The 72,089-nt window shown below is 32.6% G+C and overlaps 6 protein-coding genes and 1 pseudogene across 26 annotated transcripts; 2 read left to right on the top strand and 5 right to left on the bottom strand.

The window, feature by feature from the left end:
* Positions 1 to 479: 479 nt before the first annotated feature.
* Positions 480 to 3,338, bottom strand: LOC7485431 (pectinesterase). Its single transcript, XM_002317172.4, has 2 exons — positions 2,275 to 3,338; positions 480 to 1,353 (listed from the first exon to the last, which is right to left on the bottom strand). The coding sequence occupies exons 1-2, from the start codon at positions 3,254 to 3,256 to the stop codon at positions 662 to 664; spliced, it is 1,674 nt and encodes a 557-aa protein (XP_002317208.3). The 5' UTR covers positions 3,257 to 3,338; the 3' UTR covers positions 480 to 661.
* A 6,089-nt stretch (positions 3,339 to 9,427) lies between these two features.
* LOC7485432 (nuclear transport factor 2B) lies at positions 9,428 to 10,054 on the bottom strand. Its single transcript, XM_002317173.4, has 2 exons — positions 9,664 to 10,054; positions 9,428 to 9,583 (listed from the first exon to the last, which is right to left on the bottom strand). The coding sequence occupies exons 1-2, from the start codon at positions 10,027 to 10,029 to the stop codon at positions 9,509 to 9,511; spliced, it is 441 nt and encodes a 146-aa protein (XP_002317209.4). The 5' UTR covers positions 10,030 to 10,054; the 3' UTR covers positions 9,428 to 9,508.
* Positions 10,055 to 14,042: 3,988 nt separating this feature from the next.
* On the bottom strand, positions 14,043 to 15,455 carry LOC7485433 (probable dolichyl-diphosphooligosaccharide--protein glycosyltransferase subunit 3B). Its single transcript, XM_002317174.4, has one exon. The coding sequence runs from the start codon at positions 15,375 to 15,377 to the stop codon at positions 14,316 to 14,318; it is 1,062 nt and encodes a 353-aa protein (XP_002317210.2). The 5' UTR covers positions 15,378 to 15,455; the 3' UTR covers positions 14,043 to 14,315.
* A 6,107-nt stretch (positions 15,456 to 21,562) lies between these two features.
* On the top strand, positions 21,563 to 23,624 carry LOC7484501 (probable xyloglucan endotransglucosylase/hydrolase protein 8; annotated as a pseudogene).
* A 610-nt stretch (positions 23,625 to 24,234) lies between these two features.
* Positions 24,235 to 39,278, top strand: LOC18102814 (major allergen Pru ar 1). Of its 21 annotated transcripts, none has more exons than XM_052445560.1 (4): positions 24,289 to 24,309; positions 35,479 to 35,547; positions 38,478 to 38,598; positions 38,713 to 39,278. In XM_052445560.1, exons 2-4 carry the CDS (start codon positions 35,485 to 35,487, stop codon positions 39,006 to 39,008), a joined length of 480 nt encoding a protein of 159 aa, XP_052301520.1. In that variant the 5' UTR covers positions 24,289 to 24,309; positions 35,479 to 35,484; the 3' UTR covers positions 39,009 to 39,278. The 21 variants fall into 21 exon arrangements, with proteins under 21 accessions (XP_052301530.1, XP_052301518.1, XP_052301525.1 ...); XM_052445561.1 differs by lacking the exons at positions 24,289 to 24,309; positions 35,479 to 35,547; positions 38,478 to 38,598; positions 38,713 to 39,278 and adding exons at positions 28,546 to 28,818; positions 28,925 to 29,034; positions 33,251 to 33,290; positions 35,922 to 36,305; XM_052445558.1 differs by lacking the exon at positions 35,479 to 35,547 and having other exon boundaries at positions 24,241 to 24,378.
* A 2,002-nt stretch (positions 39,279 to 41,280) lies between these two features.
* On the bottom strand, positions 41,281 to 42,301 carry LOC7485537 (MYB-like transcription factor ETC1). The gene is made up of 3 exons (XM_002317175.4): positions 42,132 to 42,301; positions 41,832 to 41,916; positions 41,281 to 41,738 (listed from the first exon to the last, which is right to left on the bottom strand). The coding sequence occupies exons 1-3, from the start codon at positions 42,181 to 42,183 to the stop codon at positions 41,651 to 41,653; spliced, it is 225 nt and encodes a 74-aa protein (XP_002317211.1). The 5' UTR covers positions 42,184 to 42,301; the 3' UTR covers positions 41,281 to 41,650.
* Positions 42,302 to 53,151: 10,850 nt separating this feature from the next.
* Positions 53,152 to 54,144, bottom strand: LOC7485436 (polyubiquitin 11). Its single transcript, XM_002317177.3, has one exon. The coding sequence runs from the start codon at positions 53,961 to 53,963 to the stop codon at positions 53,274 to 53,276; it is 690 nt and encodes a 229-aa protein (XP_002317213.1). The 5' UTR covers positions 53,964 to 54,144; the 3' UTR covers positions 53,152 to 53,273.
* Positions 54,145 to 72,089: the final 17,945 nt, after the last annotated feature.

A 72,089-nucleotide genomic window follows, 5' to 3' on the forward strand; every position in this document is an offset into this window, starting at 1 on the left:
ATTTTATTGTGTTCTTCTTTTAGATTGATTTTTTTTTTAATTTCATGATTTAACAATGAGATTATTAAGAATTGAGTTTTATAATTTGTTTTGATTTGATTTATTTGGGGTTATCATGGTCTCATGATCTAGATCACAGATTTGAAAGACTAACCTAAGTAGACTCAGGTCGATCCAATCGTTTCAATATTTTTTTTAAAAAAAAATGTTGTCTTTATTTTTTTTATAGTCAAATTATATTTTTACCAGTTGTTCAGATTATTTTTGGATCCATCGAATCGATTGAGTCATATCGGTTCAATTCTCACTTTCTTACTTGTGTTTAAAATTTGAAATGTATAATTTCAAATTAATTTATATTTTAATATATATATATTTCGAAATGCTCCGAAATTAGTAATTATCACATCATCAAATACTTAAAGCATCGATATTACGCATTTTTCCCCCTATCATAATACACACAGGGAGAGAATTGCTTAAACGAAATGAAGAAAGCTCTTATTAATAACTCAAAACCCATTATTTCTAGTCAAAAGAACAAAAAAAGTTGAGCCCATTTCTACCGACCGAAATGGTTCTAAAAGGGAAAAAAGAGAAGGAAAAAAAAAAAGCCACGACATTTCACTTATTTTGAGAAGACATTGACCCCGGTCTATCATCACAGCCCTTCTGTATAAGAAACTCCAGTAGACTTCAACCAAACCCCTCCTTGTATCAACTCAGCCACCGTGAATTTCTTGGCCTCATTAGCACTAGTAATGACATGATAACCTGCCCAATTCACTCTTTTACTAGTACCAGCACCTGCTCCCTGGTTCAAATACTCACCATAATACAAAGTCTTTAGGGCAAACTCCCCATCCCACGCTGACCACCCAGCTGGATCAATAAGGTCACCAATATTGGACTGCATTACAACAGTCCTTGAGTACTCCTTCCATGGACGGCCCAAGAATGATTTGAATGAGCTCTTAACAGGCGTAAGATCAGAGCTTGCTATAATGTCACATTTCTGGATTGATGTCCCAGTGTTTTGGTTTGGGTCAGTTCTTCCTTGGGCTGTTACCATGTTCTTTTGTCCACTCATGGGCTTTCGTGGTACAAGCTTGCAGTTTTGGAGCACCACAGCAGCATTGCCGAAGATGAAGTCCACTGTGCCAGTAATATAGCTATCTCTGTAGAATTGCCGGAGGCTGTGGGTATAGAGGGTGTCTTGATAGGCATCAATGCGGCATCGGTTAATCACTGATTGATCAGCTCCGACGCGGAGGGCCACCGCTTGATGCTTCTCTGGGCCAGCGGTGTTTTGGAACCAAATGTCCTGGGCTATGAATCCATCACCAACAGCAGCTGCATTCATAGATCATAAAACTTGGTTGGTTTGACGTATAATGTGGGCGAGTATTTAATTTGTAAGAAACTAATTATGAAAGGTACAAGCCTTTTAATTCGTAATCATGCTTGTGATTTGGGATTATTCTAAGCTTGCTAATGGAATCAAATGTTTTTTTCCTCGTTTAGATGTGAGATATTGGATTGTGAAATATTTTTTAAAAGTATTTTTTAATTAAAAATATATATTATTTAAAAAATTATTTTTTAAATTAATATATCAAAATCACCTAAAAATACATCATATACTTTTTTAGATGAAAATCAAATTAAAAATTACTTTAAAAAGTAAATTATAACACAAAAACAAACACCTAGAAAGTGACACAAATAATACAATAAAAAATATTGAAACCTATTGAAAAATCAAATCTATTATAATATAAATTATAAATATTTAATATAATAATGAATTATAATGTAAATATTATCATCCAATCGGACAATTTTAATCCAAATAAATCATGTTTATTGTGATTTTTTAAAATATTTATCTAAATCATTATTATATTAAAATAAATATTCAATTCCATCAAAATGAGTAAATCTACTCCAAATAATATAGTAATGAATTCACTCCAAAAGTAATTACTTCAAATCATTGAAGAAATCTCATTCACTGATTTATATTAGCCGGCTTGTTGTCCTTCATAACAAAAGAGGGCAAACTTTAGGATATATTTCAATTTTCCCTTTGTTTGTCTTTTCTATATGGTGGCGTGTTCGAATGTGCTCTCTGATCTACCTAGTTGGACTCCTAAATGAAATGAGATAATAATTGGAAAAAGAAAACCATCGACATTGATTTTATGATAAGAAAAGGGCTGGATTTGATTTGTAGAAGAAATAAAGAAAAGGAAAGAGGAGGAAGATCTTTACCTACAGTGGCAGAGTTGAATGTTGTAGACCCATCAACAACATTCAAACTACCAGTAATGATAGTGGAATCCATGCCATCACCAACAAGCATCACGTTCTTCTTTTTCTTTCCCACTTCAACATTCTCCTTATATGTCCCCTTCTTCACATAAATAACATACCTGGTCTTGCCATTATCTGGTGCTGATGCCACAGCCTCTTTCACAGTCTTGTACTTACCACTCCCATCTTTAGCCACTGTAACATCAGCGTTGATGTCCTTTGGCAGAGCAACTAGAAGCTTTCTATCCATACTAGGTAGCCATGATGGAAAATCTTCTTTCAATGAAAAGATGTCATTATTTTCTTTCGAGGGTGAAATTGCAGCTAGTATGGCTAGAGAAGTTCTCGCTCTCAATATCAGGTCATTGAGGTCTGGCTCCATTGTGGACCTGGCTGGACCATTTAGCCCATCTAAGCATGTATCATGGTTGGTGAGGACACTGCTAAGCCACGTAAGAGCATTTGCATGGGATTTGGATGTAACTCTTTCAAGAGCAACTATTGTGTCCTTGATTCTGTACTTGGAGATCTCCATCAGCTCCACACAATCTCCTAGGGCCGCTTGTTCTCTAGCATCATTGATCCGACTGTGAATAACCTTGGCCTTTTCAATAGTATTTTGTATGTGGGGTGTGGATTTTCCTAACAAGAGCTGAAGTAGACCGACTTGGCTCATTTTAGTGGATGTGTTTGAAGCTATTTGTGAGACCACGGCTAGGCATGATTCTTGGTCATATGCATGGTCACATAAGTTTTGCAATAGGCCAGGAGGGGAAGAGGGGTCAGTTTTTGTGTAATAGCGCATGGTAACTAGTGTGGTTGAGCTTAAGATTGCAACCATGGAGAGAACTAGACATATAGTTTTGCGACGAGAGGTTTTGGGGGTGGCTAATAGAGGAGTATTCATTGTTGCCATGGTAGCAGTGTTTGCTTTTTCCATGGACTTATCCTCTCATGTATTTATAGTGCTCCATGAATTAAGATACGACAAAGCAAATAGACAATAAGAAAATTGTCTCTTTAGTTAGTTTATGTTCAAAATGTATTAAAATCGAAGTTGTCGACACCTAAAAGTCACATGTGTGTGTTTTTAGGATAAGTTATAAAAATGCATTGACACATCCACATCATACCATATATCTATTTAAAAAAACTCTCATCATATCTCAGAATCAAAACTATATTCATATATATCTCACTCTATTTCAATCTGTTCCAATTCTAATTTTTTTTATTTAAATAGTATAAAAAATATGCTATCATTCTATATATATATATATATATATATATATATATATATATATAATTAAGAAGAATAAAAACCGTAAAATAATATAGTATATTCATAGACGACAGGAAGCATCTAGGATTATTTTTCGTTTTCTGTAGTTGGTAAATATCGCTATCATTCCATGTGATTAGTCGTTGCATTCTTAAAGAGTTGCAGTGGTGGAATATTGACTGGTTTAAATTTGAAACCATCAATTTTCTTAAACCACGAAAACTACGAGCACACATTGAGACTATTTCACACCTTTAGATAACATTTTCCAAGCTTTTTAAACATTGAGACTATATCTACATTCAAAGAAAAATATCTATAATAATTTAATTAATTAGTATGGTTTTAAACTGTAATTTTCATGGTTTGATTTTGTTTAAATTGTAAAAGCCATGGGAGGAATATATTCCTTTAATAGATCAGATCAACCCTTCTTATTTTACTAATTATTTATTTATTTATCTTCGAGGGATTAGCCATACACCTCACATGTTTCTAGCCATTCACGTGGAATCACAAAGAGGGAAGTGGGTATTTTCTTATGAATATGGAGGCAATCATGGCACTGGCTAAAACATTAATTATTATTATATATACGAAAGTTGTTTCATTCATTTCATGGACTTGTCATAATTAGCCCATAGTGGATAAAATGATGGAATTCTTTAATCTTTTTCAACGTGCGACACGATTACCTTACCTTTTCTACGCAATATTTTCCTAGAATATATATGATTTTGTTTCTTGAAAGTGTTTTATTTTTTTATTTTAAATTAGTTTTTTATAGTTTTAGATTGTTTTAATATACTAATGTTAAAAATAATTTTTTAAAAAATATAACTTAATATATTTTTAAATAAAAAACAATTTAAAAACAATAAAATGAGTAATCTTTAAAATTCTAGAGGCTGCCTGAGACTTATGTACTCTACTTGGAAACTTTTGATTATTTAATTGTTATCACATATTGATTGCAATTTGTTGAAAAGATAAGACAGCCAACAAAGTTATGAAGATAGTGCCGAAACCTACCTCAGTTTTCAACTTTAAAATACTTTGCGGAAAATATTGTTTTTGTGCAGGATCATCGTTTTCTTCATCCACTTGCTTAGGAGTTTCCAAGTTTCTTATTCAAGTTTCAACAAAATCTGAATTTGTAGCAGCCGGAGGATAAAGAAAGTTGCGATATAATTGCTTATCTTTATAATTTAATACTGAGATAAAGCTAGCTCATTAATGGCATTCCAACCACTCCTTGCCCCTCTTCGTTGACTAGAATACAAAGACATAAGACCTGGCGTGTAAAACCCCGTATGAACATCAGATCAAAGGTTGTAAGATACTGATGAGTAGTGTTGTAATAAATTCTTTAGTCAAGAAAATTAGTCATTGTTATGGAGTTAAACAGAAAAATAATTTGTTACAGTAGAGGTTGATGATGATATCAATGACATCACGTTAATATCAGCATTAACACAAACGTGATTAATTAGCTGTTTCAGGTTATAGTCAAGGCACAATTTTACGTCGAGAGGCGCAAAATGAAAAAGAAAAGAAAAAGAATACACAGTTTTTTTCCCACATGTTTTTAAATTTATTTTAATTTTAATTTTAATGAGCTGTCGACACTGTAAAACATGACATTGATTATTATTCTTCTTGGAGCTTCTTTAATCCCTTGGAGAACTGCCAAGAACAATGGTCTCCTGGAAAGTAGAAACAGGTGAGGGAGGAGAGGTTGCAATCTCCATGCATGGCTGTGGAGAAAAAGAAAAAGAAAAAGAAAAAGAAAAAGAAAAGGGAAAGAACGACAAAAGGAAGGAGGCACATTCAGTGCCCATGCTGCTGCTGCTGCTCCACTCGTTAGAAAATGAGAGTCGAGATCAATGGCAGTAATTTGGGAACAAAGGGAAAGTTTTGCAATATTAATTAAAATTATGCAGTGTTGACGAGAGAGAGGAGAACACAGCAACGAAAAGCAATTGTAAATTGCTTTTTACAAACTGAGGTTGGTCCTCAGTTTTGGAGTGGAATCCAAGAGAAAAAAAAATATTAGTATAAACCAAACACTTTAAAACAATTTTTTATTCCAATCGCAGACGTAGCAGTAGAGCCAAACACCCCCACGTGTTTTTATTTTTTAACAGGAACATAAATATCTTTTAAAAGATCACTTGGGCACAAATGTTTTTGTTTTACTTTTTTTTTTAATAATGGTATTACTAAAATAACCTCTTAAAAAAAAAAAATTTGTGCAGGGGCTGTGTTGTAATTTTTTTTTACATGAACATTAAAAATACTTGAATACCTTTAGGATGAAATTTCTTATTTTGCCCCTCAAACTCGTTTGTTTTTTTTATATATAATTTTTGCATTTGCTTGCGTTATCTTAACTATCGTATGTTTTTTTTTTTTAATAATGGTATTACTAAAATAACCTCTTAAAAAAAAACTTTTTATGCAGGGGTTATGTTGTAATTTTCTTTTTACATGAACATTAAAAATACTTAAATACCTTTAGGATCAAATTTCTTATTTTGCCCCTCAAACTCGTTTTTTATATATATATATATATATATATATATTTTACATTTGCTTGCGTTGCCTGAACTATTATTGATTTATTTTTTTATTCTAATTTTGGTTTTTATTTTAGTTAATATAATTTTTATTATGTTTTTTTTTCAAATAGTTTGATGGGACAATGAAAAACTTTTATTAATGTACATGGATTATTCATTTCGTTATGTAATCATAATTATAAAACAACAATGTTTTGTCATTATATATATATAGATGCATGTTCTTTTAGGTAATTTTATAATCAAACCTCATACAAAAAACATATTAACCAAATACAAGAAACTGTTTTTTTTCAATCACAATTTCAACCGCAGTTTTAACCAAGCACATCAAACTTTAAAACGAACCTCACAAAAAACATATTTTATTAAACTATTTTTTTAAAACCACATCCACAAAAGCAGCTACAATACCAAACAGACACTCAGAATCTAATAATATTGGTGTCGGTACAGTAAAAAATTAATTATCTAAAAATTAAAGGTTAATGATGTTCAATAATTGATATTGGCATATCTTTAATTAAGTAAAACTTTATTTAAATTAAAAAAAAAACTCATGTTTTCTATTGAACTTTTTAGAATATTTATGTAAACATAAATGTATGCATGTTTATTTTGTATTACTCTATAATTTTAATGTTATGGTTGATATGATTGTGATTCGAGATGATTAGATCAATTTCTTGAAAGATTTTTAAAAATATAATAGGATTGAGATGTTTTAAATATAAAGAAATCTTTGTCTAGATTTACTTAGTTTTTCTTAAATTCAAGGCTAATGAAAGATTTATATCATTAAAAATTTACAAGGTGTTATATATGATGAGCCCGAGTCATAGGTTACGCTAGTTAACTTGTGAGTTAATGGGTAAATCAAGTCTTGGATCAAATAATCACCAAGTTGATTAAATAAACTGAGTTTAATAATTATGAATATAGAGCTAAAGGTAATTGTTCTATTTTTGGATTATATAGTTAATTATAATGCTAAAAAATTATTTTTAAGAATACTTTTTTTTATTCAATTATTAGTGTATTCTTGAGTGAGCATCAATCAAAATTAAGTCTTTTATTTGAATAATTTTGAAGGTATACATATATATCTTTCACATTCACATTGATAGTGCATTCAAATAAGTATTAATAAAAAATTTTGAGTGTTGGTTCCAAAATCTTAACCAAAAATTCATGAAAAGAAATAAAACCTTTTGAACCATAATACTAACTCTATGATGTTTTTGTTTTATTTTTATTAAGAATTATGGTATTAACGATTTAGAACCATGGTAGGACGACGGTATAGAACTAAAATAGCTACATCAAGATAAAGGCTTCCATTTTAGCTTATTATGATCAAAAGAAGAAAAAAATTAATATTTTTCTTGTCCCTTTTTTAATTGTTTGCTTTAACATCCTTAAGCCCTTGTTTACATATAGTTTTAAATAAGCGACGGCTCTCATTTAACAACAGTTCTGTTAATTTTTTTTTATTATTATTAATATGGGTGTTCGGATTAGCTTAAACGTATCTTGACTAATTTCACGAGCTCTAAAGTTAATGATTATATAAGTTTTCAGTAATTCTGAGATTTGTGAGATTCAAACTAGTAACATCTAAAAAATAAATTTAAAACCTGATCAATTAAGTTATATCCATGATTATAGTTGTGTTTTCTTTTGTTGTTTTTTCACGTGTTACAGCCGACAAAGTCTTCTTTTTATAAAGAATCTTTGGTTGTTTTGAATTATTAGATCTAGGGAAAAAAATTATAATTTATAATAAAGACTAAACAAAACCCACTTCAGTTTTCATGTAATCTATATTTTATGAGAACACGTGATTATATATATTCAGAGGACGTTCTTCTTTTGGCGCAAATCATCATTTCCACATGCTTTAGATCCAGCATGACTAAGCCTGGTTTAACAACGAGTTAATCCAAGAAATTTAGAACTCGAAACTTAACTCGGGTTAAGTTTATAATTAAAATCGATAAGATATTTATTAAATAAAATCTAATTGATCTGAATCAGATTTGGTATGATTTGGTTGATATAATTAATCATAATCTCTAAGCAAGATTGTGGGCAAGAAAACAAAAAAAAATCAACTTTATTTAAGAAAAAAAAATCAATAACTTGGTGACAATTATGATATGATTTAAAGAGAATTAATCAAGTCATTGAAATGATATTTTCACAAGTGACAGAAGAAGGGCAAGAATAGGGGCATGCGGCATCACCGATTGCGTAATATCCATTGTTCATGGTCTTTTCCAACAAAATAACATTGCAAATTCTACATAGGAACAAAATTTAACTAAGAAACAAAAATCAATATAAAACATCGCAAGGAGAGCTTGCAATGTGATTGATAAGATTTAAAAGGATAAGGTTGAAAAAAATTTCACAAAAAAACTACGAACATCTCATATAAAACATGAATCGAGTTTCAGCAAGATAAGATAAGATGGGAGTTGAACGAATATGATTTAATAAAAAATTTAATCTAAATTTATTAATTTTTTTTAAAAAATTTAAAATGATATTATTTTTATTTTTTTTATAAAATATAAAAAGTTAAATTAATTCAAGATAGTTTATTTCTCATCTAATCTATCTAATCCATGACACAATACTTTCCCCGGATCGACCCACAGTAAGTTTTAAAAACTATGGTTTTAGCTTTCTCTCGGGTGTTTTTTTTTTTTTCACCCTCCTTTTAGGCTGAGTGATTAGTCTCTGTAATGTCATTGGATTTGGGGCTTGTTTCTCCTACTAGGCCAATCCGCTTTGTTGAAAGAAAATGGGCTTCTTTCATTATCCTGGAATTCAAAAGGTGGAGGGGAGCTTAGCCATAGGTAAGCAATTGAGCAATGAACTGGACTTGGTCGTGGCTTGTAGCCCAATAACTTAATTCTTAATTAATAAGGTTTGAATTTTTTGTATCATGATTAATGAGAAACAATAAATTTCTATCAGAAGCAAACCCAAACTTAATTAAATAAAATAAAATAAAAATAAAATAAAATTCTATCAGAAGATTCAGAACCATGATACAATAGCTAACAACATCCTGATTTCAACCATTAGATCTACCGTAATAATTCATTTTTTTTTGTTTTAATTCATTTTTATATCTATAAAATCATTTGAAAAGGGGATTTTGTCCCTATTAATGTATATCTTGATTGATTTATAAGTTAATTCGAAGGTACATTATAGTAATTAATCACTTGAACCATCAAGTTAAGATACAAAATATTATTCCATCAATCAATATTAAGGTTACAAGTGCAACATGTGAACAGAAAAGTGAAAAAAATCAACCATAATTTAGCCGGAAAAAGTCATTTTGCACGAAGAAGCATCCATCTTGTGTTGGAATCAAGTGAAACATCTGCAACAACATTAAAGAAATTTGAGTTTAATCTCAATATTCTCCAAGTTCTTTTGCATGTATTCTACTAATGTTCATACCTGGCTAAATCTCAGGTGATGCTCCTCTCCAGGCAACTGGAGGCTGCCACTGACAAACACGACGATGCCCCCTCCATGAGCTGAGGGCTGTGAATCAATGGTGCTAATTATATGTTTGCAGTTACCAAATGGCAAGTTGTTTAGCTTACAGGAGATATCCTCAACGCCAACTATCTTCTGACCCTCAAATGTCAGCATGGAGGTAGGCTGGTAAAGAGAAGCAAGAGAGGATCGATCATTGTCGAAAAGGTTGTAGTAATGATCCACAAATGCCTTCCCCACCACTTCAACCTGTTCTTGCACATGGCACCTCTCCATCTCCGTATTGAAGTGATTCCCTTCTCCGCCACCAACAGGCCATGCCATTTATATAAGCAAACGAATATGCTGCGAAGAGCTTTGGCCTTAAAAGGGGGAAAAGAGAGAGAAGTTGATATTGCTTTGTCTCGTAAATAGACACCAGAAGACTATTACACCCTTGTTATGGCATCTGATTCAGCGAAAAGGAGGGTATTATGGTAATTGGAAACAATCTGAACCACGAATCTGAACCGCTGTATTCCTACGCAAAGTTGCATGGGGTTTGAAATGGAGAAAAGGATCGATGTTGGAGCAAGTAATGCTTGGCATCCACAATAACTTTCAAGCTTTTCTGCCGTCCAAATTACCCTTTTATGTCATATAGTAGGACCTCTTCCTTCTTTTCAAATGTGTGCTTGTTGGCTTTTAGGTTTCCAATCATTCTCTGCAATCAAGCTTAAATTGGGTTCAAACTAACACAACTTATAGGTTCTGGAAGAAAAATATACATTTCTATGCGTGAAAAGTTTCGAAAGCCCAGTTGGCCTCTGATGAAAAAGGGCCAAGTATCGAACTAGATTTTAGCAGCTCAGAGGAAGCATCAGGGTAAGGGTTTTGAGCTGTGTTAGCATTCATCACATACTGGCACCATGGCTTTCTAGGCATGGGGAAAGAACTTGACAAGTGAGAAGATCATACGGATCCTCTCTCCACTTGTATTTGCATTCCAAAGCTACAATAGCTATAACCCCTGAGTAATTTACAGTTTTGAGCATAAAAGGCACAAATCGCTTTTTTCTTTCTGCTTCATCTAAAGCAAACATTCTCTAATCACATCATACTTGTCAACTAAAACAACATGCTCTGAAGAGAATCATTGAGAAATAAAATCGAGAGGAACACCTGAGAGAACATAAGAATTCAAGGAATCCAAAAGTTTTCAAGGAACTCAAAAAGAGATGGTAACATTTGAAAGCATGGTTTTCCAACTTGATTCATTAAGTTCACAGTTCAAGCTTTATATTATCAGAGACAAAGGATACACAGTATCCCAATAGTTTTGACCACAAGAAGTCAACAGCAACTTCTAGTCCAGTGACCAGGTGCGATCAGCAGCCACAGGCTTGAGTAGAAAGTTGACTTCCAAAGAATGAAATGAAAAATTCTATACTATGAGCATGAAGACATATCAATTCTCCAAAAACTAGGACAGAAAACGCAAATGAGAAACATGTACACTACCTGCTCAACCATGAGCCTTTCCTGCCACACGGCTGAGCCATTCTTTTTGGCCCTAAATCACATACAATCCCCAAATTCCCTCAGCCTGTTATTCAGCTTACTATCAAGCAACTATTCTGAATCAAGCTGGATACGACAAAAGAACTATAACTTCTCAAGCTCCTTATTTACAGACAAAAAGTAGAGAGAGCAAACATAAACCACAGTTGAGATCCAAAGACAGGCTTCTGCATATAAGTTAAATAGAAAACTTTTAATAGTGTGGAATAGACAAATTTAAATCATATTATAAACTATCAGCAAAGACTAGAGACGAGTTCAGGCACGCCCAAACCTCAGCAAGCAGCCCTTAACACCCAATATTGGATCTAAGAGCTGCACACGCATGTACCAATAGGACGCCTTAGCTATACTTTTGGGAATTAAGCATAAATGTCATTTAGAAAACAGAAAGCGACTATAATTTCAACAACTCAAAGTCCCAAAACATATAGAGCTAAAAATTTCTTTCAACGAATAATACACTTGGCCCCATGGCAAGTATTTACCACTCTTACACAAAAATAACAGCATCTGTAATTTTAGAAATCAACAATAGACAACAAGGGTTTCCATGAATTCTATTCCAAGACAAATGTACGCATTTAACATGGATATTTAGCATCAATTTGGAAACAGTTCAATTGAAGAGAATTTACGTAGGAATGATGCATCCAACACCCTTAATAACATAGCTTGATTTCAAATTCAAGCCTTTCAACAAAGCAAGCTGACAATATCATTTAGAGGATAAAAAATTTTCCCCAAAGTTAGAACAACAGGAATGAATGAGAAACATGCAGATAACCTACTCCATTTTTTCAGCTCAAGGCACATAGAACACTCCCTGACACCCATTAGCCCATGCAGATAGCCTACTCCATTTTCAGTTCTAAGCATACCAGAATACCATTAAAGCATAAGCTAATCAAAATTCCAATCACTGTAACAAAATCCATTAGCACACAGCTATATTGTGCAAAAAAACATTAATCGGTACATATATTCATCTATAGGTGAACTAATACATCAACACTTCAACAGCAATTTAGTTTAACAATAACATCATAGCCCTTTAGCTCTCCAACTCAAGCTTGACCTTACTCTTCACCCTTATACCTTTGTGTGAAAAACATTTAGGAACAAAACTTAAAGAATCAGACTTTAAACTTTTACCTCTAGAAGAATCAAGCATGGCTATTCCAACAATTGACACGGGATGTGTTTGAACCAGAGAATCTAAGCAACAAGTTTTTTTTTTTTTTTTATAAACTTCATAATCTCACCCAAGCTCTAAAGTACAGTATGAATTCAATTTCCCAAACTTCTTATGTGTCATTCTGGGAAATGCAAAAGTTGTCGACCACGCTCAGGAAACAAAAACAGGCTTATATCTCTAAGATGCATAGATATATTCAAATGTACCATTCTAGGAAATCCAAAAGACAAACCACACTCGAGAAACTAAAGCAGAGCTATGTATTTAAGTTGCATAGAAACCTTCAAATCCTATAGTCAACTATCAACTAGCCAAAGCTAGTGTCCCTAAATGCATCTAACTCCAAAAGTTAAAATTCAAGATTGTGCATGCATGATGCAACAGGACACTGAAGATATAGTTAAAGGAATTAAGCATAGAGCAATTTAAAATACAAAAGAAAATGACTATCATTCAATGTCAACTAATCATAAACCAAAATTATAGGGGCAACTCAAAATATTTGACAATGAAGTGCCTGGAATTCTCCATGAATACAACATTTCACACCTATGTCAAATTGCTAGTCATCCACGTGAGAATAGCGTCTTTCGTTTTTGGCAGTCATCGTTTATCCCATGTAATTCTCAAGTTGAGTTCTAAGAATGCTCTCAATCATATTAAAGTTAAACCAATAAAAGTTACAACAGCTAGCAAAATTATTACATCATTTTGTTTTGGCAGACAGCTTCTTTGTGCAAAATCAACATTAATCAATACCCACTTCCAAAGGTAACTAATATATGAATCATACTTTACAGCTCTCCAACCTCAGAACCCATGTCATCACTTCCAACAACCTTAGGAATGGTCTCTCATGACAGTCTTTGCCTACCCCCCCCCCCCCCCATCTCTCTTCATTATTACATCATCTACAGACATGTAAAATCTAAAACTACATGGAACTAAGCACCTATTCTTCCACCAAAAACTTCATTATCAACAAGAAAAGAGAGCTTCGTATGCTTCTTAAATGGATAATACTAACAGAAACACAAACTAATGACAAGCAACAGCAAAAGCTGGCTTCTTTACCTAAACCAGATAGAAACTTGTAAAATGTTGAACTGTACAAAGTAAAACCCTGTCATCATACAGCTGCACCAAACTTACAGCTAATGGATTGTCTAAATACCAGTAAGTTGCGTCTAGCACCTAAAATCCTTTTCAAGTACTTGCTTGCATATGCAATAGGGAGGCACCAATCTTACTAGCAGAAATTGAGCATGTCTTTAAAAAACTAAAGGAAACAACTATAACATCAACTCTGCATAGCCCAAAACCTTTTACAATGAAGTTTCAGGTATTTCCTTAACATAGCCATTTGGATCCCACAACAAATGGCCATTCATTCACAAACTAATTAGTTTTTACAGTCAAGATTATACAACAATTAATTTTACTAAGCATATAGCTACATTTCCTTTCAAGCAAATATAAAATAACCATTATATCTAAAAGTAAGAAACTTGTCGCAAGCATAAGCTAGCTACTCAAACAACTACACAACCACGTATATTAATCAAAATTTCCATCACAATTAAAAACATCCTGGAATTTCATGCCACTTATATTGTAATTTCAAGTTCAGTTCTAAGCATATCAGAATCATTTTAAGGGTAAACTCATTAAAATTCCAATCGCCCTAAACAAAATCCTTTAGCAAACAGCTACATTGCGTAAAAACAAGCATTAATCAGTACTCATATTCTTGTAAGGGTACACTAATACATCAGATTCTTATACCAGCTTACTTCAACAAAAGCAGCAAAATGTTCATAACCTCTTACCCTCCAAACTCAAAACAACTTCTTCAATTCCAACTTGTAGGCCAAAACGCATGAACACCATAACCAGTCTTCCAATTATCCAAATGAACAACCTTCCTAACAGCCCAAAACGAAATAACCAACGAAACACCCATAACAACCCGCTGCGCCGTCCTATTCTTCACTCTCACAAGAACATGAGTAACAACACCCAACAACAAGCCAACAATCGTATACAGAAACCCGACCGCAAAACCTTCTGCTCCTAACTGCATTCCAGACCCTTGATAGAAAAACACCAGCTTATTCGGATCATTCCTATCTACCAAAAACATCGGCATTTTCCTAATTATATTAAACATAGCACCAGAAACACTGAAAAAGTAAACAAACACTGCGCCGAGCAGCCAAACTTTCCAATCATGCAAGAAAGTGTCTTTAGTGAGAAGTTTCTTGATAAAAAAGAAGGCCCAGATCAACAAAATCACTCCCAAGAAAGCGATTTGATTGGTGGATAACATCGGCGGCCGATTAATGGGACCCACAGTCAGTTTTGTCCTGGATTCAACAAACTCCGCCATTGATTCAGCCATCCGCGAAAAATCACCTTGGTCCATCTGCTCTGAATCCTTCGGATTCTTGACATTGGGCCCCACAAGACGGATGTGGGGAAGGGAGTTGACGCCGAAGAGGGCGAATGAGTTTTGGGATTCTTTGAATTCGACGTCGCAGAAGAAGAGGGAGGAGGCAGACGACGCATCGTTGTTGGAGATGAAGGATGAGGATAAGAGGGAGAATTCTGTGTGGAGATCTTGGAGGTGGAGTTCGGTTTTGGAGTGGAGGTGTTTAGCGTCGAAGAAGATGAGGAGAGTGTAAGGGCGAGGGGTTTTGGTGGAGGTTAAGAAACGGGAGACTATGTGGTCGTTTAAGTGGATGACGCCGGATTTGGATTGAGATCGGAGGTAGAGGAGTTCGGTGACTAGGTCGGAGGTCTCGGAGTCGGAGTCAGAGTCAGAATAGGAGTCCGCGGTGGAGTGGTGGAGGTAGACGGAGAGGAAGGTTGTGAAGAGGAGGAGAGGGAGGAGGAGAGCTCGTGAGATCGCCATTCTGGAATGGGTGAGAGTGGAGCGAGGTGGAGAGGGAAGACTTAGACGTTTGGGTTTTTTTAGGGAGTGTAGAGTGGCCAATGAGAAAGTGACAAGTGTGAATTTGTGAGTCACTTCTTTGTTTCTTATTGGTGCCTTTGAGTAAACGAATTGATTAGGCACACCTTTGGACTGTATGAAAGTGTGTATTGTTTTCATAAGTTTTTTAAAAGTGTTTTTATATTAAAAAAAAATTAAAATTTTAATTTATAATAATTTTTTTAATAATTTTAATGTGTTAATATTACAAATAAAAAAATTAATTTTTTTAAAAAAATATATTGCTTCGTAATATTAAACTTGCATGAATAAATCAGCTCATTTATACTTTTTTTTATATTGATTTGTGTATTTTTTTTTAAAAAATAATTTTGAACAATGTTGTTTAAGAAATATTTTAAAAAATATTATTATTTAAGAGTATTTTTACATCATTATGATAAGAAAAAAGATTTAAAATAAATCCTAATCAAATTTTGAATCAACAAATTATAAACTATAATTTATTTTATAGTGCCTAATAATTGGATATAAGAAGCATAAAGAATATAGAATACTTTTTTATATAATTATGGAAGGAAGAGCTTTAACCCTACTCTAACATATTTTACTTAGTTGATAAATTTTTAAAATGTTTTCCATCTAAAAAATATATCAAATTAAAATAATTTAAAATTATTCAAAAAACATTAATTTTATTATTTTTAAATAAAAAATAACTTAAAAAACGTACGAACTGTAATGTAAAATGGTGGCTACATTCATCGCTGCTGCAGGTTGCTAATTGAGAGTGCGGGGATAGCTCATACACTGGAATGGAATTTGAATATTTAAAGTGATGCGAGGAAGAAAATTTCCATACACTTGGCCAGGGAGATGCATGATATTGTTAAAGAATTAATTCAATAATTTAAGTTATGTAATTTAATAGTTTGATTGTTTAATTTAATAGTTTGAGTTGTTAGATAAGATTTTAAGATATGATTTATATTATTTTTTAATATATTTTTTTAAATGAAAACTTTTTGAACTTGAAATTTGTATAGATCCATATTATTTTATGCTTGATTTTTATCAAATAAATGAGGATGATGAGATTTGAACTTGTGATTGCTTGACTATTAAAACTCTGATACCATGTCAAAGAACATAAATAAGATTTCAAGATATAATTTATATCATTTTGTAGCATCAATCCACCTCTCTAAAAAATACATAGCAACCTGAAGTGTGTAGCTCAACTGGTCAGGTCTAAGTTTGCTATCTAGAAGTCACCAGTTCAAGTCTCACAAACTTCAGAGCCACCGGAGACTTACATGTTTGTTAACTTTAGGGCCCGTTGGATTAGTCGGGGTGCACACAAGCTGATACAGACATTCATGTTAATAAAAAAAAAACATACGTTGCTGTTGGTTCATCAGGTTTGAACCACATCTTCAACAACATTTCGATCATGGTGTGGTTTCAAAGCTTTTCTCAGTTCCTGTGGGTAGGAAGGCCAACAGATTGTTTTCAAAAAACTCGCACGATCGACTCGTTAAGTTCATCAATCCTATCTTCTTCCTTTCTGTAAATCCTCTCTTCTTACACTAAACCATCGAGAAGCTCGATCGTATGGTACTGGCAACATGGCTGGCTACCTTTGAGGCATCTGAAGTTCATCACTTTTTTGAGAGAGGGAAAAAATGTCATGTAATTTGCCTACGAACATCTCGTAAAACATGTTCTCAGCAGACAATTATGCAGCTCTATAGCAGAGTAACAGCATGCTCATATTGGCAATTATAGTAGAGCACCATAACGGGAATTGGAACTTCAATGGGAAGATCAATGGAGGGACATATTAGCATCAGCTAGGTTGATAAATTAAGGAAGATTCAAGTTTCATCATTCCCATGTTTACAAGCAGCATCAAGTATTATGCTATGAGTACCAAAACCAGGGTCAAGTTCCCTCTCTCGCATCTGATTTAACCTCTCAAACGCAGCTTCAAAATCACCTCTTTTACTACAGCATTATATCTATACGAAGAATCTGCATGCGCAATCAACGAAAAAGTTAACTTATCAGGCATAACCCCATCTGTAATCATGGCACAATAAGAACACCAAGCTCAATTAATCTCATTTTCTCTACGCAAAGCATCAAGAGTTGCATTACAAGCACAACCAGAAGCAATAAATCCTTCACCCCTCACCTTCCTATACATCTCTAAACTTTCCATAAACACCCTTCCGTGAAAAACATTCAAGAACAAAACTTAAAGCATCAGACTTTAAACTCTTACCTCTAAAAGAATCAATCATGGCCTCTCCAAGGACACACGATGTGTTTTCACCAAAGAATCCAAGGTGGGTCTCACAGGTTGAGTGAGACCTGAATTGACATAGACATTGATGAGGTAACAATAGGTGTCGGTGCAGCGTCGATGATGATTTTTGTTCGTTTGTTTATTGATTTGGGGGTCACCATCTGATATTTGGTTCAAGGTTATTATGTCTTGTTAGAGATTCAAGAGTAAGAAATTGATTGTAGCTAGGAAAAATATTAGCATCCCTAGCACACCCTACATGAGATAAACTACTTCGAGGTTTTGATAAGTTATAGAAGTTTGAAAAATTGTCTTTTCATCGAATATCAGGAATACATCCTACATGTAAGCTTGTAATCCTTAACCATGAGCGAATCAAAACATTCAATTCTTCTTGTCTTTTTATTTTTTTTTCTTTTGGTTTTATCATTCAAAAACACAAATAAAAATAAAAATACACACACCACTTTTCACTAGTTTTCTCATGTTTGCATGTTTACAACATAACATAAAATTTAAAAAAATACCAATAATTTAAATACATATTCTAGCATGTAAAAATTACAAAACAGACCCCTAAAATTCCAGGAATTGCAGAGGAAGACTTCTAGGAATGTAGAAACAGTGGTGGTGCGTCTCCTCCACGCGCGACGGTGACCTGTAAAACACCCAAAAATGTAACAAGTAGTCTGTTTTAATTTTCCTTCATTGTTTTCAAATATGCTTCTCTCCTTTCTCTTTTTTTTTAGATCTGCTTCACTGTAGATCTGTTTTTTTTTTATGGGTTTCGTCTTCTTCTCCACTGCTTCAGGTAGTTGGTGGTAAGGAGGAGGAAAAGGGTTCAACTTGTGTGGGACAGCTACAGGTCTGTAGGCGCTACTATGTTTTGGTTGTCGCTAGAGGCTGGTTGAAGAAGAGAGAGCTGGGTCTCGGTTTAGCAGAGATGGGGGAAGCTAGAGACGGCGTCTGTGGGGCTGGTCTCCTATGTCAGTGGGCGGCGACTCTAGTTTGGCCAATAGACGAAGGCGATGCTCTCGATGGCTGGGGGAAGAATAGCTAGGGAAAGGGACAGTGTGAGGCCGGTTTGTGGGGGCTATGTTGACAGAGAGGGAAGGCCTGTAAGTGATGGTGGGTTTAATGGAGTTCTCTGGTTTGTTTTTGGCAAAGGGAGGGGCGAAGCTTTGGCTGGTTTAGAGAGAAGAAAAAACAAAAACCCCAAAAATATGAGGGGTGGCGGCTGGCTTAGAGAAGATGAAGTTTCTTTTTTAGGGTTCCCTTCTGGCCTTTTCTTTTACCCCTTCCTCCCAAATTTTTTCTCTCCTAATTCCCCCCCGTCTTGTGTAGATTTATATTTATAGGTAAAATGTTGCTAGGTTTTCAAACTCGTTCCTCAACTTTTTTTTTTTGGCAATTTTAGGTAGCAACAACAGGATTTAAGGACTGGTTTAAGCTTAAGGTGTTTGAGAGTATGGTAACGATTGCATTTCAAATGGCTTTTTGTTTGAAAATAATATATTTTTTATTTTTTAAAATTTATTTTTGACATTAACACATTAAAATGATCTAAAAACACTAAAAAACATTAATTTGAAGCAAAACAATTTAAAATTTGACAAAACAACATGTTGAAACTCAATACCTAACACCCATTGATTTGGACCCAATTGAAAAGGTTTAGAGAAATTTGAGGGTTAGTTTGTGTTTTGTGGAGGATTTTGTAAAAGAGATAAGGAGTTGGTTTTGTGGTGAGGTTAAGGTTTTGAGAAGTGAAACCTAGTTATGTTTAGGGGTGTTAAAAGAAAATGTATCTATTCATAATATTTGTATTAATTCGTTAAAATCAAATAATATAAATATTAAAGATGATAGTGGATTAAAAAATCTAAAACATAAATATCATGAGTTGGATGATAGGTCGAGATTCATGAAACTGAATAAACACAACCCACTATATATATCTTATACAGTCCACTTGGTATAAATACTACCTTTCTTTCTTTCTCTTAGGTTTTTTTCTCTCGTCGTTTTCTCATCTCCCTTTCAACTTATATACCTTAAATTTAAGTGGGAAACTTTTCCGGTCATCATTTTAACAAACTAAAGCCATCAATCCCTTTCTCTTTTTCTTATAACCAAAAACTCTAACTTGATTTCGACAAACCTTCATCAAGCTCTTGTCAATCAAACCTTTTAAAAAATCAAAATCCTAACCGTAAACTCTCTCCCAAGTCAAATTTCTCACTATTTTTTTCAATTTTTTTATTTTAACATAACTCATCATCCTTTTATTTTTTCTCTTTCGAATTTATATGCTGCCATATTATTTTTTAACTTTTTTTTATGTTCAATTGCAAGTTACAAACAAACATTTATGGAGTGTGCAAAGGTGGAGGGTTGCAAATTCAAGATAGCTCAGTCAAAAGATCTAATCTTCTACAACAAGGCTAGTTTGTAACCTTTTCTTTATTAGATACAATTTTTTTTCTTTCTTTTTCTACTCTTTTTACAAAAAAAAAAAAGAAAAGAAGATGATATTTTCAAAGAGAAAGTTGCAAGAGAAAGTTACTCAAGTTAGCCTAAATCCAACCTAAGTAAACCAAGTATATAAGGGAAAGTTGCAAGAGAATTGTTTTTCTCTCTTCTAATTCTTGTGACTACCGTGACCCTCTTTTCATCAAACTAATGATTTCAGTTTTTAATCTTGAGTTTTTTGGTTGAAAAAAGATAGAAATAACAAATAAGTGGTTCCCTTTTATGTTACTTTTGATTATGGTTTGTTTATGAAAAGGTTTATAAAGATTTTAAGTTTATGCTATTAAGATTGATTCATGATTATTATGGGTTTAAAGTTAAGTGATTGATTTTAGGTGTGTTGTTAGAAATAAAAATTAATTAATTAATTAATTGATTGATTTTTTATGGGTTAAGAAATTTGTTTAAACTTTGCTAAAAACTCTGGCCAGAATGGTTTTGAGGTTGAAAATAAAGAAATTTTATTTTGGTCCTTGATTTATAAAAATAATTTTACACAAACCAATTTCTTTAAAATACTTTAGGAAAGAAAAATAAAAAAATATATATTTTTTATAAAATATTTTACTCAAAACAAATGCTCACTTAATAAGAATTTTAACTTTAATAGTGAAATTTAAAAATGTTCAAGTTGAAAATACTACTATTCTTGGCTACCTTTCAAATTGAAAAAAAAAAATAGATAAAAGGAAAAGGTTCTAATATGCTTTGCAATTTAAATATTGAATCATTAACCTTTGCTATGATCTCTATCAGTCCATTACTGAGCTCTACAATAATGCAATTGGGTAGGACCCTTAATTATCACCATCCATGAACTCACCTCAGAATTCCCAGGCATGTCATGTGCACCATTAAAGCCCAATGTTTCAAGCATTTGACTTGTAATCAAACGGCTATCAATATTCCATCCTTTCGCAAACTTGAGGGAATACCACTGGTTGCCCGCAAGATATGTCTGAAGACTCTGAGCCAGTAGTGAAGAGGATATTGTTTTGTCACTGTGTAATATAATCTGCCTCCTTTCTTGGCCATTGTTATTAGCATGCTGGTTTTATTTCGAAGAAAGCAAGCTCTGCTAATTCCTAGTAAAAGTTTTTCTTTATAGTTTGAATAAACCTCCATTGCTAGGTTAAAGTGAAGCAAACCAGCAGAAACGAACAAAGTGATTACATTGAAAAGCCCGTAGATTGCAATGTTTTTTTCTAGAAATGCTAAAGGGCTTCCCAACTCTCTTTCTTTTTTCTTTTCATTTAGTCTTTTTATTTTTAAATTTCATCCTAAACATTTTTTATTGAATCCTTTTTTTTTAACTAAATTCTATGAGATAAAGTTTTAAAAAGTTGTGGAAAGATAAAATTAAAAAAGAAAGAACAATAATATTATAAAACATACGAGAACATACATGACTAGTCTCAAAGTTTTTAGAATTTTGATTTTCGTTGGTAGATTTTTTTTTTATTGGATTCGACACCTAAGAGAGAACATCATCAAAAATGACAAATGAGAGAAAAAGAGAGAAAAAGTTGTCTTCTCCTCACAAAGATCCAGCTGCTAGTTGAGAAAACTCATTCCCTGCCTTCTTCAACCAAAATGGAGAGAAGGGTTTCTACAATGGCAGCTCTTCTCTACACTGCAGCTTTCATGGCTGCTTCCTGTGTATCCTCTGAAGCAGCTCAACCAAAAGCTTCTTTTGAAGATAACTTTAGCATAATGTGGTCTGAGGATCATTTCAAAACATCTGAAGATGGCAGATCTGGTATCTCTCATTGGACAAAGAAACAGGTACACACATCTCTATGCATTTATATAATCTTCAATCAGAGCAAACTAAAGAGTTCTTTATTCGTTCATTGATTGAATGGGATGAATATATCATATATTCCTTGCTTAATGTTCAAGATTTGCAATCTTATTAAATCACTTTTTTCTTAATTATCAGGTTGTGGATTTCAAACCAAGCATAAATATAGATTTGGGTGGTTTAGCATGAAGCTGAAATTGGTTGGAGGTGACTCTGCAGGTGTTGTGACAGCTTATTATGTAAGTCTTTCTTCTTCCGCCCCATACGCTCAAAATGCCTTAAAGATTCATGGCTGTGAAGCTTAATCAAAGACTTCATAAATATTTAAACTATTTTTTTTGTACTTAATTCTAGCTTGACAGTAAGTACAGGAAATTATCACGGAGGGAGGCTAAAGTGGATTCATCTGTGTTTGCAGATGTGTACAGAGAATGGGGCAGGGCCAACAAGAGATGAGTTGGACTTTGAGTTCTTGGGGAATAGAACTGGAGAACCCTATTTGATACAAACAAATATATACAAGAATGGTACTGGTAACCGTGAAATGAGGCACATGCTTTGGTTCGACCCTACCGAGGAGTTCCACACCTATTCCATTCTCTGGAACAATCTCCAGATAGTGTAAGTCCTTCGATTCCATGCTACAGCTAGATCAAGGCACCTGATGATTCAAGTTTTCATGCTGCAATCTTGCACAAAAGCAAAAGCAAAAAAGAAAATGGCAAAAACAGTAGATTAAAGTGCTGGTTGCGTCCCGGTGTGTTTGGTAACGTAGATGTTTTTCCATTGAAAATGCATATTACAATTATGTTTTTTTATTAACACATTAAAAAACACTTAAAAAACATCAATTTAATATCTTTGAGACGAAAAGCAATAGTTACTGCAGGAAGAGATCAACATTGTGGGAACAGTCAATAAATAAGCCTAAGAGATTTGTTTGCAACTTGGGTTAGATGGACAGTGACACTGACTTGGATTTTTCATACGCTAAGCAGGTTTTTTGTTGATAAAGTGGCAATAAGGGTGCACAAGAACAATGGAGAACCAAATAATTTCTTCCCCAATGAGAAGCCCATGTACCTATTTTCAAGTATCTGGAACGCAGATGATTGGGCTACTAGAGGAGGGCTAGAGAAGACAGACTGGAAAAAGGCCCCATTTGTGTCCTCTTACAAGGACTTCACTGTTGAAGCTTGTCAATGGGAAGATCCATACCCTGCCTGTGTATCAACAACGACTAAATACTGGTGGGATCAATACGATGCTTGGCATCTCTCAGATGAACAGAAAATGGACTATGCCTGGGTCCAAAGAAACCTTGTGATCTATGATTATTGCAAAGACACTGAAAGATTCCCAGCACTGCCAGTGGAGTGCAAATTGAGCCCATGGGATTGATGGGCAGTCGTGCCTACACAATTATTCTTAAAAATTATGCACCTTATAAGTCCTTTTTCAATTCTCTCAAAAGAGAAAAGGAATTCTACATAGTTTTTTATATAGTTGACGATTATATTATTTGATGGCCTATCAAAATATACCTTCTAGATTTTTAAAATTGTTTTTTCAAATCTTGTCAAGTTATTATACTATCTACATTGGTCGGCGCTTCATTTGACCGTTCGCTAATGATCCGGTGGCTTCTCTCTTTATATATACATCTAAAATTGGAAAAAATATTGCTTAAATATAAAATTTAGGCCGCCTGTGTAAGCTTTAAACTTGTAGATACGGGGGGATCATGAGTTTGACTTTTATGTTTTCCAATCTCCATTTCTTAAAATCTTTTTTCCATTATTGATTTTTGAAAGACCCAGTTTTTTGATTAACTATATATATAAATACAAAAACAACTCAAGTAAACCATCTGAAGAAATTCCCGTCAGTTTGGAATTATTCAAGTCGTAAATTAATATTTATCTTCCATGAAATTGATTTGCTAGGATTTTCCATAATGTTGGAGAGCATACATAGTCAAATAGAATTTTATATGGTTTCATAGGTGATTTATTTGACTAGGACATAAATTATTTAATTTAAACAACTAATGACCAAGAACAGAATATGAAGAATATTTAATTAGCACTGGTCATCGACACATGTATGTGATCCTTTCACACCACATAACCTTCAATTTCATGCTATAAATACTACCTCTCCTCCTCTTGTTTCAGCATCACAAAAACATCTTCCAAATCAACAAAATCTCCCCCCCCCCTCTTCTCAGTCTTTTAAAATCCTAAGTTAAAATGGGTGTCATCACTTTGGAAAATGAGTTTGCTGTTGCTGTCGCCCCAGCCAAGCTTTTCAAGGCATACTGCCTTGAGACCGACACTCTTTTGCCTAAAATTCTACCAGAGCACATTAAGAGCTGTGAGATAATTGAAGGAAATGGAGGGCCTGGAACCATCAGGAAGATCACTTTCGCTGAAGGTTAGTATATTATATGTTGCAATTACTTTAATTATATTAACTATATTGAAATCAACATACCACTCGGTATATACAAAGAAGTAACAAATTGATTTTGCACTTGCAGGAAAAGATCTCAGTTATGCCAAGCAGAAGATTGAGGCAATTGACGAAGAGAACTTGACCTACAGCTTCAGCTTGATTGAAGCCAATGTTTGGAAGGATGCAGTTGAAAAGGTGACTTACGAGCACAAGTTCGTGCCAACTCCTGAGGGAGGTTCCATTTGCAAGAGAACCAGCACATACTACATCAAGGGTGATGCTGAGATCAACAAAGATCAAATCAAGGATGTGTATGGCAAAAAGACAGCAGGCTTGTTCAAGGCTGTTGAAGCCTACTTCTTAGCCAATCCAGATGCCTAAATACGAGAATTCCCATGTTTCATTTTCTTTTTAGTGTGGCCTTTTCTTGGTTGTCTTTGGCAGTGTGGTTATTGCTTTTTCTTCTTCCTTCGGGTAAATTTTCCATCCTTGATACTGGTAAAAAAACTCGAGAGTACTAAAGTACATCTTCTATTACTTTAGTAGTATTTGATTTTGTGGTCATTTGGTTAATTGTATTGAAGCAGTTCTTTTCAATAGTTGATGTTATTGTATTGTTTGCAAAATACATAATAAAAATCACCATGTCGTCAAGTGTTTACTTCGAATCGGAGCCATTATAGCTCACAGATGCCTCAATCTTTCTCATACCTTACCACCACCATCCCTTAAACTTGATGGATCAAATTATCTAAGCTGGCAGTCCCAATTTCTGCCCATTCTAAACTGTAATGATCTTCTAGAGTTAGTTGTTGAAGGTTTTGACCCTGAAAACCAATGCTGATAATTCACCCAATCCATCTTATACAACGTGGTATAAGAAAGAACAAGATCCATTGGGTATTATATTATGATCTATCGTCTATATTTGTTGGAATAGTGTATGGGTTAAACACATTCAAACAAGTCTGGAATGCTCTTAAGACTAGATTTTCTAATCAGTTACAATCTCATGATCCGTCTTTGAAATTTTTTTTGTGTTATAATCCGGTTTCATGATCAGTGTCACAAGTTTTAAAAATTAAATTAGGTTAGCCACGATTATTTTTATTTTTTATTTTTTATTTTTTAATTTCATCTATCATCATCATTAGATTAGTTGTTGGTAATTTGCATCAATATAATCTAAAACCGATAGTATGTAATGAAGTGTTAGTGAAAATGATACACTCATTACATATGCGCAAACATACAAATACATTTTGATCCAAAATAGACAAGCAATTTAATTATCTTCTTGATAAGGGAATTTATAGCATGTATATTTTTCACTATTCATGCTTGATTTTGAAATATTTAGGATGTGTTGCATAAGTTAATTAGAATTTTGGATCTCTTTTTGAACTAATGACTTCGTGGGAAATTAATGTGTTTTCAGATACTAAATTACTGAGTAGGCAGAATCCGACAGTAAAGTGGAACACTAATTGATTTTGAGCTGCAAAGGAAGTTATACAACTCAGTTCCAGGTGTTTATCACCATTTTCAAAATCTAAGATGAAGATCTACAAAACATATGAATATGAAGGGCATAAAACTCAGTTTTTTTGTTTTGAAACCCAAAGAGTGAGTCGAAAAATAAGGATTGATTCGGACCCAAAATTCCTGCATTCCAAATGCTATCTCGGGTTATGGCCCATATCTCAAGTCTCAGAGGTCCAAAAATTGCAAGATTAGAGTTGCTAGAAAGAAGATTTGATTTTATACAATGTCTCCAGAAATAGAGATTTTTGAATTCACACATTTTCTACCTCAAATCTGGCCAGGAATATCAGGATAGGAAGGAATACAAAACAAAGAAGGGAACTTTCTTAATTCAGCAGGGGTAAAAAGGCGAGAGTATAAGAGAAAAAGGGAGGATCAGCTAGGGAAATGAAAAAAACAAAGAGAGACCCTTCAATACACCAAAAAGAAGAGAAGAGGCGAGACAAAAGGAGAGTAAAAAATAGAGAAAAACAAAGTGTCAAAAATCAGAGCAGATTGGAAGACACCTAACTATTCTACTGTCATTCTCTGCTTTTGAGTGATGTTCATCATATCAAGTTTGTTTCTCTTTAATTTAAATATGGAGTAGACTTTTATTCTGTGATTTTTGATGTAACCTTATTATGAATATGTGAACAATTTCTTTAATTGAATTATTACATTAGTTGTTGAGTATTTCATTATATGCTTAATGCTTGTGTATGTTTGACCAACATTTGCATGATTTGGGATTCAATTTGAGATTGAGAAGTGATTATTGTTTTAGACAGTGTTTGAAATACCTTAAGAAATTTATAGGATTGAGATTTCCTATGAAATTTTGTAATCGTTAAAGGTTTTATGGTTCTTAATAAATTTTGACAAGTTCAGAAATTTCATAGAGTATATGAAGTTTACTTGTCGAAATAATTCATTGATACTCGAGAGAGATTAGTGTTTAAATTAGAAAAACCAGATTTTCAATGCTAGAAATAATTAATTCAATTAAGAAAGTTCACATAAGAATAGTTACACTAAGTCAGAAATACTATAATCAGTAGAATTGAATTCAATAATATTTAATCAGTTGGTTGTTTGTTTTTAATTATTAATTTTTGTTTCGTAAACTATCTCATTCAATTCCTCAAATAGATTATACATTAAAAGATTTTGATAATTAGAATTAATTTTTACAAATACTCGTGGAAAGATACTCTACTTATCATTTTATACTTGCTACGATTCATGCACTTGCAAAATTAATCAACACTTCTTATTATTTCAATTTGATCCTTTGATTTAAAAAATATACAAGCACAGCAATATTTACTTAAATTGAAAATTGGACACCACTAATTCTATTATAAAATAGGACATTAAGAACATATTATGATAATTCTTTTTATTATTTTCAATATAAAATAAATGAGATCATATATAAATGAAAAATATGATAAATGGATAGTAAATTGTCATTTTTAAAATATTAATATTTTAATAAATTATTATAAAAAATGGATGAAACAATTAATTGAGAATTTTCGAAAACTTTATAACACAACAAAATTCTTAGGCATTTAATTGAGATTCGGGCTATAGATTGAAAACTAATTTAAGTTATATCTTTTATTTATTTATTTATTTACACAGTACGCAGTCGTCCATCCACAATTATTCTTAAAAATGATGCAACTTATAAGTCCTTTTTCAATTCTCTCAAAAGAGAAAAGGAATACTATATATTTATCTATACCTTCTAGATTTTTCAAATTGTTTTTTCAAATTTTGTCAAGTTATTATATTGTCTGCATTGGTAGGCGCTTCATTTGACCATTTGCTAATGATTTGGGCCCTATCTATTGTCATCCTGTCCGGTGGTTCTTCTTCAACTCTCTCAGCCTATATATATATTGAAAAAATATTGCTTAAATATAAAATTTAGGCCGCCTCGGTAAGCTTTAAACCTAGGGATCATGAGTTTTACTTTTATATTTTTGAAAGACCCAGTTTTTTTTGTTTTTTTTCCCCGTAACAAATGAGACTGCAATCACATGAGGGAGCAGACTTTTTCAGTCCACTCAGCTTAATAGAAATTTTGTTTTACTACCCAAGTATTGTCAGATATCTCAACTTAATATAATACTAACTCATTCCTTTTTGTTCTTTTGAAAGGGAAAGTAATAACTCACTCATAGTAAGGATCAAGGTAAACCACCCGAAGAAATTCCCGTTAGTTTGGAATTATTCAAGTCGTAAATTAATATTTATCATCCATGAAATTGACGTGCTGGGATTTTCCTAGATGATGGGGAGCATACATAGTCATATAGAATTTTATATGGTTTCAAGGGTGATTTATTTGACTAGGACATAAATTATTTAATTTAAACAAGTAATGACCAAGAACAGAATATGAAGAATTAATTAGCACTGGTCATCGACACATATATGTGATCCTTTCACACCACATAGCCTTCAATTTCATCCTATAAATACTACCTCTCCTCTTGTTTTCAGCACCAACAAAAACATCTTGCAAATCAACAAAATCTCTCCCCCCTTCTCAGTCTTTTAAAATCCTAAGTTTATAATGGGCGTCATCACTTTGGAAAATGAGTTTGCTGTTGCTGTCGCCCCAGCCAAGCTTTTCAAGGCATACTGCCTTGAGACCGACACTCTTTTGCCTAAAATTCTACCAGAGCACATTAAGAGCTGTGAGATAATTGAAGGAAATGGAGGGCCTGGAACCATCAGGAAGATCACTTTCGCTGAAGGTTAGTAGATTATATGTTGCAATTACTTTAATTATATTAACTATATTGAAATCAACATACCACTCGGTATATACAAAGAAGTAACAAATTGATTTTGCTCTTGCAGGAAAAGATCTCAGTTATGCCAAGCAGAAGATTGAGGCAATTGACGAGGAGAACTTGACCTACAGCTTCAGCTTGATTGAAGCCAATGTTTGGAAGGATGCAGTTGAAAAGGTGACTTACGAGCACAAGTTCGTGCCAACTCCTGAGGGAGGTTCCATTTGCAAGAGAACCAGCACATACTACATCAAGGGTGATGCTGAGATCAACAAAGACCAAATCAAGGATGTGTATGGAAAAAAGACAGCAGGCTTGTTCAAGGCTGTTGAGGCCTACTTCTTGGCCAATCCAGATGCCTAAATATGGGAATTCCCATGTTTGATAGTCTTTTTGGTGTGGCTTGTTTCTTTCTTTTCTCTGGCCTTGGCAGTAGTGTGGAAAATGCTTTTTCTTATTTTTTTGGATAAATGTTTTTCTGCCTTGATAGTATTTGATTTTGTGGTCATGTGGTTATTTGTATGGAAGCATTTCTATTAAGTTATTGTATTGTTTGCAATATTCATAATAAAAAGCTTTTTGTTTCCTTATATATTTTTTGAGAGGACTTGAGTTTATGGAACTTTCTTCTCTTTCCTTTTTTTTTTAAATAAAAAATGATAATACATTGAAGAACAAAAACATTTGTCTTGTCGATTATGTGCACAACTATTCGGCCATGTGGAAAGATTTTATATTTGTAGAATCCAACCAATTGAATGATCAAGATGGTTAAAGAATTTTTTTTTTATTAAACTTCACTTTATTTATAAGTGGGTATTGTTAAACAATCCAAATCAAACAAAGAAAAATACGAAGATAAAAGAAAAGGAAGCTAGGATTTCATCAATCACAATATTTTTAAGTTCATAATTTTAACCTAAATACAAAAAAAATTATATATAGGCAAGTTAGTGGAAAGATGATTTTTTTGTAGAGAAAAGAAACTTCTGAAATTACTCAACCTGAGTACTAGAATCTGTGATAGAGCCTGATGAAACTCCTGCTGCAGTATTGTGGTGTGGTGGTTTATAACCATTAGGTGGTGTATGAGCATTAGATTGTGACTGGCTGCCAGACTTTCAAACTTGATTTTGTTGTCTCAAGTTGGGACACTGAACACATATTTCTTCAGCTAATAACTGATTGACAATAGAGTCAGCAGAAAGCAGTGGAGAACGATGTAAAATTGAACCTCTAAGTCTTTCAAAATCACTGCGAAGTACTATTAAAAATTGTATCAATCGTTGCTATTCTTTATGATCAATATAAGCACTATATGCCTTTAATTCACCTATTCTGTAAGAGCCAATTGACCCCAAAGATCTGTTATAGCATAATAAAACTTCTAAATGTTTATATTCTTCTGGTGAAGAGTTCTTATATCATTCTCTAATTGATACTGCTTTGCAAAATTTGATTGCATGAATAATCTTTGTAGATGATCCTAAACCTTCTTTGTTGTCTTATACTTCAACAACCGTGTACATATGGAATGCTCAACAGAATTGTTGATCCAAGTAATAATCTTTGCATTGTTTGTTTCTCATGCATCTATCAAAGCAGCATACCTAGTCGGTCGTCGGAACCACTAAAATATAATTCTGACTTAACTATCACAAACAAAATAAATTTGTTTTATGATCGTGAAAACCAGATCGAATCCAAGAGAAATTTCATTTAATCTTCTTACAGTATACTGAAATGAGAAAGAACGGGGGATTTGAATGAAAAATTCAAGAAATAATAATAAACAAATTAAAATAAATTATGAAGTCCAATATTCAGTAAACTCAATGTTGAAGCATAAAATTTTAAAAAAATTCCTCAAAAATTTTGAGGACTAAAGTAAAAAATACCTTGACATTTCACTATTCATTGCTACAATGAAATGATAAAGCCTTTTAATATAATAATAATAATAATAATAATAATAATAATAATAATGTGAAGCAATAGCATCTATAAAAATATATGTGCAGTGCGCCATGGTGATAAAATGAAAAATCTCGAGTGTGTAGGCTCGAAGTGTCAAAGAACCATCTCAACCCAAAAGCTTAAGCTGTTAGGTGAGGTCCCAAGGTATGATTTATATTATTCTCTAACATCCCCCTTAAATGAAAGTTCTTTGGGCTTGAAACTTGCACATGCTCATTTTACCTTGTGCTTAATTTTTATCAAATAAATGGGGATGACGAGATTCGAACTCGTGACCACTTGGTCATCAAGGCTTTGATACCATGTCAAAGAACCATTTCAACCCAAAAGCTTAGGCTGTTAGGTGAAGCCCCAAGATATGGTTTATAGTATTCTCTAACACACCTCCTTAAGTGAAAACCCTTTGGACTTGAAATTTGTACAGACTCATATTACCTTGTGCTTGATTTTTATCAAATAAATAGGGATGTTGAGATTCGAACTCGTAACCGCTTAGTCATCAAGGTTCTGATACCATGTCAAAGAACCATCTCAACCCAATAGTTTAAGTTGTTAGGTGAGGTCCCGATGTATCATTTATATTATTCTCTGACAAAAAGAAATCAATGCATTAAAGTAAATGCCAGATATTAAGAGATATGCATTATCCATATTAATTTTTTAGCAAAATTAATTTATTGATTTGGGAAGGTCTTTGCTTAGCTGTGACCCTATCAGTCTCACAATCTACTACACCCCATCAAAAAAATCATGTTCTCCCAAGGTGTCTTGTAATAATGTAAGAAATTATTAGATGATACTAGATAGGAATGATTATAATTGGATCGCTTAATTTAAAAAATATCCAAGCACATCTCTATTTATTTAAATTGGAATCACTAATAATATTATAAAAAAGGACACTAAAAACATGCTGTGATAATTCTTTTTATTATTTCCCATATCAAATAAATGGATCATAAATGAAAAATATCATTCTAAAAATTATTAATTTTTTTAATTAAAACAATTACGGAAAAAAAAGATAAAACAATTATTTGAGAATTTTTTTAAAAAACTTTACAAGTCTAAATTGAGACAAAAAAAATCAGGAACTTAATTGAGATTTGGGCTATAGTTTGAAAACTAATTTAAGATGTTTTTTTTTTTATTATTATTATTGCTGGAGGCAGTCGTGCCTACAAGATTATTTTTAAAAATAATGCAACTTGGAATTCCCTTTTCAATTATCTCAAAAGAGAGAAGGAATACTATTTATTTATTATATATTTGACGATTATATTATCTGGAGGCCTGTCAAATTATACCTTCTACATTGGTTGGCGCTTCACTTGACCATCTGCTAATGATTGTTTACGTTCTTTGTTTTTTATCCTGTTGCTGTGGATTTGGGGTTGCCTTCTTTGTCTGCGGTAGTAGATGATGATGTAGGTTGTTTGAATACATTTAAATATATTAAAATAATATTTTTTTTATATTTTAAAAAAAATTATTTTTTATATCAACGTATTAATATCAAAATAATTCAGAAATATAAAAAAATTAAAAAATTAAATTTTAATAAAAAATAAATTGAAAGTCAATCTCAAACCCCTTGTATCTCCATCTCTATTCTCTTATAATTATTTTAAACTTTAGGCTTGACTTTAAAGTTTTCAAATCCCCATTTTTCAAAATATTTTTCCATGAAATTGATATACAGATTTTCCCTCTTTCTTTTATTTATTGAATAAATGATGGGGAATATATATAGTCAATTAAATTTTTTTTTTATTTGACCAGGACATGCATTATTTAAAACAAAGAATGACCATGAACAGAATATGAAGAATTTAGGACTGCTCTTTGATGCATGTATATTGTGATCGTTTCACACCACAGCCTTCAATTTCATCCAATAAATACTACCTCTCCTCCTCTTATTTCAGCACCAAAAAAACATCCCGCAAATCAACAAAATCTCTCCCCCTTTCAATCTTTTTGTGATCTTTAAAAATCCTAAGTTATAATGGGTGTTATCACTTTGGAAAATGAGTTTGCCGTCGCTGTCGCCCCGGCCAAGCTTTTCAAGGCATACTGCGTTGAAATTGACACTCTTTTGCCTAAAATTCTACCAGAGCACATTAAGAGCTCCGAGATAATTGAAGGAAATGGAGGGCCAGGAACCATTAGGAAGATCACTTTTGCTGAAGGTTAGTAAATTATTTGTTGCAATTACTTTTAATTCAATTAACTATATTGAAATCAGCATACCACTCGCTGTATGTACTGAACAAAGAAGTAAAGAATTAATATTTTACTTGCAGGCAAAGAGCTCAGTTATGCCAAGCAGAAGATTGAGGCTATTGATGAAGAGAACTTGACCTACAGCTTTAGCCTGATTGAAGCCAATGTTTGGAAGGATGCAGTTGAAAAGGTGACTTATGAGCACAAGTTCGTGCCAACTCCTGAGGGAGGTTCCATTTGCAAGAGAACCAGCACATATTACATCAAGGGTGATGCTGAGATCAACAAAGACCAAATCAAGGATGTGTATGGCAAAAAGACTGAAGGCTTGTTCAAGGCTGTTGAAGCCTACTTCTTGGCCAATCCAGATGCCTAAATACGAGAATTCCTATGCTTGATTGTCTCTTTTGTTTGCTTGCTTGTTTTTAATCAAAAGGAGAGTGGCTTTGGCGTGACAATAGTTTTTTTTTTCTTTATTTTTGTTATATGCATCCAGTATTCCTTGCTGGTGTGGTTATTTGTACCCATTTCTATCCGTGAGTGAACATTATTGTATTGTTTGCAATATGAAATAAAATCCAACTTGTGATTAAGTTTTTTTATCTTCGCATTATTATGAACATCGATTGATTGATTATCAACAATGTATATAAGCGTTTTTTTCATTTCTCTGTGTGTGTATATTTGTTTGAATTTCATATTATTAGAGTAAAAATTCCTAATTAAAATTAAGAACATGAATATTTCAAAAATATACATTACTTGCCGCAACAGGAAATTCCATAAGGATATATACTTCAGTCAATTAAAATGTCCAATCCAGGAACTCTATATATACAAAGCAACGACTCATCTCTCCAATCTCTCTGCTTCTCAAGGAATCACGATTTAGGGAAAAATCCCCAAATTAAGGGGCAAACCACTAAAAGGATTTGCGAAAAGTGTGAATCTCTCAACCTACCATTCCGATTACTTAATCCGACATTAGTTATTCTAATCTTAGATCCTAAACTTTTTTTTCATGCTTTCATCCCTGCATGTTGAGAGTTGAAAGAAAAACTCAAAAAAAAAAAACAAGAGAAAAAAAGTGCTCTGTCAAGCACATTTTAACTATATATATAAAAAAAAACAATTTTTATATAAATGAGTTTCTATTACAAATATGAGTTTCATGGATGAAGGTAGTTGTTAGAGAATAATATAAATCATATCCTGAAACCTCACCTAATTGTTTAAGCTATTGGGTTAAGATGGTTCTTTGATATGGTATCAGAACCTTGATGACCTAGTGGTCACGAGTTCAAATCTCATCATCCTTATTTATTTGATAAAAATTAAGCACAAGGTAATGTGGGCATGTATAAGTTTCAAGTTCAAATGACTTTCACTTGTTGGGGTGTGTTAAAGAATAATATAAATCATATCATGGAAACTTACCTAACAGCTTAAGCTATTGGGTTGAGATGGTTCTTTGACATGATATCAGAGTCTTGATGACCAAGTGGTCTCAAGTTCGAATCTCACTATCCTTATTTATTTGATAAAAATTAAGCACAAGGTAATGTGGGTTTGTGCAAATTTCAAACTCAAAAAGACTTTCACTTGAGGGGGTGTGTTAGAAAATAAGCTATTGGGTTGAGATGATTTTTTTATTTAAAAATTACATAAAAATACTTTTTTATTTAATTTTAATTATTGTCTTTTTACGAACATTTATTTTAATTTCAGGTAATTAATTAGAAACAGGTTTAGGAGAAGTTCCCTGTGAGAGCAGGGACATTGACTTACAATAAAAGGTGTGAGAAATTAATGTTTCACGCTTATATATATAGGGTGGAAAAAAGTTAGCCCATCTCTATAAGCATTAAACATATAATTAGATCTGTGGATAAGGGTTTTGACTTGTGACTTTTCTTATGTATCCCCTGCCTTTTTTTTTTATTATTGTATTATGATTTTTAAAAGACCACCTAACGGGGCTGCGCCCAGCATGAAGGGCTGCCTCCTTTTTCAGCCTCCTTCCGACCAGGCACTTGAAATAATGATAACGTAAGACTTCTTTTTGTAATGAATTCTACTACCATGAAATTGATGTTCTAGAATTCACCCCTTTTTTTTTTTTTTGTAGTATTGAATAAATGATGGAGAATTGTCGATTAAGAATTTTATATGGTTTCGTAGGTGCTTTATTTGACTAGGACATAAATTATTTAATTTAAACAAGTAATGACCAAGAACAGAATATGAAGAATTAATTAGCACTGGTCATCGACACATATATGTGATCCTTTCACACCACATAGCCTTCAATTTCATCCTATAAATACTACCTCTCCTCCTCTTGTTTTCAGCACCAACAAAAACATCTTGCAAATCAACAAAATCTCTCCCCCCTTCTCAGTCTTTTAAAATCCTAAGTTTATAATGGGCGTCATCACTTTGGAAAATGAGTTTGCTGTTGCTGTCGCCCCAGCCAAGCTTTTCAAGGCATACTGCCTTGAGACCGACACTCTTTTGCCTAAAATTCTACCAGAGCACATTAAGAGCTGTGAGATAATTGAAGGAAATGGAGGGCCTGGAACCATCAGGAAGATCACTTTCGCTGAAGGTTAGTAGATTATATGTTGCAATTACTTTAATTATATTAACTATATTGAAATCAACATACCACTCGGTATATACAAAGTAACAAATTGATTTTGCTCTTGCAGGAAAAGATCTCAGTTATGCCAAGCAGAAGATTGAGGCAATTGACGAGGAGAACTTGACCTACAGCTTCAGCTTGATTGAAGCCAATGTTTGGAAGGATGCAGTTGAAAAGGTGACTTACGAGCACAAGTTCGTGCCAACTCCTGAGGGAGGTTCCATTTGCAAGAGAACCAGCACATATTACATCAAGGGTGATGCTGAGATCAAGAAAGATCAAATCAAGGATGTGTATGGAAAAAAGACAGCAGGCTTGTTCAAGGCTGTTGAGGCCTACTTCTTGGCCAATCCAGATGCCTAAATACGAGAATTCCCATGTTTGATAGTCTTTTTGGTGTGGCTTGTTTCTTTCTTTCTTTCTTTCTTTTCTCTGGCCTTGGCAGTAGTGTGGCAAATGCTTTTTCTTCTTTTTTTGGATAATTTTTTTCTGCCTTGATAGTAATTGATTTTGCGGTCATGTGGTTATTTGTATGGAAGCATTCCTATTAAGTTATTGTATTGTTTGCAATATACATAATAAAAAGCTTTTTGTTTCCTTATATATTTTCCGAGAGGACTTGAGTTTATGGAACTTTCTTCTCTTTCCTTTTCTTTTTTTTTTTAAAAAAATGATAATACATCGAAGAAGAACAATTGTAGAATCCAACCAATAGATATGTATGCACATAAAAAAAGAATTGTGTTTAAAGAATTTATATTTTATTATATTTTAAAATATTAATTTGTCCACGTGAAAGTGTGAGAACTATAATATTATTTATAAATCTAAAGACTAACATGGCTCCAATTATAATACATAATTTTTTCAATTATTATCAAACATCTTTAACAATTCTCCCTTGATGTAATATGTGCTGGCAATTCCTTAAAATAATGTTTATATGAAGTAATTAAGATTTCTTAACATTAATGGATTCTAGCTCTTCTGGCAATTCCCTTAAAACAAGGATGACAAAAATTATCAGGAGTGTTTAGAAATATAATAATAATTATTATTTTTAAAAAATATTTTTTATTTAAAAATATATTATTGAAGTATAATAAATTAAAAGTGAATTCCCTTCCTCACTCATTTATATTTATGGCTCCCTGATAGAACCTGGGCCACCTGCAAACAGTAAGCTTTGTAGATTGAAGTTGTACCATCGCCTTGGCACTGCTTAGGCTCAGCCTTTGTCTTAATCCAGCCTTTGGTTATATTACAAAAACGCAATAAAAAAAATTGTGAAAATACCCCTCGAGCAAGTTCAGGAATTAAAATGTTAAGGTAGTTAAATAATTATACTATAAAAAAATGAAAAAGTAAAAAACACTCCTTGCCTCCAATTAGTTTTTTAATTAAAAATAAATTAATAATTTCACTATAAAAAAAAAAAAAAAACTCGTTTATCTCATTCAATTTAACAATGCCATCAATTGAGCTTTATGAAAAAACTATTTTGTTTTTCAATTTACATTTCATTAGCTTAGACTCTGGAAAACAAAATCATCATTACATTATAGTAATACATAAAGTTTATTTATGTTTTTATTTTAAAAATATTTTTTAAAAAATTAATTTTAAAAAGCAAAATCATTATTACACTATAGTAATACATAAAAGAAACCGTTTGGGAATGTAGTGCAAACCGCGTTCCCAAAAAATTTAAAAAAATCTTTTTTTGCTAAAATTTAAAATGTTTGGTATGTTTTAGATCGTTTTGATGTGCTGATGTCAAAAATAATTTTTAAAAAATAAAAAAACATCATTGGCATGCATTTCGGCACGAAAAGTTATTTGAAAAACAACCGCAACCACACTATCAAATACTCTCAAAGTTTGTTTATTTTTTGTTTCAAAAGTATTATTTTAAAAAAAAAATTTACTTCAAATTATTATTTTTTAATATTTTTAAATAAAAATATTTTAAAAATAATTATTACTATAATATTAAAAGAGCTCATAGTGAAACGAATCTTGCTCTATAATGTTTTACATAGCACTCTTAGTTATATATATATATATATATATATATAGACACACACACATTATTTGGAAGCCTACCAAATTATACCTTCTAGATTTTATTTTTTTTGTCAAATTATTAATTTATTATACCATCGACATTGATGGGAGCTTCATTTGACCAATTGATAATGATCGCGGGCATTCTTTATTGTGATCATATTCTGGTGACTTTCCTTCAATCTCTCAATAATCTTTTTTTTTTCCGACATGGGGAGTGAAAGAAGATTAATAAAAATTGGAAAAATATTGCATAAATATAAACTTTAGGCTTGACTTTTAAGTTTTCAAATCCCCTTTTCTCAAAGTATTTTTCCTTGAAATTGATATGCTGGGATTTCCCTTTTCTTTATTGAATAAATGATGGAGTGTATAAACATAGTCAATTAACAATTTTTTATGGTTTCATAGGTGTTTTATTTGACCAGTGCATATATTATTTAAAACAATGAATGACCATGAACAGCACATGAAGAATTTAGGGCTACTCTCTGATACATGTATGCGATCCTTTCACGCCACTAACCTTCAATTTCATCCTATAAATACTACCTCTCTTCCTCTTGTTTCAGCACCAAAAAAACATCCCGCAAATCAACAAAATCTCTCCCCCTTTTGTGATCTTTTAAAATCCCGAGTTACAATGGGTGTCATCACTTTGGAAAATGAGTTTGCTGTTGCTGTCGCTCCAGCCAAGCTTTTCAAGGCATACTGCCTTGAAATTGACACTCTTTTGCCTAAAATACTACCAGAGCACATTAAGAGCTCTGAGATAATTGAAGGAAATGGAGGGCCTGGAACCATCAGGAAGATCACTTTTGCTGAAGGTTAGTATATTATATGTTGCAATTACTTGTAATTATATCAACTATATTGAAATCAGCATAACACTCGCTGTATGTACCGCACAAAGAAGTAACAAAGTGATATTGCACTTGCAGGAAAAGATCTCAGTTATGCCAAGCAGAAGATTGAGGCAATTGACGAAGAGAACTTGACCTACAGCTTTAGCTTGATTGAAGCCAATGTTTGGAAGGATGCAGTTGAAAAGGTGACTTACGAGCACAAGTTCGTGCCAACCCCTGAGGGAGGATCCATTTGCAAGAGAACCAGCACATACTACATCAAGGGTGATGCTGAGATCAAGAAAGATCAAATCAAGGATGTATATGGAAAAAAGACAGCGGGCTTGTTCAAGGCTGTTGAAGCCTACTTCTTGGCCAATCCAGATGCCTAAATATGAGAATTCCTATGCTTTATTGTCTCCTTGGTGTGTTTGTTTCTTCTTCTTTTCAATCAAAAATGGTGGCTTTGGCTTGGCATTAGTTTTTTCTTTGTGTTTTGTTATTTGGGAAAAGCTCCAAGTACGTGAGAGCATCCACTATATATTACTGATTAGTGTTTGTTGATGCGGTCATATGCCTATTTGTAATGTACAATTTCTATTCGCGAGTAAACATTATTGTATTGTTTGCAATATACATAATAAAAATCAACTTGTGATCGAGTTTTTTTTTTAATAAATATTTTTAGAGATGACTTGAGTTTATAGACTTTTCTCTTCTTTCCTTATTTTTTTTAACCCTCGAAATGATAATATATATATATATACACACACCAATTTCTAGGAACAATGAAGCTTCATAAAATCTTTCTTATGTGCAGGTAGGCTGCATCTTTCATCCATCCACGAGGATGGGCTATCATTCTACTTAGAACAGGTCATGTGATGATATTAAACTTGACTTGGAATTGATTGGTACGAGATAAAGCTTTTTTTTCAAAAAAAAAAATATTATTATTTTGAAAACACTAATTTTTTCAAAATCAATAAATTTTAATTAAATTATTTGGATCACATGCATGTCAATTCAGATTTTTTTATAAATGCATGTCGGTTTAATTTTTCTTTAATTTTTTTATTTATAAGAATGGACTATCTCAAGTTAACTTGTTGAATCAAATTGAATTTAATAAAAATATTTATTTAAAAAATTATGTCTAATTATTTTAGATAAGTTTATATTCTTTTTGTTGTGTGTGTGTATTAGTTTGAATTTCAGGTTATTAGTTTGAATTCCTAGCAAGATGGCTTTGAACGTCTTAATTATTAAAAAATAAAAATATATGTATTTAAAAAATATACATTACTTGCCGCAGCTGGAAATTCCCTTTCGCACTAAGGACACTTTAGTCAATTAAATCGTCCAATCCAGAAACTCTATCTCGATGCATACAAAGCAACGACTTGTATCTTAGAATCCCCAAATCAGAGAGAAAACAGCAAAAATGGTTTGCGAGAGGTGTAAGTCTCTCAATCTCCCATCCCAATGTACTTAATCAGTCATTAATTATTCTAATTTTGTTTCCATTTATGAGATTTAATTTTTTAATTAGGTGAAAAGAAGTTAGCTAAAGTGATCGTTCCTGATAAGTGGAAGGAAGGAGCTAGCAACACCACCGAAGGCATCTGATATTCGTTTGTTCAATCTCGATCGGACTGAAAGAATCCATTCCTTTCAGCATCGCCATCAAAGGGCAGTGAATAAGCCAAATTCGGATGACATGTCAATCAACCTATTTTTATGATCAAGATTTGACTACATCAACTCAAATTAATTTTATTTTTTTTTATCTAAAATAATTTTATTTCCATTAAAAAAAATTCAAATAATGTTGTTCTTGGGTTGATTTAAGTTAACTTGACTAACCCATAACCTAAATCTTGAGTTAAGTTAAATCTCGAACTGATTCTAATAATTATTCTAATGAGGTTCGAATTTACCTTATACGCTTGAGAGTCAATTTGATATTTTGGACATTGTCTTAATTTCCTAATTCTTCTTATGTTTTGAGTTGTTCTTCTTAGCTAAAATGACTGATAAATAATACTTGCAAGATGTCTTCTTTTATAAACTTGAAGGCTCTCTGATATTTAAGTAAGTATTGTTTAAAAGAAAATATAAAAATATTTTAGAGAAGAATCCTAATAAATAGATATACAATAAAGAATGAAGAAAAAGGAAAACCTCCTCGTCGTGGAGAGATATCTTGATTCCTTTGTATAGCCCATCTGGCTTTTCATATATATATATATATATATAAAGGTGTTAAAGTGTAAGCAACATATCTTCGACTCATCAGGATAAATATTAATGTTTTATTATAGTAAAATATCTCTAACTTATCAAAATAATAATTTTGAAGCCCAAGATTCTTCAGAGTTAAAAAAAAATAACTTGGTGCTTGACTGAGCTTAAAGATGATAGACCTAATAGCTTGTTACATTTATATATGTCTTGACTGAATATTTAACTAAATTCAAGAATATTATGTAAACATCTCACCAAATTTATACATCTCACCAAATTTATATATGTAACTCTTTTATAAAAGAACATCTGGGTAAAAAAGCCATCATATTATCTATCATCTTCTTTTTTACTATTACCTTCCGTTTTCATGGAAAGATAAATTCGTAATACTAGAAAAACCCTAAACATGAGAGATTTTGGACAAGAACAGGGGAGGAGTAAAGTCTTAGCTGAAAATCAAGAAATGGCCAATGAATCAAGCCACTTCTTGTAACAAGATTTGGTACATCAAAACTTACCGATGCACAAGAAAAACATAGAAACAGTAAAAAAAAAATTAAAGGGAAGCATAGAAACATGGTGATATTCACAATGGACACTAATCTAATAGCAACTACTAAATGATTGCAGTTCCTTCAGCAATCAAAGACAACAGTTGCATGAAACACAGCGTAGCTACAGAACAGCTAGACTCAACTTAGCCCATCATCTTCTGCTTATGAATGACAGACCCAGAAGTTGCTCTAGCAGAGGTAAAGAAAGCAGAACTTATGCTTTTACAGCTTCATTCACTTGTAGAGTATCTAGTGTTCCAGTACTTCTCTATTTCCTCAGCTGTTCTTCCAGGAATCCTTCCAGCAATCAAAGACCACCTGATCAAATTATTAAAACTTGAGGTTAGATATTTTGAATCTGAAGGCTAACAAAGTCATTGAAATAGAGAAACAAAAGGGCAACAGACAAACCTCTCTCCAACTAGATTAAACATCCTAATTATAAGTGTCTCCTCATCCTCAGAGAATTCAAGCTTTGATTCCTTACTTGTTTCCTCTGAACAAAACATCCCAAAATCAATAAACCCAAATATAGTTTTGAACAAATAGTCCAACAAAGAAACACCCACCCTTGTCGTGAACAAACATTTCAAGTATAAGCAGCAAAAGGTAACAAAACTTAGAAGGGACAAAATACCGTTAATATTTTTACCAACAAGCTGTGTAGGTAAAGAAGAAGAGACCACAAAGTGAGTGGCAACAGTACAGTACCTCTCGAATACACAAAAGTTTCATCAGAAGAAGAATGTTCAGAGTCAGCCATAGGGAACGATCGACGTTGCCAATAGGAATTTAGTGAAGAAACAATAGAAGTAAAGCTTCTGGGATAGTATTAAAGGGATTAGAGTACCGATATATTAATAGCAAAGGATGGCACGTTTTCTTAAAAAAAAAAAAAAAAAACAACAACAACACAAAACAAAGAATGGATGGTGCTCAAGATGCGATGACTGGTAGTTGTGCACTACAAGACATTAGCAGCATAACCACTTTGATAGCCAGTAGGAGCTGCTGGGACTTGTATGCCTTGTTCTTTGGTAATTATTTGAGGCATGTAATTAACAGTGAGGGACTTAAATGTAGAAGGGCAAAAAATAAGATAAATAAGGATGAACCCTTCTGTTGCATTGATAGTCTCACACTAATTAATGTGCGAATTTTTTATTTTTCCACACCTCATGTTGTAGAATAATTTTTTCCCCAAGTCTCTAACATCTTCAAAATTGACATAGTTTTTAGATAAGATTGCTCCTTGTGTTGGTTTGAATTCAGAGGAAAAGGTACAAATATATCAAGATATTGCGTGTACACAAAGAAAAGAGGTTTTTATTAATCATGATTGTATTTTGTTAGGATAATAAGACAGAAAGATAAACACACAAAAAAAAAAAAAAACATAAATATGTTCATGAAAGATTTGGATATAAATTTTCTGTTTACAAATTACAATCCAATTGGAAAAAGGGTCTATCTTTAAAGCTCAAAACATCTAAAAAATCACATGGTTCAAAATATTAAATTAATATATATGTTTTAAGTCCATATGAAGTTATGCTTTTGCAATCATGTACAACCTCAACAAACATTACAGTATAAACAGAAAGAAATAAAGGTTTTACTGTTATCTTTTCACATGTCACTTTGTATTTTAATAGTTAATTTTTTAAAAAAAATTCAATTTGATCCTTGAACTTCTATTTTTACAATGAAGCTTTTTTTAGCCCAAATTAATATCCAATTGCATTTTTTTTTTTAGGGAAAGTTGAATTGAAAGACAGAGAATTTAAGTGAAAAGTGCGAGTAAAATAGGTAGCGACTTTGCAATTTGTTTGAAAAGTTCATTTTAGTCCTTCATATTTTTTAAATATTAAGTAATTGGTCACTCTAATTTTTAAAAATTTAATTTTGATACCAAACTTTATTTTTTTTCTTTTTTCAGTTTTTTTTTTTATGGAGAGAGAAGGGTTTGCCATATTTCACATAGAGAAATAATGTTTTTGTTGGAGATAATTTCAGCCACTAAAACGATTGATTTTTTTTGTCAAATAGTTCTATATGATGAAGTGAATTAAGATTAAGTGTTTTTTTTTTTACCTTGAAAGCACATAAAGAAATAGATCTAAGCTCGAGAAGTTTTTTTGTTTCGAGTTGATTATAGGTTTTAGGGTGTTGTTTTACTCTTTTTTTTTTTTTTGAGGTCATAGATTGGTTTTACAAGGTTTCAAGAGTGTTTCCTAGGTGTTTTTTATTAAAAAAAAAGATTGAAAATATGTTTTTCGGTGAAAAAACAAGAATCTTGTTTTAACGGCCACTATTGTTTCATCTAGGAAATTATATTAAAAAAATATAGGTCATGCGTGGGTGCCTGGACTTGTAGGCCCATGCACGGGCTATTTTTTGATGGGCTAGGTGCTTGGCCTGGTTTACTAGGCCCATAATGTATGGCCTCATTTTTATATGCACAACATAGACATAGTATTTTTTTTATGATATTTTAATATATGCAACATGACATAATATTTTTTTTTCATTTTAATTTTTTCAATAAATTTTATGCATGTGTCGATTTATATTGCAAATTGATTTTAATAAATAAATTTATTAAATACAATTAGGTAAATGACTTGTTGTTTTGCTTTTAGATAAAGTTTTTTTTTTATCGTGATCATTCTTTTATATATATATATATATATATATATATATATATATATTTGCTTTCATTGTCTTTTCTTTTTAGCTATATAATTCAAATAAAATCAATTTATTTAATTATATAAAACTATAATCCAAGTTATTGGTAAAAAAACACACTTGCATCATCTAAATATTTTACTAAAAAAAAAATATCAGCCCACAACCTATCACATGCATCAATCTTGTACAAGCCCTGTAAAGATAAGGACATGTTCTTACGTTAATATCCTTGCAAATACTTCTGTCGTTTCCCGTATCATTTGAAGGAAATGGATAGATCCTGGGTCGCCATAAAGAAACCAGCTGTAGACATGTGAGCATCATTTCGAGACTTGTTCATGGCAGCTAGTGGAAGGTCACGCCATGGATACTTTACTTATGCTTCAAATCATTAGTGTCATGCTGAAACTTCTAGGCTTCAGGATTGGGAAGATAAAAGAACAGCCAGTTTTTTACTTTCTTTTGATTACTGAAATCACCAGCTAATAAGTTTCTGTGTTACTGTGTTTAAAAAAAAAATTAATATAAAAATATTTCTTAAATTTTTTTAATATTAATATTATCGCATCAAAATTATAACAAAAAATATTAAAAAAATCAATTTAATATCTTTTTTTTAAAATTAAACTAGTTTCAAATATAAAAACAAACAGTACAAGACATGAGAATAAGTTTTCAGTTTCAGCCTTGTTTTTATTTCCTTAAGAAGGAAAATCTAACTTTACTGCACATTGATACGAGATATGGTCCCATGAAGCTAATAGCAAAACCGCTGTCATGTCAACATCGCTAAGACTATAGATTTACCCTTAACTAATTATTTTTATTATTTATTCAAATTTAATAGTCCAATCAGGATTAAAAATTTTCAGAAATCAACTTTCTGAGCATATTATTATTATTATTATTATTATTATTATTATGGAAATAATTAATATATTAAAGGGGCTGATGGAAGGTACGCAAAAGTAAGATAAAAAAAACATTGAAGAGAAAAAAAAAATCATAAAAACAGAAAACAGACAAAAAGAAAACAATAAATACAAATAAAAAAAAAGGACATCAGGTTTGAAGAAGCTGATCCAACATGCTTAAAATCTTGATTTGATGTTGATAGATCAAACTATAATACTTTCAGATCATATAATTAAACCAATACCAGTAATCATGAAAAACTTATACGTAATTAAACTTAGTCAATTTAAAAGATAATATAGAATCAAGACTGTTTTTGAAAATCACAGTTCCATCATTATTGAAGATAACCTTTATTATTATTAATATAATATAATGTTTATTGTTAAATCACAAATCTAAGTATAAATCTAAACATCATATTACTCTTACCTGACAACAGTGGATAAATAATTGAATAAAGAGGCAATCGAAGCATGCTTGATCACTTTCTACATGACTTTATTGAAATCACCGAAAGCAACTAAACTTTAGCCTGGAATTCTGCTAAAATCTTATAAATTCTTTCTCGTATCCCGCACCAATCAATGAAACAAAAATGTAGCCACAAATTGCGAATGGTTTTTCATCTTAAGTATTGGGAGAGAAGATGAACGAGGCAGTAGGCACATATAATGATATTTTTTAGGAAAATAATTGTTTTTCTTAGTTAATTTTACTTTATTTATTTATTATATTTTTCTAGTTTTTTTTTATTAGAAGGAAATATCTTTTTTAGTTTATATTTTTTATTCAGTATTTTAGAAATTTAGTTTTATATATATATAAAAGGTTATAATAAAAATTTTGGAAAGTGAAGATATCAATAAATAAAATTAAATATTTTAAGAATCTCTTTATATTTATAGTGTTTTTTTATTTTTTAGTATTTTAACATGTAACAAACACTTTTATCATTTACTCTCGCATCAATTGATATTAGAATTCAATTATACTTGATGGTTATTTTGCTTTGTTGTGTATTACAGAACAATAATAACTGATGTGTTATGAATCTATAATGGGATGACACACATAAATATATTAGGGATCCATAATAGAGTAATTCACACTTAAAAAGATGTTTTTAATAAATGATAATTTTTAATTGAAAACTAAACTTAATGTTCAGTTTTTTAGAAAAATAGATATTTTTTTTTAGTTTATTTTTCATAAGCTTTTCTAGTTTTTTTTTATTATTATTATTTTAGGATTTCTAGTTTTTTTTATGTTATAATAGTTAAAAATATAAATAAATAAAATTAAGTAATATTTTAAGATTTATTCCATTGTTAGTTTTTGAAGATTTTAACATATAATAAACCCTTTTTATCCTTCACTCCTACTTTTAAAATTGACTATTTTCTTCTCTCGATAATTATTAACCTAGCTTCTCATCACAACCTTGAAAGTTTGTTGTAGGCCATCAACGACGAAGAAATCAATCTTGCTAGTTAGTTGCTCGACGCATCATTTTCAGCATGGACCAGGCGCCCCGTCTCCATTTTTATACTTAGAAAACAAGCTGCGAACTGAAATCACATCTCAATTTGTAAAGATGATACGTTCATAGCACTAAATCATCAATAAGTTCAAGCATAATTTGATAGAATTTACAGGCTTATGAGCCAAACTTAATCTAGTTATTCAGATCATTAACTCAACCTAAGTTACAGCCTTCTATGATATACCTAGAACAGTAGAACCAAACACAAAATTGCACTGATATACATAGCCATCGCATGGAAATAAGGGAAAAACAGTTCCCTTTCACGAAGGCTAATGTCTTAAGGATGGAATCTAATAAAGAAAAAAAAAGTGTTAAGATTAGCAACAAATTTGAACTAGAACTTATGAGGTAAACAGCAGTATGTAATGCATGAGGGATGGTAATGTCAAAGAGTCCATACAATCTTTTATTAAAACTTTAATGTATCAGCAATGGCAGAATCACATGCATGGAGATCTCTATATTATCTTTATTATTTTCATCAAATTTCATTAAATATATATAAAAAAAGAGTAAATGAATATTTTTTAAAAATAATTTTAATATTTTATATCTTCACTTTGAAATTGTAAATAAATGGGAAACTATGAATTAGAAAGGTTGCCCTCTAGTTTACTTTTGTAGTATTAATTTTCAGAGATTAAATTAAATTTCATTTGAAATTCAATTCTTTACACTTAGAAAGTTTTTAAACATGAGATTTTATTAAAATATCTAAGTTGAATTCAATTCAATAAATTCTAAATATATTGTTAAAAACCATGAATCTGATTATCTGTTTTTCTTGTCTTCGATATTAAAAAATGGAACAAGAAAAAGGAAGATTGTGATATAACAGACAATAACAACAAAGGAGCTCCTGGGCCATGGTGCAGCAGGACTCTTGGTCTTATTATAGCTATGTTCATTCTTCAAACCCTGAATGGTTGTTGGGCTTTTCCCACCATTTCACGGTGGATGCAAGCACGCTCATATTCCGCGCGGCTGTCGCGGTTGCTGAAAAGCCATGAATATGAGGATCTGTCTTTCTTCCCTTTGCATGTAAAAAATGAAACAAGAAAAGGGAAGATTGTGATATAACAGACAATAGCAACAAAGGATTTCCTGGACCACGACACAATTCCAGAAGAACTCTTGGTCTTATTATAGCCATGTTTTTATCTTAAGACCCTTGATATTTGTCAGGCTTTTCCTACCATTAACACTGGATGCAAGCACGCTCACATTCCATGCTCTCCGCCCCTGTATTCAGCTTGAGATAATAAGTCATTTTGGATAACTAGCTCTGTTATAACTAGGTAAGAATTTATTTCACATAGATTATATGGATGATATAATAAATACATATATAAATTAGTGTGATAAGTTTAGGTTCAAAAGAAGGTTGTGCCAAACTAGAATAATTACTCAAAAAAACTATAACTTTTAATTCGGCTGTTGGATCACGCTTAGATTTTTATAAGAGTTTTTGAAGATCGTTTTCTTATAGATCTTATGGAATTGTTACTGGTCGAATTTTTAGATTTTGAAAATCTTGCCTTAAGTCATGATTTTTTCAGTTTTTGTGATTTTTTTTGTTATTTTTAGATTTCATACTTCTTTCCTTTATCATTTAGATTTTTATTTTGTTTTCTAGTTGAGATAGTATTTTTAGCCTATTTAAAACTTTGTAAACCTCTTAGAAGATTATTATTTCTAGAGAAAATAAAATTTACTAATTTGAATTTACATCTTGAGTCTCTTTAATTCGCTTATTAAAATTTACTTGTTTTTTCTTTGTTTGTTGCTGTATATAACTTCCGCCTGCAATATCGATATGCTTCAGCTAATGGATATGAGGGATGAAGCACGCTCATATTCCCTGCTCCTCGCACCTGAATCCTTAGCATTTACTTCAGCTGATTCCTTAGAGGATATACCGCATGCTCGTTTTATCCTTGACTTTGATAAATGGGTTTCCTGATTAAGGTCAAATTATCTATGCTGTCATGGAAAAAGTGACTGTTATTGTTCTTTTAGCTGATAATTTTTTTCCCTTTCTGGCTGAGATCAAAACAATAGCAGTAGTAATGCATGGATTGAATTTAAGAGGATGGCATACATGTGCTCCATGATAAGGGCCTGCCATTGGTTTTCATGCACCAGGAAAAATGAATGATAGGGAGAGGAGGACATACCAAAAGGATAGCGAGTCAGAAATGTGAAGTTCAGACATTAGCTTGGTTGTCAGCAGCTGCAGGGTAGTAGCAAATATGCCATATTCTTTTAAATAAAAGGAGACACTCCCTGCTGCAATAAAGTAAAAGAAACTAGTCCATGTAGCTCTTCCCAGTGACATGAATTCACCAATATTTTTACCGAAGTGATAAATAAATGCAAACAGTAAGATGTAGACAATGGCCACTCCCCTATATCCAAAATGAGAGTTCGCTTGATGACCATGTCAATGTGCATTCCGAATGATAACTAGAAGGAACATACTTCAGCATTTGACAGAATGGCATAACCATCTCCAACCTTGCTAGATCCGAGATGAATGTGCTGTGACCATCGACCTATTCTATTGCTTAGTGTTACTTTACTCATGCTTTCAAAGAGGAACTCATGGCTAAGGTCACACATAATCCAGATAAAGTTTGGATTTCAATAGAAATAGCACACATCCATTTCTGTCAGCAGAAAACAATGCTTTGCAATTTCTGCAAATTTTGAGCCCCATGCCTGGAACAACGAATCTTCTAGTGGGAAAAAAGATCTTTTCTTGTCCAGTTTTATATAGAAATTGGTAAATAATTAAACCTCCTGATTAATGGATTTCTTTCAAAGCCTACACTGGCTTACAATCTACAAGTCTTTTTTTGTCCCTTTGCCAAGTATTTAACAATTCATTTGCACGAATGCATACCTAATGTAAAGATGATACGTTCATAGCACTAAGACTTTCAATAAGTTCAAGCATAATTTGATAGAATTTACAGGCTTATGAGCCAAACTTAATCTAGTTATTCAGATCATTAACTCAACCTAAGTTACAGCCTTCTATGATATACCTAGAACAGTAGAACCAAACACAAAATTGCACTGATATACATAGCCATCGCATGGAAATAAGGGAAAAACAGTTCCCTTTCACGAAGGCTAATGTCTTAAGGATGGAATCTAATAAAGAAAAAAAAAGTGTTAAGATTAGCAACAAATTTGAACTAGAACTTATGAGGTAAACAGCAGTATGTAATGCATGAGGGATGGTAATGTCAAAGAGTCCATACAATCTTTTATTAAAACTTTAATGTATCAGCAATGGCAGAATCACATGTATGGAGATCTCTATATTATCTTTATTATTTTCATCAAATTTCATTAAATATATATAAAAAAAGAGTAAATGAATATTTTTTAAAAATAATTTTAATATTTTATATCTTCACTTTGAAATTGTAAATAAATGGGAAACTATGAATTAGAAAGGTTGCCCTCTAGTTTACTTTTGTAGTATTAATTTTCAGAGATTAAATTAAATTTCATTTGAAATTCAATTCTTTACACTTAGAAAGTTTTTAAACATGAGATTTTATTAAAATATCTAAGTTGAATTCAATTCAATAAATTCTAAATATATTGTTAAAAACCATGAATCTGATTATCTGTTTTTCTTGTCTTCGATATTAAAAAATGGAACAAGAAAAAGGAAGATTGTTATATAACAGACAATAACAACAAAGGAGCTCCTGGGCCATGGTGCAGCAGGACTCTTGGTCTTATTATAGCTATGTTCATTCTTCAAACCCTGAATGGTTGTTGGGCTTTTCCCACCATTTCACGGTGGATGCAAGCACGCTCATATTCCGCGCGGCTGTCGCGGTTGCTTAAAAGCCATGAATACGAGGATCTGTCTTTCTTCCCTTTGCATGTAAAAAATGGAACAAGAAAAGGGAAGATTGTGATATAACAGACAATAGCAACAAAGGATTTCCTGGACCACGACACAATTCCAGAAGAACTCTTGGTCTTATTATAGCCAAGTTTTTATCTTAAGACCCTTGATATTTGTCAGGCTTTTCCTACCATTAACACTGGATGCAAGCACGCTCGCATTCCATGCTCTCCGCCCCTGTATTCAGCTTGAGATATTAAGTAATTTTGGATAGTTAGGTGTATTTCTGTTATAACTAATAACTAGATAATGATTTATTTCAAGTGGATTATATGGATGATTTAATAAATACATTTATAAACTACTGTGATAGGTCTAGATTCAAGAGGAGATTGTGTCAAACTAGAATAATGACTCAAAAAGACTATAATTTTTTATTCGACTGTTGGATCACGCTTAAATTTTTAAAGGAGTTTTCGAAGATCATTTTCCTATAGATTTTATGGAATCGCTATTGGTCGGATTTTTAGATATTTGAAAATCTGTTTAGAATCGTGATTTTAGTAGTTTTTGTGATTTTCCTTGTTATTTTTGGATTTCATGCTTCTATGCTTCAGCTAATGGATACGAGGGATGAAGCACGCTCATATTCCCTGCTCCCCGCACCTGAATCCTTAGCATTTACTTCAGCTGATTCCTTAGAGGATATACCGCATGCTCGTTTTATCCTTGACTTTGATAAATGGGTTTCCTGATTAAGGTCAAATTATCTATGCTGTCATGGCAAAAGTGACTGTTATTGTTCTTTTAGCTGATAATTTTTTTCCCTTTCTGGCTGAGATCAAAACAATGGCAGTAGTAATGCATGGATTGAATTTAAGAGGATGGCATACATGTGCTCCATGATAAGGGCCTGCCATTGGTTTTCATGCACCAGGAAAAATGAATGATAGGCCGGGAGAGGAGGACATACCAAAAGGATAGCGAGTCAGAAATGTGAAGTTCAGACATTATCTTGGCTGTCAGCAGCTGCAGGGTAGTAGCAAATATGCCATATTCTTTTAAATATAAGGAGACACTCCCTGCTGCAATAAAGTAAAACAAACTAGTCCATTTAGCTCCCCAGTGACATGAATTCACCAATATTTTTACCGAAGTGATAAATAAATGCAAACAGTAAGATGTAGACAATGGCCAGTCCCCTATATCCAGAATGAGAGTTCGCTTGATGACCATGTCAATGTGCATTCCGAATGATAACTAGAAGGAACATACTTCAGCATTTGACAGAATGGCATAACCATCTCCAACCTTGCTAGATCCGAGATGAATGTGCTGTGACCATCGACCTATTCTATTGCTTAGTGTTACTTTACTCATGCTTTCAAAGAGGAACTCATGGCTAAGGTCACACATAATCCAGATAAAGTTTGGATTTCAATAGAAATAGCACACATCCATTTCTGTCAGCAGAAAACAATGCTTTGCAATTTCTGCAAATTTTGAGCCCCATGCCTGGAACAACGAATCTTCTAGTGGGAAAAAGGATCTTTTCTTGTCCAGTATTATATAGAAATTGGTAAATGATTAAACCTCCTGATTAATGGATTTCTTTCAAAGCCTACACTGGCTTACAATCTAAAAGTCTTTTTGTGTCCCTTTGCCAAGTATTTAACAATTCATTTGCACGAATGCATACCTAATGCAAAACCGTATTCCAAGGACTGAGATTTCCAAATTCCTGGCAACAAAATACCCCATCAACTGTTTCTAACAGTCCATGCAATTTCAACCACTAGATGATAGGCCACAAAAAAACTTGAGTGATTCGATAAAGACGAAGTTCTTGTTGAAATATTATGATTCTTTCCTCCTCTGCAGGATTTTTTATTATTCTTTCCTGTTCTGCAGGTTTCCTTTTCTGCAGGATTCTTTCCTAATTATAGTATTAATGTATATTGTAGGATAGAATGATTATAGCAACAACACTATTTTTTTCCTAGTTACAGGAGTAATATTATAGGCAGATTTGTTGATCCAGTACTATATATATTTACATGTATTCTTCATTCAATAACAATAATAAACTCTTCTTGATATTTGATTTAAACTGTTCTTACATCAATCAGGTAAATAAAATACAGTATCATAAACATTATAGATGTTAAAGCATAAGATGAAAACATTATAGCCCAAATGAACCTCAGAACAAAAGTAACGATTTTAATCTAAGAAAAAAAGTACCTGATCTTGAGACAAGTGAGAAAATGGAAATATGGCTTTCCGCCACAGCTCTGTTTTTATGTTGGTGAGATTCTCTCTTTATCATCATCACACACAAACAAACTCTGACCTACTGAATCCGACCTTAGGATTCTCGCAGATCCAGCTCCCTTGATTTCCATTCTGGAGGACGCTCCCCTCTTTTTGGACTGTTTAGATGGTTTGCATTCAAGACTCGAAATTTATCAAAGATATAACTGGGACTAAATTACTATATTATAATTGCAGGATTCTATCTGGTTTTCTGGACAGTTCAAACTCCAGTTAAGGGAAAAACAGGGATTCAAAGTAGGATTTTTTGTAGATGAAAAGAATATATGTAGATCCTCTATAAGGTCCAACTAAAAGTCCAACACAATTTTGGATTTTGATAACATTAAGATAAATCATCGTAGGAGCATGAATAGAAATCAATATGAACCAGAAATTGCTGAGACTTTTATTCAATCATTAGGAAACTTAAAAACAGTATTCTTAAGGCCTTAGATGGCCAATCACACATGACATAATAGAAAACATTGAGCAGAACCAGAGACCCTTAGATGCCACCGCGAAGGCGTAAGACAAGGTGAAGAGTAGACTCTTTCTGGATATTATAATCAGCCAAAGTCCTTCCATCCTCCAACTGCTTCCCAGCAAAGATCAGCCTTTGCTGGTCCGGTGGGATCCCCTCCTTGTCCTGAATCTTCGCCTTGACGTTGTCGATGGTGTCGCTGCTCTCCACCTCCAGCGTAATAGTCTTTCCGGTTAGGGTCTTCACAAAAATCTGCATCCCTCCACGGAGCCTGAGCACAAGATGAAGGGTCGACTCCTTCTGAATATTATAATCAGCTAGAGTCCGACCATCCTCAAGTTGTTTCCCAGCGAAGATCAAACGTTGTTGGTCTGGTGGGATTCCTTCCTTGTCTTGAATTTTTGCCTTAACGTTGTCGATGGTGTCGCTGCTCTCGACCTCGAGAGTAATGGTCTTCCCGGTCAAGGTCTTGACGAATATCTGCATACCTCCTCGGAGACGGAGGACAAGATGGAGGGTGCTCTCCTTCTGAATATTGTAATCGGCCAAAGTTCGGCCATCTTCGAGCTGCTTTCCAGCGAATATTAGACGCTGTTGATCCGGTGGGATGCCTTCCTTGTCTTGAATCTTGGCCTTGACGTTGTCGATGGTGTCGCTGCTCTCCACCTCCAGAGTGATGGTCTTGCCGGTGAGGGTTTTCACGAAGATCTGCATGTTTTTTCTTTAGAAAAAAAAGAAAGAAGAATTTGTAAGGGTGCAATTGTGTGAGAAGAAGAGTCCGGGGACCGAGTTTTATAGGAGTGAAGGAAGCCCAGGTGGTTACGGCAAAGGAGAGGCGGTGATGGAAAGAGCTAATGGGGTTGGTCCACGTGTTGTTAAGCCTAACTGAGACGGCAAGGTTTGGAATATAGGATAGCCTTTCGTTTCTGCAAAGAATTTGGTGACCGATATTTGACGGAGTGAAGGTGGTTATGACGGGATTTGGTGACCGTTTTGTATTTGGATGGGTTTATCACAGGGATTCGTGACGGTGGATTGTAACAGTGGGAAGACGTTTGTTTTTGGATTTTTTAGGAAACTAATTATGGGTTCGGCTTCGGCCATTATTGGTGGGCCTAAGCATATAATTAGTTGCAAGTTGTTTTTTTTTATTCATTAATTATGAGTTGGGAAAGGAAAAGTGAAGAAGAAAAGGAAATCTTTAAAAATACCCCCCTTATCATTTACTATTCTAAATTTTACCACCACATAACTTTTAGAATCAACTAGTATATGTATCCGCACTTCGCTTAATATTAAATTTTTTTAAATGTTAAAAATATAACAAATATAAAAAATAGTTTAATATTGTCACTAAACCTAATCAAATGAGTTAATTTTTAAATATTCATTTAATTCTTTGTCAGATCTAAGAAACATGAATCTAGCAATAATGTCAAATCCAAGCATAGACCCAAGATACTTGAGTCTGACAGTAGTGTCAAACACGCGCCAAGATCTGATAGCAATGTCTGATCCAGGCGTTTTTGGTCTAGCAGCAATGTAAGACCCATGCCTAGGTCTAGCATGATCCTAGCACCTAGGCTTGACAACCATGCCAAACCCATGCACTTTCTTCTAAAAATATAAGAATACATTTATAATTGTTCTAAAAACAAATTTATTTTGTATTTTCAACTTTGTCTTTTTAACCAAATATAATTTTATCTTTTCTATATTTCTTTCTTCTATTTTGAGATATTAACACGCATCTCTAAAATTCACTAAATGTTTTTTAATAATCCCTAACAAACTTTGACAATTAGATTATGCAACAACATCTCAAATTTAAAAATACATGAACCCTTTGAAAAACTGTCCACCACCTGGATGGAAACACAAAATTAATATTTTCATCCACAATGCATACAAAAAAAAGAAAGTTTATTTTTAAAGACTTGAAATAAATCATTTAGAACTTAACATTTTTTATATATTCTTTCATTTTCAAATATAACAAATTTATAAAATAAGTTGCAAAAAATAAAAAAGAGTTTGTAGTTATGTTCTACTGCATATGAATGAAAAATCATACTTGAATGAGGTAGTGTTTATTTTTGCAGTTCAATTGTGCTTTCGAAAAATTTTAGATTTTTTTGACCTAGACGTGGGTCTGGCAGACCCAGGCATGTGGGTCTGAAAGACTCGGGCACATGTGTCTGGCATGGTTGTTAGGCCCAGACGCTTGGGTCTAGACCTAAATTACTTGGGTCCAGTAACAATTTCAGACCTAAGAGCATGAGTTTGGCAAGCATGTGAGACCCAAGGTGTTTGAGTATGACACTCATGCGAGACCTAAACACCTTGGGTCTGAAAAATATATATCTAATTTGACAAACAACAAACAAAGAGGATAATTGTGCACTTTAGTTATCGGGAGAGAGAAAAGAAAGAAAAAACACAAACAATCAATCACCGGCTACAATTCAACCATTATCTGTCTACACGCGCCACACCATGTGAAAGAGTGCACGAATGCACATCCAATTAGATGACAGATGGCCATGGTGATCGGGAAGCGTCATACACGCTTTCTTAATGGCACGGGCATCGCCTACTTGCTGGGGCGTAAAGAACACAAACCCGTTGCTTTTCGATTAAAAAATAACAAATACATTGTGAAATACTAAAATGCCCCTCATGTTCCTCTTTATTATACAAAATATCCATGTTAAAATACCAAAATTCCCCCAAAAGCAAAGCTTCTTTTTTGCCTTTTCTGAGGCTAAAAGCATTATTTGACTATACTTGTAAATTGAAAAAACCTGAATATCCTTGTGGAAGAAAGCCAAAGAAACGTTTATCTGCTCGCAAAAAGATGAGAGATTAAAAATGAAACTATTATTATAATCCACAGTAAAAGCTCTCTTGATCTATAGTGATTTTCCCATACCATTTAGCTTTTATTATAACTAGATGAATATTCTATGTTAGATACAGGTTTGATCATTTTTAAATATTAAACAATTATTTAGGTGTTGTTAAGTTTTATTTTAGCAAAGACAATTAAATTATGTGGGGATTAATCTAACGTGACATAATCAATTTAATAGATTCAAAGACAACCCAAACAACTGATAAAAATATAGTTTGACTTAAAAAATCAGGACAAATGTTTTTTACAATATTGAAAAGACTATATATTATATTGACTCGGATCATAATAACACTATAAAAAAATAAAAAAATATTAAACTAAATTCTCAATCAACCCAATGTTGAATGATGAAATTAAAAATTAAATTTAACTAAAAAATAAGTCGAGTCAACTCGGGTTAACTTACCAAACATGAATTATAAGATCAGGATTGTTGTTACCCATTTTGGGACCCCATATAAATATACAAAAAATACAAAATACAAAAGAAAAAAACTAAATAATTAAAAAAGTTAGAAAAAAATATACATTAGTGGGAAGAACATGAAGAATCTCCTGAAAATTGCAAAAAAAAAAAAAAACCTGGTTGAGGAGGATCAAAATATCCAAAATTGAAAAATTAACGGTTTAATTTTGACTGATGAAGGCTTTATTAACAAGAAAAATCCAATTGGGGAAGAAAAATTCAAAATTAAGTGTTTAATAACTTAATTGGGATTTTCAAGGTTTCGTTGAATTTATTGAGGGCTTAATTATAAAAAAATGGTTTATGAAGTCAATTTAGGCCTAAATTAGAAGAAATTAAAGTCTTGGGGTTGAATTACAATTTTAAAAGAGTTAATTTGGTCAAATTAGAGGCTTAATTGCATAAATATTGAAGTTTGATGGGTAATTAGGGACTTGATTGAAGAAATTCAAAACCAATGATCAAATTGTAAAAGGCACAGGACTCCGAGAACTTAAATCTACAAAATCAAGGCCAAATTAAAAAAAATGAAAGTTTGATGGTCAATTGAGTGTCAATTTGCATAATTCGAGAACCAAGGACCTAATTGGAAAAGGGTATAGAACTTTGGGGTTAACAATTGAGTTTGATAGGGGTGAAATTGCATAAAAAGTAAATATTAAGAGACAATTACAGGTGCAATTAAAAGAAATTGGAAGAACATTGACTAAATTAAAATTCATTAAATCCCAAGTTAAAAACCTTAATTTTAGGGTTTAGCCTAGACAACACGCCATTTGACCACTATTTATCTTTTTCTTTGGTAGTTTAAGTTGATCAAGCATGCAATTTCAATCGAATGAATGTGGCGTCTCCGACCACCTCAAAGGGTTTAATCACCACCATTCAAATGAGAAACACCATCTTTACAAAGATCAGTTACTCTCATCAAACATTTGCATCTTATTTTCTTCAATGATCTCAACAACATCTCATCCCCAATAAACCCTCACTGCATTTTCAGATTTTAGGCTGATCGAGTTGGTACATTCAAACATATAGATGTGAAGCTGTAGACCTCTGAATCACGTGAGGTTGGATCCAAACAAAAGATGTGCACTCCTTCTACAATTTTCAGGTGGTATTCAATGGTGATGATGTCAGAATTACCCTGACAAAGTCTTGAAAGTGGGTAACTCGGTCATCGGTGAGTGTGATACCTATTTTGCAAATCCACCAATTTTTTTTTGCGTGTTCACACTTCAAAGCTACTCAGAGGGTTTTTATCAAGGGTTTATAGCCTTTCTATCAAGATCATAAGGGGAAAAAAACTCACTTTGGCCTCAAAGTTTTGCCAAAAAACCATCTTTGAATTTGTTACAAAACTATCATTGCAAAACCAGCCAATGACAAAGTTTTTAACTGTTATGATTTGTCCAAAATCATTCTATTTTTATTTATGAATGATGATCAATCTTTGATTGGATCCATCAAAATCCTAACTTGAAAACATATAAATACCCTTGGAAAATCAAGGCAGAAGGGTTAGAAGAAGGAGAGAGATAACATCGGAAAAGATTGATAAATGAACTTTAAGTGTGAAAATTTAAGAGCCTAGTACAATGATTTTTTCAACTTTGAGAGAAAACGACAAGCTTGGAAAAGGAAGAACCAAAGGACATCAACCATTGTTTGAGCTTGAAATGTATAAGACATTCATTTAGCCTAGTAAATGATTTCCTTAAGGCACATTTCTAGTCTATTCTTTCATGTTTTATGGTGTTTTTAAACATTGGTTGCATTATATTACCTTTTGCTTTGTTTTTTTTTTATTAATACATGTTATAGCTCAATTTTAGCCTGCTGATTTTTAATTTAATTTTATAGAGGTTAAAATGTAAAATTAAAAGATCATAAATTTATTTTGATGAAAAGTATAATCAACTTGTGTAAAAACTATAAACTACAATTTAAGTTTATTTTGGGAGGTAAAAGGCTGGTTTGGGTATACTAGGAGAAAAAGAAATGATGACTGACGTAATGGTTGAGAGAGGGAGTTGATGGTCAGGGGAGAAGGAAAGTTTGTGTTAGGGAAGAAGTAAATGGTGGCATCTGGCCAGTGGCTAGTGGGGGTGAAGGGGTGGTTCACTTTTGGCAATAGAGAGGGGGTTGTTAGGTGGCAACTAGGTTTAGAAAAATGTATATGTGGTTTTCTTTTTTGTATCTTCTTTTGTTTAATTTTTTTGTAATGACTCCCTCCTCCATTTTGTGTGTCTCAACATCTATTTATACGTAGAAAATTTTATCTTTTTTCTCAATTGCTTAATTCAACATTTGTATTTTGAATTTATTTTAAAAGAGCAATATCAACATCGACTCAATGAAAAAAATCAATGATTTTAAAAATAACATGTTAAAAACCGAACACGTTAGAAAGACATTTGAAATTTAAATATTTTTGAGACAACGCTGAAAATATTGAAAACAACACAAATACATCAACAACATATTTTTTAGGGGTTTTTGCTGTTTTTTGCTTATTTGTTGATTTCATCTTGAAAATACTTTAAAAATGGGATGAAAAATTAGAGGCAACCAAAAATATTCCTCAAAAAGATATTATGAATCGCACAGCATAGCACGGCACATAACTAGTTTATATCCAATAGCTCATATATTCTAAATTCTACCGTATCAACATATTTGAGTGGTTTGTTGCTTTTACGGCTATTCATTCATGCATATATGAGTTCCTTTTCAACATAAATATTTGAGGTTTGATATCCACAATATGTGCTGTATTTATTTTCGGGTAATGATTTTTATTTTTAGACCCAAGACATAATATTTAAAATAGGCCCAACAAAGCCTTTTATTTATTACCAAAACATTTGAGCCTTAAGTTATGGGCACTAGCCCACCCTTCTATTTCTATTGCATTCAATAACCTTTATTCCATACATGTAGCTGGTGCAGTATATTCCTCCTCCTAAATATAAATCATATAGCTAGGGGGGACAAAAAATCAAATTAGTTAAAAAAAAGAAGAAGATAAAATTAATTGAAAAACTAATTCCAGATATCAAATCAAAAAAATGATTAGAAAAGTTTTTTTTCAAAGAGAGTTTCGATTTTAGATTTGAGAAACTGAAAAAAATAAAATTATACCTAGCCATACAAGACCAATTTTGTTTTAATAGAAAATAAAAAAAAGTAAAAATAAAATCAGGTTTATTACATTAAAACCTATAAAAAAACCAAGTTAAAAGACCGATTGACTAATTTGGTTTTTTAAATAAAAAGCCAAATTGAATCAAATCATTTAATTCAAGATTTAAAAAAAAAAACATTTGCTTCGGTTGGATTTTTTGGAATAAACCGAACTAAACAAATTGATTCTCACCTCTACATATAGCTATTTATTTCTCACAAATTCACCACATCATACATAAGTGTGACTCCAAGGTTTTATGTTATAATCCCATATATATGTTATCATCAAGGTTATCGTTATTGCTCATTTTTTTTTTTTATATATATATATCATCAAGGTTATCGTTATTGCTCATTTTGAATTTGATGGTCCTAATGTCAACGCCATGCTCAGAATTAAGCATCTGCTTCAAGTTCCCATCATGAACAAATAACTCATACTCTTCGGATTTTCTAACAATTCCATAACTTTGCAATGTCTTGTAGGATTCGTAGCTAGGTAGCCAAACAACTCCTGAACTTGCATTTTGTGGCTCAAACAGTTGCATCATCTTCGACTGTACAATGGTGTTCTTGCCTTCAAAATTACTGTTGACCTTCACTGTCTGTCTAACACTAATCACACATTTGAATGATCAAATTAAGTCTTAAAGATTACAGTATAAGTTATAGATAGTTGCAGATATTGAAGATACTAAAAATTAATAAAGCAAATACTGCAGCATCAAGAAACAATATACAAAAACATGTAGTTATTATATATCCTATATGTTATGTTTATTTCCTATTTTAGATAATTATGTAATTATTATTTATTTCCTTCATAACTATACTTCTCTGTATTTCTAGATTAAGTCAGCATAAAAGTTATTGTTAAGTAACCAAGATATGTAAATTGAAGACTACAGATGCATGCAATAAGAAGAAAATAGAAGTATAACCTGATTCTTTTAGCTGCTTAAAATTTTGAGATACATATGCCTTTTAATTTTGAGTCACTATTTGCAAAGAGTCAGAGGCAGTTTTACTTCTGAGATACAAATTAAGCTTTCACTAACCTCATGCTTATGTTCTTTAGTTTTTGCGTACAAAAGAAGATTCAAACAGAAGTTGTTTTAGTAAAATAATATTTTTTTAGTATTTTATTAAAAACGAAGTGGGTTGATCTGACTATGAAGAGTGTGTTTGGTATTGCGGTAGCTGTTGTGGTTGTGGTTTAAAAAAAGTTGTTTATAAAAAGTACTTTTAGTTGAGGTTGGTTTGAAAAAATAGGTGTTTGGTTAAAACTGTGTTTGAAATTGAGGTTTAAGAAAAAGTAGTTTAATGTGTTTGATTAAGAATGTTTTTGAAATTGAGGTTATAAAATAATTTTTTAAAAAATATATTAATATTGATGGTTTTAAATTTAAATATTGTAAAATTAATTACTCTTATTACATCATGAAAAAAATAATACTTTATATAAAATATTTTTTATGATTCCATTAAACTATTTATAATTCCATTACCTCCAAAATTCATCCGATAAGAACTACAGTTTTCATAACTTTTTGAGCGTGTAATAAAATTAGATAAAATATTATCAGATATAAAATTGATATTACTGTGCGCGTAAATTTAATTCACTTTATACTAGTTTTTCAAGAAAAAAATATTGTTCACATCGCGAATGAATTTAATTCTCTAAACTAGTTTTTTTTTTAAAAAAAAATTAATACAATTAACACACTTAAAAAAAAAAAAAAACTGAGAACAGTGCAAGTGAATTGCACTGTTCACGTGAATAGTGCAATTCACTCGTGAACAGCAGTGAATTGCACTGTCCGCAGGTTTCTACAGTGCATGCAAAGCAGGTTTTCGTTGCTTTTTCTTTCCAGCGTTTTAAACGCAAAAAACATGTGGATCCATGCATAGTAAAATAAGTTTTATTATTATCAAACGGTTGCGGACTGCGTTTTAAATAAAACACAGCCGCAGCCGCGTAGACAAACAACCTCGAAATTAGCTTGATAAATCTATTTTGGCTTTGTACTAATTTTAGTATTTGTTTTCTTCCTCTTTTTTTTCCAATGAAAGATGAATGCATGACAAATAAAAAGAAATTGTTTAATAAAATTTATCTATTAATTATTTATAAACAAAACCAACAGTGACATAACACTTGTATAAAAAGTTAATGGACCGTAAATGATTATCATGTTCATTAATATGTTATTTATTGACTAAACTTAGTGAATTGGTAGAATAAACTTACGAAACAATTTCTCATTCAATAGAACTTTATGCCAAAGATGGATAAATCACAGGCAACATGGCCATACTCGACGATCTAATAGGTTCTAAGACTTTAATCGTCACTTATGAATTTTATATAAAATTAAAAATATATAATAATGTAAATATTTTTTCCATTCTCTCATTTGATTCATATGATCTCTATAGTTTTTTTACACGATGCTATCTAAAAGTGAGAATTCATTTATAAATCTGAAATATCTAATACTAAAAACGTTCGTACTTAAATGAAGAATAAAATATATGAATCATAGTGGTTTTATTTCTCAATATTTAGCAAACAAGTACTTCTTTTCATGTATTCTAATATATTGCATCCTCTATATAAATACTCAATGAACAAATAAATTTTATGAATAAATTTTTAATAGTCATTCAAGTTTAATTTTGTATATATTCCAAAGGATATTAAAAATAATACTGTATATGCAAAAAAACATCACATTAATATCTAAGAAAAACAGAACATTTATAAACAATCAACTAAAAAAAATAAAGTCAAATATTAAATGGGTTAGCTAAACCCATTTGATTCAATGCAGATAATCTCTATTTATATTTTTTTTTTCCAATAATGCTTTATATATTCATGGGATTTGCAATAATTAATTCAGGTTAATATGCTTAATAACCACTACATATTCCTTCATTTTCTTTCTCAAAAAAAAATAATTAATGTTGATGTGCTTATTTTGATTTCTACCCCTATTATTCTAGGAGAAAAAAAAAATACAACTAAATTATCACAATAAATCTTTGTTGGTCTTGTTATAATATTATAGAATGTACCTATATAGGAAATATTGCAGTCATACTCTTGTGTGGTAACCTCCACCATTACTATTGTATATTGCCATACACATATATATAGAAAGGGTTGGCTAACCAATAGGTCAAGCCTCTCAATTATTCTCAACTGGGTATCAGAACCTTATGCCGTCAGAACTGTTCTCCCCCTCTCCCCACCTGCAGCCGACCTCCTCTCTCCCTCTCCCAAATGGACTCTGCTGCCGCCGCCTTCTTCCCCCACCAAACCGGCGGTATAGCCCAGCCGGCCAGCCACTTAGAAGCTCCTGCCGTTGGTTCCTTCTCCCACCAGCAGCAACCCCAACCTGCTACACAGACCCCTGGTTCCTTCTCCCATGTTTCTGTCGTCCCTCTCCACATCATGGGGACAACACCTCCTTCTATCGTTGCGTTGTCCAACACTCATCAAGTGGTCTCATTGAAGCTTACGACCATCAACTATCTCTATTGGCGAACGTAGATGAAGCCATATCTTCTTGGACAAGGTGTTTTCCACTTTATCGATGGCTCAGTGTCATGTCCTTCCTCTCAGATTTCTGACAGTTCTGATGGTTCTTCTTTGGCAATCAACCCTTTTTTTCTTCGTTAGAAGCAACATGATCAATTTATTTTAAGCGCGTTACTCTCCTCTCTCTTCATAGACATCCTGCATCTTGTGGTAGATTGACAAACTTATTCTTGTGTTTGGCGCACTCTTGAGAAAGCGCTTGCTTCTCCGTTGAATTCCCGTATTATGCAACTCCATAGATCCTTTAAAGATCTTCGGCAAGGAGATGCTTCAGTTCCTACATACATACAGCACACCAAGTCATTATTTGATGAATTGGCTGCTGCTGGCCGACCTCTTTCTCTTGAAGACTTCAACTTCTACATATTTCGTGGTCTTCACGGTGAGTTTAAAGACTTGGTTAATAGTCTCGTAACCAAGGCAGAACCGCTGTCATACGCTGATCTTCACAACCATCTTCTTACTCATGAGTTTCCGTACAAGTCTTCTCTTCCAGCCATGACTGCAAATCCGCCTCTACTACCCATACCTTCTCTGTTGCCCTCTGCTCACCTTGCCCAGCCTCAACACCAGTCTGATTTCAGCCGTAATAGAGGTCGGTCACGCGGCTCCTGGCGCCTCAACAGTAGTCGGTATAACAGCCAGCACAAGGCTGATTTTCTGGTTGTTCATTCTCCTGCCCCTGCAGACTAGAAGCAAAGCAACTGGCAGCAAACAAGACGGTCTGCTAGTTTTGGGTAGTGGCCTTCTCACTGGCCTTTTGAGCAGACTGTCAAGTGTCAGCTCTGCTTCTCCTTCGGCCACACCACCCCTTAATGTGCTCAGTTTCGCAGTAGCAGCCACCATCCCTCTGCTCATCTTACTGTTGGTTCTGTTTCTGCAGGAAATTTGTTCCCGGATACTGGTGCGAACCAGCATGTTACTCTTAATCTTGCAACTCTGACCGATTCTGCTCCCTATTTTGGTAATGATCACTTACATGTTGGTGATGGTAAAGGTTGTCATAACCCAATTTTTTATTCTTTTATTATTTATTTTTACTATATTTTCTAAGAAAAATTTTGATAATAAAAAAATGATGAAAAAAATAAAAAAATGATGATGAAAAAAAATAAAAAATGAAATAAATGAAGAATGAATTAAAATTTGGGGTTAATGGTAACATGATTGGAAGTTTTGAGATTTAATTAAACTTTGGATTAGTTTTATTAACAAAATCAAGAGCCTAATTGAAGAATTGATAAGTTTGGGATTTAATTGAATTTGAAATTAGTTTAATTATTGAAATCAAGGACTTAATTGGAGAATTGATAAGTTTTGAGACTTAATTGAACTTGGAATTAATTTAATTAATCAAATAAAAGCTTAATTGAAGAATCGATAAGTTTTTACACTTAATTGAATTTGGAATTAATTTAATTAATGAAATTATAGACTTAATTGAAGAAATACCAAAGTTTGGGGTTAATTGGGGGCACAATTGCAACAGATTAAAGTCCAAGGACTAACTTGTAAAATGCGCCGAAATGCAGGGGTCCAATTAAAATTTAACTAGGGGCTTAATTACAAAACGTTCAAAACGTCAAGGGTCAAAACGCAAATAGCTGTTAACACCAAAACGGCGCCGTTTCTCCAGGCGCTGTTCATCTTCTTCCCTGACCGAAACGGACGCCCTCCGCCGCACAGCCATTCCTTCTGCAATTACCACACTTTATGGTTAGAAGAAACGACATTTTTGTCTCTGGCTATAAAAGCCAAAGAACGTTTGAGCAGAAAGGGGGAGAGGTCACGAGTAGAACGAAACAAAGGGAAAGAAAACAGAAAGGACCCCGGGGCTAGAACACGAAAAAAGCCAGGAGAATGAACGAAAGAGAGAAAGGGGAAACAGGGGGGAAGGAGAAACGTAAAGAAGAAAAAAACCAGAAGAGAGAGGGACCGAGAGAGAGAGAGCCAAAAACACAAACCAGAGAAAAGAAAAACAGGGAGAGCACGAACAGAGAAAAAAAAACCACAGGGAGGAAGAATGCAACCAAAGTGAACAGGGAAAAAACAGAGAAACTGCAAGCATTGATCAGCCGGGGCATTTGTCTCCAGCTTCAACACTCCGAACCCTCAGAAACAGAAAGAACAAAGCCAGAAGAACGAAGGGGAGGTTGAAACGGGTGCCCGGCTAGTGTCACCCGATCACACAGAAAGCGCTTCACCATCGTCTTCGTTCCTGCGTCCAGGTAATCTTCTCTCCCGCTTTGCAATATCATTTGACACTGTTGCCGTGAAATTTAATTAGTCTTTCACTTTGCACGCACGCGTGGTGCGTGCCTTTGTCACTGGCTTGGGCCAGTGACCGGGCCGGGCTGGCTGGGTCCAGCCCAGCCCATATGGGCTGCGCTGGACCTAGCCCGGAAAAAAATAAAAAATAAAAAAATAAAAACAAGTATATATATATATATATATATGCATGCATAAAAAATAAATTTGTTATTGGTTTATTTACTGATGCCAGAGTCAGAATAAAAATACTGATTTAAATTTATTGTTTTCTAGCTACGTAATATTTATCAACGCCAAAATTGGAAATATTTTAGTTGAATATTCACAGACGCCATAGTCAGGAATATCACAAGCAAACCATCAGAGCATAAACCAACAAATTTTTAGCAACTTAAGACAAAAACAGTAATACAGCTTACCTCAGGTAGAGGGTGTTAGGAGTGCTAATACCTTCTTTAGACCATAATACTAGGTGGCGACTCCTTAAGCAAGACATTTCCCCAAAAGAACAAGATGTCAGATATCTGTTTTTTTTCAAAAAAATAAATTTTCAAAACGGTCGTCGAGATGTCGAGTGTGACAAGGGTCTTCTCATATCCCATGTTGGGCATGCCATGTTACATTCCCCTAAATACACCTTTACATTATCTAATGTTTTTCATGTTCCTCATATTATCAAACCATTGCTATCTGTTCAAAATTTTCGTCGTGATAACAATGTTTATTTTGAATTTCATGCCTCTGTGTTTTATGTAAAGGATCTCACCACTAAATCAGTACTCCTTTCCGGTCAGAGCAATGATGGTCTCTACGTTCTTTCTGAGTCATCTGCCACCGCTATTCCTCAAGCGAGGACTCCTTGCGTCTCTGTGACTGTTGATATATGGCATCGTCGATTGAGTCACCCTACTTCCCTTATTTTTCATTTGTTAGTTTTCAAAAATAAAATAATGTGTACTTCTAGGCGCTCTCTTGTTCAATGTCAAGCTTGTTCTCTTGGCAAGTCTTCTGTTTGTCTTTGCGACAAATCATGAAACTTCTGCTCCACTTTATTTAATATTTAGTGATGTTTGGGGCCCTGCTCCTATGTTTTCATTACTTTGTTATCTTTATCGATGCGCATACAAAATATATCTGGTATTATCCTCTTGTTGCTAAATCAGATGTGTTTTCTATATTTCAACGTTTCCAACTGCTTGTTGAGCATCAGTTTTCCCACAAAATTAAATCTGTTCAAACTGATTGGGGTGGTGAATATCGCAAGTTAAACATTTTCTTTCAAACTATTGGTATTCATCACCGGTTAATTTGTCCTCATACATATAAACAAAATGACAGTGTTGAGCGTCGTCATCGTTATATTGTTGAAACAGGTCTTACCCTCCTAGGACAATGTAGTACCCTGTTATGATTTTGGAATTATGCATTTGAATCATTAGTATATCTCATCAATCGCATGCCCACTCTTGTCCTCCAAAATCAGTCTCCTTTTGAATGTTTGTTTACTCGTTCTCTTGATTATGATTTTCTATGTACTTTTGGGTGTCTCTGTTTTTTTTTTTTTTTTTTGCATCTATACCATGCTCATAAGTTGAATTTCTGTTCCTCTTCATGTGTGTTCTTAAGATATAGTTCCTCTCATCTTGATTATCGTTATCTTGATTTAGCGTCTCAACGTATATATGTTTCCCGTCATGTTTGTTTTCATGAAAATGTGTTTCCACTTGCAAAATCTAAACAGATAGCTCAACCCACACCCACCACTACCCAGCCTACAAACTTGCCCACCTTGATTACTTCCCCCGTTTTTCACCTAGCAGCCCCGCCATTCACCCCTCCCAGCGGCTCGACCGCCCCTTCTGCCCCACAGAAATCACCCAATTCCCCACCCTTATCTACCACCATATCACCGTCACATAGCCTTGCCCTTATGTCACCATCTGCATGTTTTTCTGATGATCATTATGTAGGCACAGGTTCTCCTCCTTCAGAGTTGCATCTTTCCAAGTCTGCTACTACCGCTAGTACAGATTCTGCAGCAAGCTCTTCTTCATCTGTTGTTGCTCTTCTTCGTATTATTCATTACTCATTTTTCAATGTATTTTGTGGTTATTAATTCTAATTAATTAGTCTCACCCGATTACTAAAATACATAATTAAGTTGCTATCCTAATTCTTTCTAAATTTTTTTTCTTTAGGCCTTTTAAAAAATTAATATTCTTTAAAATATATCTTAGTGAGTCTTTATGTTAATGATATAAGAGGATTCCCTTAAATTTTTCAAATCAAAGTTCTAAAAAAAAAATGTTGTCCGGTTTAGAAAACCCAAATCACCAATTACAAGTAAAATTCATCTACATAGAGGATAAAATATATTTGCTCCTATTAATCTTAATTAAGATATATACATTGATAAACAATATATTTAGTAAAATCATGAGACAATAATATTGTGAAACTTGATATATATATATCATTGTCGGAAGGCTTGTTTTAGCCTTGTTTCTTAATATAACAATGGTGTGCCAGACACTTATTTAAAGAACTTTGCAAATGCAAATGTACGTGACATTTTTGTTTTTTACTTTCCATACGACTCCCCATCTCTATCCAACCTTATAATCTTGATGGTCTTTTCAATTTATTTCTATACTTTAGCCTTATAGGTCTTGAACACATCAAATGCTTTAGTCTTATCAAATGAAAGATACAAATACCTAATTAAACTTGATATATATGTCTATCAATATCAATGAATGAGATGAACATTTAGACAAGGAATAGTAAATAATCTACATATATTGCTAGCCATCAAACCACAAATTATGGCACTTTATTTAGCAAAAAAGGAAAATGTTGAAATACACCATGACTTGAAGTATTATATTGAAAAAAAGTAGAAGTTTTCAAAATAACCCTTGATTTATAAAATTTGTAAAGGTACTTAATTTAATTAATGACCCCCTCAAAAACAAAACTTTACATTTTGGCCACCCCATTTTTCAAAATCTGAATTCGTACGTCCCTTAGCCTTGGCATTTACAAGTTGACGATATTCATGAAAAAGATAGCTAGCAACTGCATGCTACTTGTACGTCCTCCTATGATCGGTTAGAGAATTAAATGGTCGGTTCTTAGATAAATCACCTATGCCTCTGTCATGATAGATCATAAATCGAGAGTTCAAACACTCTATTGAAAAAAATAAAAGTTGGAGCAGGTGAAATCCATAGTCGTCTTCAAGCTTCGGTGTGTTTGGAAGCTTTCGGGGATCAATGTCAGGCTTTCTTAGTCTGGTTATATTCATCTTGGCGGCTCCTCCTTTCCACGACGACGCGTGTGGTGTTATAACTTCTAGTTTAGTGTTGGTAGATTTTTTTTTTCTTTTCTCAGTTCATCTCGATTTCTTGCATGTTACACTCCAAAATTTTAAATTTGTTTTACCTTTAAATTTAATTTATATTCTTTTCGTTTATATTTTTTTCCGAAAAGTTTATAGAACTAGATTTGTTTTTTTTTTTTTATCCTCTAATTTGCTATGTGACATATTTGATCCCTATTTTTTTTTATTGTTATTTATTTTGTTTTAGAAAATTATTAGAATTAAAGTTTTTTTTTTTTTACAATTTTATAATTCTTTGATCTTTTTTTCTTTGTGATTTAGTTCTCATTTTGTTTTTGTGCAATTCTTTTTTCTTTGATATTTTTTTTTAACGATTTCATTATTCAATATTAAATTGGTGGGAAATTAAGCTTCTTAATTGAACTCAAGTCTAGGATTTCAAGAATTTTAAGTTTGAAAAAATAACTCAAGTTTAGAATATTCACACTGGATTGCTTGGTCCCCATCCTTTTCTTAAGCTAATATTTTTTTTAGTTTCATCATTTAACAATTATTTATTTTTCAATTTTATTCTTCTTTGACTTTTTACTATTAGATTTGGTCCCTGTTCTTTTCATTGCCATTTATTTTGTTTTATATGATTTTTAGAATTGAATTTTTCTTATACTTTCATCCTTCTTGAGTTTTTTTTTCCTATGAGATTTGATCCTTATTCTTTTAGCTTTGACAATTTGTTTATATTTAGATTTTTATATATATATAATTTCATTCTCTAATATTAAATTGATTGGGAATTCAGTTTTTTAATTGAACTAGTATTTAGGATTTCACAGGTTATAAATTCAAAAGATTAATCTCAATATGGGAGATTCACCAGGGTTTGCTTGTTTTTTTGTTTTGTTTTTTAAACTATTATTTTTTTAGTTTCATCCATCAACATTTACTTACCTTTTAAATTTCATCTTTATTCTTTAGTTGAACTCTAGGTCAGTTGAGACCCAATAAAGGCTTAGCCAAAATAAGAATAAGGGAAGAAAAAAGAAAAAAAGTGGATTGTCTAATCGGGCATAGTTTTAAACCCGACCCGGCCCAGCGGGCGACCTGGGACCCTGCTAACCCGGAGCTAAAACTGGATCGGGTTTAAGAAAAAATAAGGGTAGTTAAAAACCCGGGTGACCCGGTGACCCAGTGGACTGGTAAAAAACTTGGTTGTAACCCGTTGACACAATATTTTTTACCAAAACGACGTCGTTTTGATTTATAAAAAAAATTAGAGTTGACCTGGTGACCCGGGCCTTGGATCGGGTCGACCACCGGGCCAGGTTTAAAAACACTGCAACCAGGTCAACTCTTTGTGTTCATGTCCATTACTCGAGTCGTTAATTTTGAAAATTAGCACGAGTTAATGTAGTGCTGCCATCTTTTCATTTCACTTTCTAAATACTTTTTGTGATTTAATCCTTAGACAACCTGTTGTTTCATATTTAAGCTATGATTAAGAATGGGTTAAAACGAAGATAACATTAATTTTTTTTAACAGAATTGCCGTTTAAACAGGACAACTAATTCACTCTTCACTCATTATATCTAACAAGTCACCCCAATTTGTTTTTCGCTTAATAACGGGCATGGTTTTTGATTAATTTTATCTAATGTACTTATCAAGTTTTTCATCTTCATTTTAAATATTTTATCACGTGAAAAATACAAAAAAAAGGTGACCCTCATATTATTTTTTTTGTTGGATTTTGATCCGGCCCGTAGCCAACCACGGCCCCCAGACCTAGCATATACCAAACAATAATCTCATAGATTCAAAGCTTTAAGATGATGATGGTGACAAGATTAATTGCAATATTTATTCTGTTGTGATGGCTGATGATGACGGCTTACTAATATGGAACTTGCTAATTATCAATGATAATGAAGTGTTGCGTGAATGACAACCAATGAGCACCTAAGGCTTGAATAATTATGGCAACAACAGGTCTAAGATCAAATCAAAATATGATTAAATCCCCTTTAAAGCCTAAACTATTTAGTTATTTACTTAATAATCCTGTATTATTTTCTTAGTTACATGTTTAATATTGAACATAATCAAGTGAAAATGTTCCACGAAAGGGTGTATATGTAGATTTCTCCTTGTTAGAAGAAACTTGCTTGCGCTAAAAATAAGATGAGTATTTAGAACGTCCATTGCATTTGCCAAAAAAGAAATTTGGTTACAAAATATAATGTGTTTTCGAATTGCAAACATTTCAAAAATCAAAACTGAATGGATTGAAATAATTTGTGTTTAACCAAAGATGAACATTCTCAGAATCAGAAACATAGTCTGAATGCACATATGTGATTAAATTCCTCCACTCCTCACCACAAGTTAAATTGATATGGCATGTCATGTCATGAATTGTTATGGAAGAAGAATGGCTTTTTCAAGTCTTAGTGTGACAAACGAGCTAATATGATTAATTAAATCTCTTCATACCTCACCATAAGTTAGGTCATATCATGTCTTCAACATTGAAGCTAATGTCTTCACCATAATTACTTTTGAGATTCAATGTTTACCTCTACTAATGTCATCCTTATACTGTAAACACTACAAAGAACCAATCAACTTATATGAGGGGCCACACTTTTTTATGTAATTTATATCTGTAGTCAACTAGTTTTTGTTAATTGTTTTTATAAAATTTCAAAATAACATCATATTTTCTTTCTAATTTGCTTAATTAAAATGGGTATATTTCTCATTCATGCATACATAATACAGTTATAATACAGTCATATAAATCGAAAAAAATTCATTATGTGGTTTTAGGAATTGTTGGCAAAACATACAATTGAAATTTGACAGCATAACCAAAGATCTTGTCAAAATATTAACATTATGTAAAATATTAAACCCCGTGGATATTTCATTATAGTTCATCCACAGTGAAATGTGTCTAGAGCTACAGTGAAATTACACTTTTAATCTTGATTATTTAATTTTTAAAGCTTTACTTGAAAGGTAGAATGGTCTTTGCACACAG

The sequence above is a fragment of the Populus trichocarpa genome, chromosome 11 (assembly GCF_000002775.5).
Source record: "Populus trichocarpa isolate Nisqually-1 chromosome 11, P.trichocarpa_v4.1, whole genome shotgun sequence".
NCBI lineage: Eukaryota > Viridiplantae > Streptophyta > Magnoliopsida > Malpighiales > Salicaceae > Populus > Populus trichocarpa.

What these genes read in the sequence shown, in the direction of transcription:
- LOC7485431 (XM_002317172.4), bottom strand. Translation starts at nt 3,256, where the DNA reads ATGGAAAAAGCAAACACTGCTACCATGGCAACAATGAATACTCCTCTA. An exon ending in ATTCAACTCTGCCACTGTAG is followed by an intron (nt 1,354 to 2,274) that starts GTAAAGATCTTC and finishes CTATGAATGCAG; the next exon opens with CTGCTGTTGGTGATGGATTC.
- LOC7485432 (XM_002317173.4), bottom strand. Translation starts at nt 10,029, where the DNA reads ATGGCATGGCCTGTTGGTGGCGGAGAAGGGAATCACTTCAATACGGAG. An exon ending in ATCACCTGAGATTTAGCCAG is followed by an intron (nt 9,584 to 9,663) that starts GTATGAACATTA and finishes ATGTTGTTGCAG; the next exon opens with ATGTTTCACTTGATTCCAAC.
- LOC7485433 (XM_002317174.4), bottom strand. Translation starts at nt 15,377, where the DNA reads ATGGCGATCTCACGAGCTCTCCTCCTCCCTCTCCTCCTCTTCACAACC.
- LOC18102814 (XM_052445570.1), top strand. Translation starts at nt 24,316, where the DNA reads ATGGGTGTCATCACTTTGGAAAATGAGTTTGCTGTTGCTGTCGCCCCA. An exon ending in GAAGATCACTTTCGCTGAAG is followed by an intron (nt 24,500 to 38,712) that starts GTTAGTATATTA and finishes TTGCACTTGCAG; the next exon opens with GAAAAGATCTCAGTTATGCC.
- LOC7485537 (XM_002317175.4), bottom strand. Translation starts at nt 42,183, where the DNA reads ATGGCTGACTCTGAACATTCTTCTTCTGATGAAACTTTTGTGTATTCG. An exon ending in AACTTTTGTGTATTCGAGAG is followed by an intron (nt 41,917 to 42,131) that starts GTACTGTACTGT and finishes TGTTTTGTTCAG; the next exon opens with AGGAAACAAGTAAGGAATCA. An exon ending in TTTAATCTAGTTGGAGAGAG is followed by an intron (nt 41,739 to 41,831) that starts GTTTGTCTGTTG and finishes TAATTTGATCAG; the next exon opens with GTGGTCTTTGATTGCTGGAA.
- LOC7485436 (XM_002317177.3), bottom strand. Translation starts at nt 53,963, where the DNA reads ATGCAGATCTTCGTGAAAACCCTCACCGGCAAGACCATCACTCTGGAG.